Source organism: Glycine max, chromosome 13, assembly GCF_000004515.6.
Source record: "Glycine max cultivar Williams 82 chromosome 13, Glycine_max_v4.0, whole genome shotgun sequence".
Classification (NCBI taxonomy): Eukaryota; Viridiplantae; Streptophyta; class Magnoliopsida; order Fabales; family Fabaceae; genus Glycine; species Glycine max.
This window is the reverse complement of record NC_038249.2, coordinates 43,157,510-43,216,606: the sequence shown is the minus strand read 5'-3', so window position 1 is coordinate 43,216,606 and position 59,097 is coordinate 43,157,510. Positions and strand designations below refer to the sequence as shown.

General features: G+C 31.0%; 6 protein-coding genes and 1 long non-coding RNA gene across 13 annotated transcripts; 2 read left to right on the top strand and 5 right to left on the bottom strand.

The window, feature by feature from the left end:
- Window positions 1-1,272: 1,272 nt before the first annotated feature.
- Window positions 1,273-7,932, bottom strand: LOC100779241 (serine/threonine-protein phosphatase 7). 3 transcript variants are annotated; one of them, XM_006595023.4, is made up of 12 exons: window positions 7,702-7,931; window positions 7,333-7,527; window positions 7,194-7,244; window positions 6,948-7,112; window positions 6,280-6,846; window positions 5,584-6,051; window positions 4,283-4,426; window positions 3,150-3,254; window positions 2,758-2,823; window positions 1,760-1,957; window positions 1,613-1,684; window positions 1,273-1,510 (listed from the first exon to the last, which is right to left on the bottom strand). In XM_006595023.4, exons 2-12 carry the CDS (start codon window positions 7,486-7,488, stop codon window positions 1,436-1,438), a joined length of 2,067 nt encoding a protein of 688 aa, XP_006595086.1. In that variant the 5' UTR covers window positions 7,489-7,527; window positions 7,702-7,931; the 3' UTR covers window positions 1,273-1,435. The 3 variants fall into 3 exon arrangements, 2 of the variants coding, with proteins under 2 accessions (XP_006595086.1, XP_003543583.2); XR_417775.4 differs by lacking the exons at window positions 1,273-1,510; window positions 1,613-1,684 and having other exon boundaries at window positions 1,818-1,957; window positions 2,672-2,823; window positions 7,702-7,932; XM_003543535.4 differs by lacking the exons at window positions 7,194-7,244; window positions 7,333-7,527; window positions 7,702-7,931 and having other exon boundaries at window positions 6,280-6,854; window positions 6,948-7,090.
- Window positions 7,933-10,198: 2,266 nt separating this feature from the next.
- Window positions 10,199-12,029, bottom strand: LOC121173355 (uncharacterized). Its single transcript, XR_005888054.1, has 2 exons — window positions 11,868-12,029; window positions 10,199-10,544 (listed from the first exon to the last, which is right to left on the bottom strand). It is a non-coding gene; the product is annotated as an uncharacterized lncRNA (long non-coding RNA).
- Window positions 12,030-20,156: 8,127 nt separating this feature from the next.
- Window positions 20,157-27,444, top strand: LOC100778710 (probable phospholipid-transporting ATPase 4). Of its 4 annotated transcripts, none has more exons than XM_006595021.4 (11): window positions 20,157-20,581; window positions 21,175-23,120; window positions 23,284-23,394; window positions 23,689-23,965; window positions 24,051-24,139; window positions 24,252-24,336; window positions 24,433-24,642; window positions 24,968-25,093; window positions 25,983-26,081; window positions 26,252-26,443; window positions 26,537-27,444. In XM_006595021.4, the coding sequence occupies exons 2-11, from the start codon at window positions 21,301-21,303 to the stop codon at window positions 27,200-27,202; spliced, it is 3,675 nt and encodes a 1,224-aa protein (XP_006595084.1). In that variant the 5' UTR covers window positions 20,157-20,581; window positions 21,175-21,300; the 3' UTR covers window positions 27,203-27,444. The 4 variants fall into 4 exon arrangements, with proteins under 4 accessions (XP_006595084.1, XP_014621593.1, XP_006595085.1 ...); XM_014766107.3 differs by having other exon boundaries at window positions 20,161-20,307; XM_006595022.4 differs by lacking the exon at window positions 20,157-20,581 and adding an exon at window positions 20,616-20,687.
- A 2,197-nt stretch (window positions 27,445-29,641) lies between these two features.
- Window positions 29,642-34,871, top strand: LOC100778165 (casein kinase 1-like protein 2). Of its 2 annotated transcripts, XM_006595020.4 has the most exons (15): window positions 29,687-29,848; window positions 29,977-30,074; window positions 30,162-30,202; window positions 30,729-30,798; window positions 30,920-31,068; window positions 31,154-31,249; window positions 31,346-31,416; window positions 32,156-32,217; window positions 32,315-32,378; window positions 32,460-32,544; window positions 32,651-32,777; window positions 32,907-32,989; window positions 33,076-33,139; window positions 33,316-33,458; window positions 34,326-34,871. In XM_006595020.4, the coding sequence occupies exons 2-15, from the start codon at window positions 29,999-30,001 to the stop codon at window positions 34,611-34,613; spliced, it is 1,419 nt and encodes a 472-aa protein (XP_006595083.1). In that variant the 5' UTR covers window positions 29,687-29,848; window positions 29,977-29,998; the 3' UTR covers window positions 34,614-34,871. The 2 variants fall into 2 exon arrangements, with proteins under 2 accessions (XP_003543581.1, XP_006595083.1); XM_003543533.4 differs by having other exon boundaries at window positions 29,642-30,074.
- A 1,316-nt stretch (window positions 34,872-36,187) lies between these two features.
- LOC100305940 (uncharacterized) lies at window positions 36,188-36,956 on the bottom strand. Its single transcript, NM_001248330.3, has one exon. The coding sequence runs from the start codon at window positions 36,852-36,854 to the stop codon at window positions 36,501-36,503; it is 354 nt and encodes a 117-aa protein (NP_001235259.2). The 5' UTR covers window positions 36,855-36,956; the 3' UTR covers window positions 36,188-36,500.
- A 3,349-nt stretch (window positions 36,957-40,305) lies between these two features.
- LOC100777628 (eukaryotic initiation factor 4A-10) lies at window positions 40,306-43,553 on the bottom strand. Its single transcript, XM_003543532.5, has 5 exons — window positions 43,240-43,553; window positions 42,771-42,840; window positions 42,564-42,670; window positions 41,307-41,737; window positions 40,306-41,104 (listed from the first exon to the last, which is right to left on the bottom strand). The coding sequence occupies exons 2-5, from the start codon at window positions 42,836-42,838 to the stop codon at window positions 40,469-40,471; spliced, it is 1,242 nt and encodes a 413-aa protein (XP_003543580.1). The 5' UTR covers window positions 42,839-42,840; window positions 43,240-43,553; the 3' UTR covers window positions 40,306-40,468.
- A 3,287-nt stretch (window positions 43,554-46,840) lies between these two features.
- LOX7 (lipoxygenase) lies at window positions 46,841-52,305 on the bottom strand. The gene is made up of 9 exons (NM_001248321.2): window positions 52,018-52,305; window positions 50,177-50,460; window positions 49,813-50,050; window positions 49,313-49,633; window positions 49,121-49,206; window positions 48,915-49,022; window positions 48,479-48,783; window positions 48,119-48,382; window positions 46,841-47,969 (listed from the first exon to the last, which is right to left on the bottom strand). Exons 1-9 carry the CDS (start codon window positions 52,223-52,225, stop codon window positions 47,213-47,215), a joined length of 2,571 nt encoding a protein of 856 aa, NP_001235250.2. The 5' UTR covers window positions 52,226-52,305; the 3' UTR covers window positions 46,841-47,212.
- Between the last annotated feature and the right edge of the window lie 6,792 nt (window positions 52,306-59,097).

The window sequence follows — 59,097 nt, the reverse complement described above, 5'->3', positions numbered from 1 at the left end:
ATGTTTATGCTTACTATGTTGTAAAAAAATTATAACTTTTATTTAAAAATTTACTCGATAAAATTCTACTATAAATTGTTTTATATACAAACAAAAATAATATAACCACACACTTGTTATGATGCATGACATTTATTTAAATGCAAAAATCATGTCCTATCCTTGAAAATGAGATTAAAATTAAAATGTTATGAAAAGAAAAGGGAAAAAGGATAAAAGGTGGCATAGGATAGAGTCATGAAAGAACAAGTCAACAGGTAGAAGAGATGCATGTCGTGTGGCCAACGATCAGCATAATGGTAGGAGGATGCAACCAAAAAAATTAATTAGTGCTTATCCGGCCCCCTTCTTTTGTTGGTTTACAAACTAATGGCTTAAAAAGTATGTACATGATTAGATCCAATTGCTCATAGAATAATAAATATTCTTCATGGAATGGTTCGGATTTCCCTTTTAGTTTCCACGTCTAGAACATGCTAGGCAGATTCAGATTATACATATATATGAACTAATCTATTTTTTAAAATTCGTTTTTTTTTTCTCCATTTTTTACCCACAACATTCATTTATTCTACAATTTTTTCCAAAAAGAAAATTATAAAACTAAATAAATATTCAATTTCTAGAGACAACAAACTGTCACTGGCATCGTTCAACTTTTTTTGCATGCAGAAACTATTTCCGACATCCCACTTCAAATATTTTAACATGTTCTTTATCCTTAGATTTTTATTTCGAACACTTATTTTAATGCATTATTTTTATTTTTAAATCACATTTTAAACTTAATATTTTTTAAAAAAATTAAATAAGTATTAAACGTGGACAGATAATAAGAAATGTGTTTAAAAAATACTTGGAAACATATTGGTAATATTTCTCTATTTATATTTGCATCACTCTACTTATGCTTGCTATACCGAAAGTTCACAATATCACCAATGCCACAATGCGTGAAAGTAATAAAATATTACGCGGTTTATTATAATGGTCATCAGAAAAAATTTCTTCTCATGTTTAATGCAGACAGTTAACGAAATCACGTATCAGTACCCATCATCAATTTATTAAACACTGTTTTAAAGAGCGTGATATTGGTTGGTAACTCTTGTGTCATGTAGGAGTAGTATTTCGAATGAGGATATTACAATCCCAAGTTGCAATAAAGACCAATTGATATACTAAAGGCAAACTCACTTTTAGCCTTGAATATTCCTGATTATTTGCGCCGATATTCTAAGTCCCAGTATTGATATCAATGCAAAAACTTAGTGACACAAACTTGAGCTCATGCTATTGGAGGCAAAGCTAGGACTTATTACATTGAAGCAAGAATTACTGAGTTTAATACTAATACTTGCATAAAGGACAAGTAAACAATATGCTACAGAGGTAATATAATCATTGTCACATGGTGTTGTCTGCGGTGCCCCATCTATGAGTTACCCTTACCTTCTCGTTTCCTAGTTCTACTTCTCAAAGCAGACACAGGGGCCCTGTTCTCAGTCTCCTGAATTGAAAAAAAAAAAAAAAACAGCTCATTTTCCCAAAAGAGACATATGAGAACCAACCACAACAACAACAACGTCATGAATGATGAATCATAACTCACCCTTGTTACAATCATATGTTTCAGGCCAGCAACTAGCTCAAACAAATACTCATAAGCAGCCTTGTGTGGCTCCTGCAAAAAGAACCCTCAGTTTAGGCCTAACCATATTAACAAATAAGTTGGTAAATCATAAATGACATTCACTACCTGTATGTTTGGAGGCAGAGGCAATCCTTCCGCCAATGGTGCCCTTGGAACCTCAACAGCTTGAGTACCTCCTGAACCATCAGGAAGCTCAACCCTCCAACCTGGGGCATTGTATATGCCTAATGCCCCAAAGTCAAACTCAGGTCTCATCCCATCTGAATAAAATCTTTGAGGAGCAGAAAGGGTAGAGGTTGAGGCCTATGCGTGCATATCAACAGAAGTAGGCCGATTCAGTGTTTCAGTCTTTAGTGAGCAATACAACATGATGATGATGATGATGATGATGAGAAAAATGTTCCAGGCATCTCAAGCCTTAACACATGCAATAGAGACACATTATAGTTGCCTCTTTAAGTGATAAAACACAAGCATCAAACATGGTTGGCTGCACATATGTTATATCATAGGCACGGCCAAGGCCTTTCTGAATTTTACTTCCTGTATCATGTGTTTTATTTGATTTCTACACATTTTTCATCATGTTTTGAGTGACAAAAGCTGTCAAACTTATTTGCACTCTATCATCAGATTGCTATCAATCCAATGACACGAATTTTATAATTCAAGCTGATAAGGACGCAAACACAAAAATTAACATTCAAATTCAATCTCACCCTTCAAACATATCAAATGTCTTAAGAAATTATAGGTTCAAATGGTAAGGCAAGCATTCTAACCCATACATGTGTGAGGAATCCATTTTATCCAATACCACAAAAAAATACAAAGCCCTAGCAATAATACCACTTCAAATCTCAACAAATGAGTGAGACTAAAAAATTAACTAAATTTCTCTTGCTAACACAATTAAAATTTTGAATGTAAAGGTTGACAATAACAGCCTAATGGTTATATGATATAAAATGCATGCATCACAACATTGTCTACTATTAGAATTTCCATTGCTCTTACATGCAATTATACTCATTCATCCTATAGTTATCACATGAAAAGGAAAGCTGGGGAGCACTTCTTGGAAGAGCTATTTGCTAACATACACTTTGAGAAGAGTCTAGTTTACTCGATTCCATATAATTGGCATCAAAATCAAAGTAAGGATCCACCTGGAAAGAAAACAATACAAAAGTTAGACGGTTAATAAAAGACAAATAAAAATCACTTCAATAATTTATTGATGTATAATCAACATTTAAATGCATATCTTCTAAGCAAAGAAACTTTCATGAGACAATTCTCAAAATATAAATTCTCTTTATACCCACAATTTTACAAATTGATGACTTGATTTTATTTTTCAACTCTCCAAATTCAATACAAATCTAATTTTCTTCCAACTGAAAGTTACCCCCAGCTTGCATTTGATTCCGTACAATAGAACAGAAAACAAGTCATTCAGATTTTGTATGTTAATTAGATAAGAAAACATTACCATTGGTCTTTCTGCTGCTTTGAATGAGTGAAACGAAGGGCTGGCAAAATCAGGCGACTTCAACACTGCATATGCCCCCTTATTGTTATATCTCCTTTTACCAAACTGCAACATACAAAAAAAAGACCTTTAAGGAGATATAATATTTCAGATACTGCAGATCTCAAAGTTACACTTCTTTCTAATAACTACGTTTTACCGTTCAAACACAATAAGTGTTATAACTGTCTTCTTTGTAGTGATAAAAATCAATATGTCTGTATAACAATTCCCATGTGCAGAGTTACAAGTGAAATCAGAAATGTATGCCACATGTAGATTATGTATGAATTTTTCATCATTTCAAGGATAAGTTATTTGAAAACAATCATTCCAACATACTAGATTTCTGAAGGCTAAATATTAGGTGCTCCTTGCAGGGAAAGTTGAAACCATCTTAATTGGCAACTATGAAGCACAGGCACTGGACACGACACATAGGACATGGGACACATCATATATATATACACACACACAAAAATTTAAATTGATAATTAAGATTTATATATTCATCTTGTCGTTGATGGAGGTGAACAAACATTGACAGAGGAGTGGAGGAGCTCTTCCTTGATCCTTACGTGAAGTAGTGATTAGAGGTTTTGGAAGAGAGAAAGTTAACACTTAACAGGTTTTATGTGAGTGGGACACTTGGACTGAGTGGGAAAATCAGTCCCACATCCTATATAAACTGCGATATCATGACACAACCACGACACATATAGCAACTGCAAGAGCAAACGGAGCCACAATCGCAAATCCAAGGAATTCCACAACGGAATAGCAGTATAACCCAACTATAGCAGCTATTTAACAACAGAGAAAGGCTCAGACTCATTTAGCAGGTAAGTTCCCTCCCCATCATAGGTATTTTTTTGTGGGTATCCATTGGGTCCAAATTCAATTGTCATTGTTACCAATTATACATATATGCTAGCATATATGGCTATGGCTATGCGTATTCCTTTGATGCTTCAAAAAATCATTCAGTGAAGCAAAGAATTATGACATTGCGAGGAAAATGGTACAGGTGTAATAAATGAAAAACCATTGAATAAATATTAATAAAAAAACACTATGTGTATGCAAATTTGAACCTGTGGATAGTCTGGAGCACTAAAAAGAGTATACAGTCTTCCCGATTCTCCATCATGATCTATGCTGTATCCACTTAGCATGTCCCCAAAATCATCATCTCTACCAGCCCTTGCGTCTGGTCCTTCATGTGATCTGATAATCAGCTATGCAGAAAGAATAATATTTACTAAGAGTAAGAATACTATTTAGTGATTAGTCAAATAATATTTATTAACTTACACATGTTCTTTTATACACATCTAAACATGCAATCCATCTTGTACAATGACAGGCATTATTGATGACAATTTGTGATAATAGTTTCAAGCATCTGATAACAAACTCAAGCATGGGATTTTATTGCTTTCTTGATAATTAGAGTGAAAAAAATCAAGAATATAAGCAGGAGCATTATTCCAATGTAAAGGGGTAAAACATGATTATATTTCAGTTAACAATAAATTTCCTGATCCTACGAATATAAAAAGATTTTTTTTTTTTAAAAAAAAAGGCAGACTATGCTTAAACAAAATAAGCAAAAAAGGGCAATGGTCAGAGATAAGTCCAGGTTTGAAGCTTTTCATGTTGGGGGGAGAGATCAATGATTTTCGGTCAGCAAAAGCTCAAGTTCCTCCCTAAAATGTCTGGTGTCGTAAGGCAACTAGTGAGATAACCCGCTAGTGCAAATGAAAGAAGTTCTCGTGGAGCAGCATCAAAGGCATCATCATGTTTTTGTGAAATAGAATGTTAGGTTTGTGAAATGTTGGATGTAAGTTATGGTAAGTGTATTTTCATGGTCTGAGCACATGGAAATTATGACCAATGCCTTCAACCCATGGATGTAGTTCTCTCAGGTATGTTGATGGTAGCACAGCTTGTGTGTCATTGCATACTTTCTTTTAATAAATTCATTTTTGTTTGCCTTACAAAAAGAAAAGGCATCATCATGCCCTAGACACCAAGATGAGCAAGAGAGACAGGTGAATCCTGTGAAGATAGAAGTGCAGACTTCTGAGGAGACTGGAAGCCTGTAAATAATAGGAATGGCAAACTGGAACCACTATAGGCCAAAAATCAAATTACATATTTTCTTCCTGCTAGCAACACTCTACGGGTGTTTTTTGGCTATCTTTTTCTCTCAACCTCCAGTCTGACACTCCACCATGATAAACAATGAGGAACCCAATAAAATACTGGAATAGACCTGATTTATTCTCCAAAACAATAGGAAGGCAACTTATTAAAGTCTTTGACTAGAGGATACTGAAAAGTTAAAATATCATGGCTATAGTATGCTAACCATATATTTGAATGTCAATACCTTTAAATTGTACTGCTTTAAGAATGCCTCAGTGCAATCAGGACCCCACAATAAACCTAACTTTTGACCTGTATTATCCCTCAGACCATCCCTGTTAGATGGTCTTGACCAGAGAACATCACTCAATAATATATTAGGACCTTCATAAGGGCAATCTACAAAAGATCTTTTAACTTCAGATAACTCAGCTAAAGAGCCGAGATCCACCCTGTGTGTTTTATTTCGTTTCGGTTTCTGTGAAGGGGCTGCGTGTATACTACGGAAAAGTCCTCCATGAGTAGTATAAACACAATTGGCAATAACTGAAGCTAATGGAAGCTCCTTAAAACATGCTAGGAATTTATTGTAGACATCTTCACCTTGATCACCATATTTGGCCCACACCTCCTTCTTAAAACCATATCTTGCAGTGCAATATCTTGATTCATGATTCCCACGAAGTAGATATACTCTATGAGGCATCAAGACCTGAATATGCAATAGCAAACTTTACATACTAATAAATATTCAGTGTCATATACACGTAAGTATTCTGTTTGGTCACCATAACAGTTATCATGTCATACAAATGTTTCTAAACAGTAGTCTTCTGTGATTTTTTTCTCCTCCTGGTGAATATACACCAACAAGGTAACAAACACCAACAAAATCATGGAGGATCTCAACATTTATTAAGTTTTGCAGCCATCATCTTACCTTCCAAGCCAGCAAGAACAAAAATACTTCAATTCCCCAAGCTCCCTTATCTACATAATTTCCATTAAAAACATAAATCCGGTTCTCAGAGGGAACCCCTGCATGCTTGAAAAGAAACATTAAATCATGAAACTGCCCATGTACATCGCCTACTACAATTACTTTTGAATCTTCTCCTTGACAATTAATCTCCACACAGTTTGGTTCTTTACATAAAATACTGCAAGCAGCATCTGCCAATTTGTCCACCAAAATGGCCGGCACGATATGACAGAATTCAGATGGCAACATCTTCTGTGAAGCCTGCTCAAGGATGACCATCATGTCCTGAACCCACTCTAAGGTGACACAATCATCAGGTGGCCACAGAAGAAACTGCTGAAAACAAGGTAACAAAGACTCGTGAACTTCATCTATCCCATTTTCAAATCTTAAAACATGTTCCACATCCAACATCTCATCTTCATTAGTCATGCTCTGTGCCCCGCCAATCGGAACATACCCATTGCTGATCTTGGTTGACTCAACCACGGGACTATCTCTCATCCCTTCATCCACAAATCCAACCTGTGAGACTGATCAATGTACCTTAAAGAGAAATCTTAAATCTAAACAAAAATAAAACAAATTAAAACATAATAAGACAGCAAGCAGTATTAGCTCCTTACTTGTTCAGCAAGTAAGTCAGGCCTAGTTATTGCAACTCTAGGTTGCTTATCAATAACCCCATTTGCAATTTCTTTCATCCTCATGACTAAATGCATGCTCTGGTCATCCAAGCCTTCAAAGGACATCCTACTTAATATTTGAATGATATCCCTGGATGCACACACCTGCAGACAACATCAAGTCAGTTGGGAAAGAGATAAACATAATCCACCACGAATTAATCCTTCAAAGGAACCAGACTGAACCATTTTCTCAATGCTGTGGCGCAATGCAGTGATCACATCACTTTTAGTAACCTGCAAATAGCACCCAATTTATGATGATACGAAAATTGTGTAAAAAATAAAAATTATATCAGCGGCTACTTGTCTCTCTTAGTAGTACCTTTCTATCTCGATCATCAACAACCCCACGTGCTATTTCTCTCATCATCACTAAGGAATGGACTTGCTGGTCATCTAAATTTACCAAAGACATTGAATTTATTCCTTCCAAAATCTTCAGGCACCCATTCTTTATTCTCTCTTTGCGGGGGTCCATGACAAGAGCCGACAAAGCTCAGAAAGATAACTACATTAACTGCTGACACATGTAACAAGTAACAACCAAAATACCCAGATTAATATTTTCACTCAAACTAGCGTCAAGATAGTTACACAATAGGGAAGGTAAGAACTTTGAAGTGTACTACGGAGAAGAAGAGTGAAAACCAAAATTTGAGGAATAAGGGAGTGAATAAGGTTAAGCAATAACCTCTCTCCTAGTAGAACCTTTTTTTTCCTTCACTTGAGCAAGCTCTTCTGTTTTTGATCTAAACAAAAAAAATGTTCCTCAAATTGAAAATTTATGTGCCCTGATTCGAGTATGGCTGCAAGCGGAGCTTCAAACTCTTCTCTTTATCCTGAGTGATGCATGTTTCCCCAAACGAAGGAAATTAGGGCTTGCTTCATGGTGATTCATTGATTCTAATGTGCACAATAGGAATGAAATTGATAATTATAATACACAAAAAAATGGCGGAAAATTACAATTTAATACTAATTATTAAATACCAAAAATAATATATTTTTTAATACTAATTAATAATAACAAAAATAATCTATTAATCGAAAGATATCCTTGTGATAAATCATAAAGCATTTATTTATTTTTTATGTACCAAAATAAAATGCTTTTAATAATCTCTCAAATGTCATGCTCAAGCTGTCATAACACAAAATAAATATTTTTTAATAGTTTTTGTTTAAATATATACAAAAAAAATTGAGATTAAATTAGAACTACAGATTTATATGATTCAACTGCATTTCACTTGAACTAATTCATATTAATATATTGAATTTGACGAGTTTTTAAGTCAATGTAAATATCAAGAATTTTCGTATTAATTTATAAAAAAAAATGTTAACTCAGTTTTTTTTAAAATGTTTCTCAAAAATTGTAAAAGTAAAAAAAAAAAAAAAAACCTTTTATATTTAGTGATATTATGATACAGATCTAAACATATCAAGTCATATACTACTTCAATGTTAAATAGCAATGGGAACTAAAAATTAAATAAATAAATAATCACATAAATCATAACATTCATCTAAAATAAATAAATAAAAGATGACTAAAAGTAAAATCTTTATATTGTAATAACTAAAAATATATTTAATCCTTATTTGTAATTTTACCTAAGTTAAAATAAGATCACAATTAAAATAATTAATTTTAGCCAAAATAAAATTATTTAAGTCCCATTAAAAGAAAAAATATTTGTGGACTTAAAATGAGCCAATAGTCAAAATAGAAAATATAGGAGCAAAATAATTATATTTATTTCACATATGAAAGTTTTTGAAAAAAAATAGAAAGTACAGTATTATGAATTTTTAATTAATTAATTAATAAGTAGTTCATTTGAGTGAAATTAGACTGAGATTTTTTAAATAAAATCTTAAGTTTAAACTATCAACATGAACACATTTACATAGAAGAGGAAGGGGGCAATTGTCCCCACTAATTTTTGTCTTTCTTGATATAGCATGTATGTGCAGTTACAATTTATCTTTATAATTTAAAATAGTTGAAAAAAAAAGTTATAATATTAGTTATACCTCCACTAATTTATATATATTAGTATTGCCCCCATAACAAAAAAATTATCAATCTATCACTTACTTTGGACCTATTGAAAGAAAGAAAAAAACACATATTAGTCAAATCATTCAACCAAAACTAATTATTAATAAAATTAATGAATACTTCCAACACAAAAATATTTAAAAACTGTAATTATATAATTGCAGACCATAACTATTAAGTTTTTAAGTATGATTAAGAGGTTGTGGAGTGTCACGGGAAAGTGGTAGCGGTATTAGGACGTGCAATGATCAACTTTTTATGTCTTCATATCTTGATGTCGCAAGGCTTAACTAATATGTTGTTGAATTAATCTCTGTGGAATGGTGTAACATGCAAGAATATTAATTATATTGAATTATGTATATTGTTGTTGTCATGCATAAATGTGCTTGTGTCTTCGATGAGAGAATGATCACACACTTTGCATTTGATGAGTGTGATAATCTTAATAGAGGTTCTTTTTTGTTACATTTCTTAATTAATAGAGGTTATCGGTAGACCTATAGGACATACGGATGCATGATTCCAACGAAAATCCCATATTTCGACCTATTTCTTACATGTTGGCCCAATGATAAATTTTTAATTTCTTAGTCAAATTTCCCCTTAGGCTGAACGTTGGAGTGGATGACAAAAGGTTCAATGCTTAAGGGTGTTTGGGTCCATTGGTGGCCGAAAGTGCAACACTGAGTCACTCACAAACTTTCATAACAATTCAATTAAGCATTCCAACTTAGTTATTTGATTTATTTTTTTTATTATGTTGTTTCTCATGTTCCCTCTTAACAAAAAGTTTCACCAAATTGTGTCGAATTCCTAATATGTATTACTTAGGCGAGATGGTAAAATTAATCAACCCTAAGACTCGATATATACACACATAACTGGCATAAGACTTGAGAGTTAAGAGTAGCATGCCAGCTATTTGCTTGCATAACATACACAAAATTCATACTAACCAATTTCTTCTCTTGGGGTGGAGCCAAAACTCTGATTTAGGGAGACCAAGAAAAGAAAAAAAAAAACATGGTTTACTAAAGAAAAAATAACTATAACATATATAACAAAATTAATACATAACTACTATTTCTTATGAATAAAAAATGCACAACTATAACGATTACAACATATATTTTTTATATTGTATTTTAAGGAGATCACATAATTTAAGAAAATTTGAAAATTGAGGGATGATTTCCCCCCAACCCTGCTTCTCCCCACAGGAAAAAAAAATGTTATAACATGAAATTAACATAAACTGGCAATAGTGATGGGTGAATGGTCGAAGCTCAACTGGCACAATAGCATATCTGATGATTGTTGCAGGTACCACCAAGTAAAGCTTCCCCTATCCTACATAGATAATCACACTGTTGACTCCCAACTGGCTCAATGCATTCTTCTGGGAACAAAGTACCTGGTCTCTCACAATTACCAGCTTCCACCACCATTTCTTCTACAAATTCCTTAGAATCAAAAGGCTAATCAGCTCTATATTAAATTATTAACACACGTTTAACTATTTTGGACAACATAGCCTTAAAGAAAATCCAATCACATTAAAATGAAAAGTTTTGAATGTTTCTATATGTCATCTTTTCATTAATTAGTATACTTACGATGTGCATAAAGTATTATTTTTTCATTCTATTGAATATACTTTGTTTTTTTATTTGTAAATTTTTAAGAGGATTAATAGAAAAACAAATTATATATGATTATTCTATTGAAATATAGATGTACGAGGGCTTTTTTATCATTGGGTAAGTTTTTTCTTTTTTTAAGATTTTTTTTTACGACTTCAAAGTTGTTAAGTTTTTTTTAAAAAAAATTATGATTTCAAAGTCGTAAGTTTTGTTTTTTTTATTTTTTTTTCTTTTTACAACTTTGAAGTTGTTCTTTTTTATTTTTAAAATTTTTAATTTTAGAATTTTTTATGTACTTGTATTTTCTTTTTTGTTTTGTTTTCAATTTTTTAAAAAAATTATAAATATTTATTTATTTAATTATTAAATAAATATTTTAATTACATCTCATTACATTGTGCATTTATTTATATGTTTTCTAAATAAATATATATTGCATATGGACTAATATTTATAATTTAAATGTGCTAGTTAATAAGTTACATTAACCTTTATTATCATTATTGTATACTTTTAGGTAGTACTCGACCTACTTTTATTTATTTTTAGTTTTTATTCTTTTCTAAAGGAAAAATGATGGCTCAAACTTTTTTTATCAAAGGTTTTTAAAAATTTAGACTGGTTATTTTTCTGAAAGAAAAGAAAAATAAGTATCGTTTTTGAAGAAATAAAATAAGTATCTTTTTTTAATGTAGCGTATTAACTATCACATGAAAATAAAATATTTATTTAATAATTAAATAAATAAAATTATTTATAATTTTTTTAAAAAAATTGAAAACAAAACAAAAAAGAAAATACAAGTAAATAAAAAATTCTAAAATTAAAAACTTTAAACGTAAAAAAAAACTTGAAAGTCATAAAAAGAAAAAAATATTAAAAAATAAATAAAATTTACGACTTTAAAGTTGTAAGTTAAAAAAAATCTTACGATTTTCTGAAAATTAAAAAAAATTAACCACTTTGAAATTGTAAATAAAAAGAATTGCATTTAAATTTGTAAATATTTTATGATTTTAATTAAAAAAATAATAAGTCATATTAGATGTTACCATTTATCTCTTTTTTAGAAATAATTTAAAAAATGTCCCATATAAAAAAAATCACAAAAATTTTCCACTTAAGGGTAAAAAAGCCACGTACGAGAAGCTAAGAGAGCAACAAAGAAGAAGGCAAGAAGCACAGTCCAACAAGTGATTTCCTCTCCATCCTGTTTTTTTTTTTTTCTCCTCAAAATGTTTAGCTCTGTCTAAATTTGATTATTTCAACGATAACATAGCTTTCTATTTATAGACCTAATCTTAGATGAGTATTTCCTACGATTTCGATCCCATCTTAGTATCATAATGAGAAGTTTTATTTTTGCTCGAACCTTTCATAATTTTCTCTTAAGATAAGAAAGCAATGTGATTAAGTGAAAAATATTATTAAAATATGTTACAAGAATAAAACAACTCCTTTTAAATAGGATTGTTAAATGGTGATTGTAATAGCTTTTGGATCATCGGTGCTAAAATATAGGATTTTTATTAAAGTTGCTTTAAAATATATATATATATATATATATAAGTTACTTCGAACAATTTTTTTAGCACCAAATTTAATTAATTAATGGTCGATTATATGTTTTAACAATTTCCTAACTTATTTGGAATATCTTCTAAAAAAAACTTATTTGGACTGTTGATCACTTGATCTAGTCGAACTGGCCGGCTAAGCTTTTTAGAAACTAGCTAATCATTAACTATTTTGGCCACATTCGTAATCATTATTTATATTATTTTTATTTTTAATTTAGCCGCTTCAACTAATATTTATTATGGTGGCGTCCTCGCAAATTTTCTCTTTTTTTTTTTTTTTGACAGAGCAAATTTTTATACATGTATTTATTCTTTATTATCTTAACGCGCTTAAGATGAGTTTTTCTTTTTAGAGGAACGCTTAAGATGAGTTATGAGCATATAAAATTAAATACTACAAAATATCTTTAATAATAGAATGAGTCGTAAATAATATATAGAGTAAGACAAATAGAATAAGTGAAAACGTCGATACAAACACCTATAGAACGTTGTTACCTCACGTAAAATAAAACTTGATCGACTACAAAAGGTATTTTTGACCTTTGGAATATTGGAAGACCTGAAAACTGAGTAAAACATCCTCTTAATGATGTAAAACTGTGTTTAGTGATGTAATACGTCTTATTGATGTACTTATATAAAATATAAATGTTATAGATTTATTCAGATTCCCAGATTTATGCGTACTTTTTTCGTTTAATAATTTGAGTTTAAATTTTATGTATCGTGAATAAAAAAAAATTATATTATACTAAGTTCTTAACTTAAAAATTAGAAATACTGTAAAAAAATACTTAAAAATTATATTTTTTTATTACAATGATAGTTGCATTATATACTGTAAAGAGTTAAGATTATATAGTGGAGTCAACATAAGATTACTCTATTACCATATTATAGCACTACTTATTTTTTATTTCTATTTTTTTAGTGTTTTTTAATCTTTTATCATTAACAACTTATTAATGTTTATAATTTTTTGTGTGTGTGTGAATTTGGGATATCTAAGTGTCTTCAGAAACGTCATCACACACAATAGGATTTCTTAGCCATTGTAAGAGAGTAACTCAAGCATCAAGAAATAATTATGTGCATTGATAAGCAAAGGTCTTTAATCCATAGTCTTTGAACTAGTGAGAACTATAATACCCAAGATCTTTGTCGTTACAGTAGTTTTGTGCATTGATGAACCTTTAAAATAATTGTGTGTTATGGTTTTATTTTTACATCATCATCAGCATCGCTCACTTATTTTTTTTTGGTGAATTGCTTTTCAATTTATTTATTTTATTTAAATTGAAAATCATGTGTAAGCGTTTGATTATCAAAATCAATAAGGTATTTTTGAAAGGAAAATCAATTAGGTTAAATTATTGGGGAAAAAATATTTTTGACTACACACATAATTTTAAATATTCATTATTAATTGACTGCGCGAAAAAGAAAAGGAGACATTTAAATTATATCTAGGCTTAAATACGTTGGAGCCTGATTCCTAAATTTTTTTTGCTTCTTGTTGGGTTCTTGAAACTTCAAAAATTTTGGGAAAGATCTCTACTGCTAGTCCCTGTCCAAAGTGTGATAAAGTATTTGTTGGTTTGACACGTTAATGATACACATGTGAAGTTATGTTAAAGGACGGTACATATAATATGATGTCATCATATAATCATCAATTCTAAAATATAAAAAAAAACATTTTAAAAAAAGAAATTTTGATATGTTGTCATTTTGGATTGTTTTGACCAGCTCCCATTATTGAAGTCCATTGTTGTCGTTGGTGTCGAACTCTCTCATAGCGGCAATAAAAAGCTCTTAGACAAATCAGTGGTGACACTTGGAGAGCTTCCACGTGTTCCAACAAAACCAATGATGAACAACAACGTTGTCGATTTTGGAATTCGAACTAAAGCATTTCATTTTGTTGATCCTCGATGACCCTATTGTTAGTCATGTTTTCGTTGAAGCAGTGTTTTAGAGTTGTGATATAAAACTCGCCTTGCTCCAACCGCCTTTACCTCTGGTTTAGCACCAGTCACCTTCGATTTTCCTTTGCAACCTCGACCCAACCCGGCCCAATGAAAATATTCGTAGGATCGTGGAAGTTATTGCAAGAAAAAACAAGAGAAACCCTTTGCTAATGGGCATTTATGCAAATAGTGCTCTAAAGGCTTTCGTTGAGATGGTTCATAATGGAATAAGAGGTTCGATTTTAGGTTCAACATTGAGTTTGAAGTTGAAGGTAATTCATTTGGGAGAGGGAGATTGGGGAGTTTGTGAAAAAAGGTGGGAGTGGGAAGAGAAATTTAGTGTTAGGTTAAAGGAATTGGAACAACAATGTGAAGGTTTTGGTTTAGGATCTTTGATGTCTTCCTTGTTCTTTTTTTCTTTTACTTTTAAAAGGGGTGTTACGTTGAAGTGGAACTTTTCTAAATATGTTTTGCATTCAACTTTGGTTTACCTCGCTAAACTCCAAATGTCTATTATGTTTATTTGTTTTTCTAAATTTTATAAGATACTGTAATGTTTTTGGATGTGGTTTTTTTTAATAGGAAAATAATGAGTCACATGCAATCTGCTACAATGTACTACTTGTTGTAGAAGTCAAGTATGGAACGGTTCTATAATGAAAGATACTTTTGAGTTTTCAATACCGTGGTCTTATATCATGGCATGTATAAAATTTTATCATAAATTAAAGTTTTTATTGCCATTATCTTATATCATGGTATATATAAAACTTGATCAGATGTATTAGGCATCTCGAAGAAATCTACTTAGGAAGACCTAGTTGTTATTGTTTTGTTAACTGCTTGTGTTGGCCAATATGGACGGTCGCTACGAGTAGTATTTTGATGGGTGGTTTGATTCCATTTTTGCATTGCAGAGGCTCTTTTCACTCAAGTTATTAATGTAATTTTCATTATGCAATTGTTTCTGATATCCTTTCTTGTTACGAAGATTAGGTTCGTTCTTTTTTTTTTTCAAGAAGAAGAAAAAATTCCTTTTTAAATATCATTTGGATAACATCATCAAATGATGTGTACCACCCTTTGACGTGACTTCGTACATGTATCGTTGACATATCCAACTAACGGACACGTCCTTGGACGAAGACTACTGACAAGAATCTCCCACTAAATTTGAAGTTTTAAGGACCTAACAAGAAAACAAAAGATATTTAGGGATCAGTTGCAAAATTTGAATATATTTTAGGGATCTCCAACATATTTAAGCCTTATATTTATTAATTGAATTCAACACCTTTTTTTTTTTACAGCGTTCTTATTTATAAGACTTAATTACTTAATAACAAGAATAATTTTAAAAAAATTATAAATTCAAGACAAATTTACTGTTATCAACTAAATTAATCACTTTTTTTAATTTTGATAAATTAGATAATTGGATCTTATATATAACACCATAATGAGTAACAAATACCATTTTCTTTTTTTATGTTAAAATAGAGAGGAAATTTATGTGTAAAGATTAACATGCTGAACACCAAAAATTAGAAAAGTGTACTCCATAAGCAAAGTAAATACATTTCTCTAAAATTAGGATGTTTGAATTACTTTTTGTTAAATTAGTTCTTTTAGTTTTTTTAATTTATTCCTCTAATTTCTTAAATCGATTTAATTTGATCTTTCAAACTAAATTATAAGAATTCACACTTTGTGTCTATTCAAAATTATTATTATGTAATTTTAAACCACCACAAAATATATATTTTAAAAAATAGTTTTAAAATTAGAGAATCAAATTGAATAAAAAAAATTAAATGACCAAATTGAATCAACTTTAAAAACCAGAAAATCAAATTGAACCTAAAAAAATTAAAAGAAAAATTAAATCTAAATAATAAATTAAGTGACTAAAAAACTAATTTAACCATTATTTTTTTATTGATTATGATATTAATATCAAAATGTACAAAAATATAATATTTCTCTTCTAACATCGTATTGAATCTAATGTTTTATAACTTTGTTTACCTATTATTTACCCGTTAATGTTGTTATTAATGCAATTGGTATTTTCAAAAAATTATTTAAGCTTGATTTATAATCCGTGGCTCAGTGTGGTTGCTCACATCTTTTTTTTTTTTTTTGTTTGACTGAGCGTTGCTGACATTAAAGCTTTTGCTTCAATTGGGAGAAATATCCGGTTTAAGCATGCTTGTTGGGAAGTAAATCGAGTGACTGATGCTCTTGCTGAATATTATCACTCTATGCTGTCCGATTTTTTTAAAAAATTACTTCCTGCCAGATTTTATATCATTGTTGACTCCTCCTGAGTGATTTTTAATACAGGTTTCTAGTTGAGGTTTTGGCTCCTCTTGCCCAAAAAAGTACTACCATTATATTCTATGTCAACATATTTATTTAAATAAATTATTATTTGGTTGAAATTTATTTTTAGCTTATGCGTCGTTATATTTTTTTTATAATGACATCTTTTCTATTAAAATTTAAAAAATATAAATTAACACGATTTATATCGCTATCTATTTTCAATTTATTTTCTTATTACAGTGCATAATTTCTATATTAATTTGAATGTAAAATAACATTTATAAATTTTAGATATAAAAAATGTTTAGTTGATATGATTTTATATAATTTTAAAATAAAAACTTAATTATTTTAACAAATTGAAAGGATAAAATCGTCCACAACTTAAAATGACTAAAATACGAGTAAGCTGAAATAAAAATACACTGAATACATCGTTGATTCAGTTTTTTTCTGAATTCACCTTTGTTTGCAGTAAAATAAAGTTTAAAATAAACAGTAAAGTGAGATAAATTCATATTTTATATTCTATTTTAATTTTAAATTTTGATCTCAATTCATTATCAAACACTCTATTAATGAAGGTCAAACTTAGTGTGGGAATTTTTAAAGCCAGATCACATGGCAATGTCATTGAGTAGTGGAATTCTGGGGGTTCCCTTAAGAAATTGGTTGATGAATGATGATTCTTCAGCCATAGTATAATCGGATGAGCATGATTAATGCAGTCCTTGGCACGACGTAGGAATCATCCAAGATTTGAACAGCATTACTGACTGTTACATATTTTGCATGATTTTTTAAAACTCTAGCTATGATTTATTTAAAAAGAAATTAAAGATAAAACATATTCAAGATTGAAAATGATATGTAAAATTATATTTCAAATATACAAAAAGGGGAAATGTCAATTCAAATTGAAGCATAGTTCTATATTCATTGTTTTGTGAATTGTGATGTTTATGATTTTTCTTTTTTATGATTTTTTTTAATAAAAGATCATTCAAGGTAAAAAAGATGAAGACCTTACTGTATATATGTCTTTTAAAAAAACCTACACACGGGAAAATAAATATTCACATAACTTTACATTATTTTATTAATTATTATAACAATATTTTAGTTTAATTTAATACTTTCCCAAATTCATACTTCCTATAGTTTCAAATACAAGCAAAAGCGAACTAAAAAAAATTAACTAATCATTATTAATTACATCAATTTCAATTAAAGATATTTTTTTCAACTTACTATTCATTGAAACTTTATATGAAGAATAAGAATCATTAAATTAATACCTCAATTAAATGAATAATATTTTAGAGCTAATAAAATTAAATAATATAAAATTAGTTAAAAAATTATATCTGAGCCAAAAAAATCTTATATTTACAACCAAAAAGAGTGATACTTACTAGTATATTGAATATTTACATATCATTGTAATGTTATTTTTTATATTATTTTATATTTTTTGAGTATTTATTTTTCTCTATAATAAAAATAATAATCATACAACAATATTATACAAATTAAAGCTATATTATTATACTACAAAATGAACATACCACAAACATGATACTATAAATATTCCACGTAATAGTTAAATATTTTTTAAAAAAACTAAGTCAACTAATATTTTAAGTGAAAAGATTATCCTAAATCAAATTAATATTAGAATAACTAAAAATATAAAAATATTAATATAGTATACAACATTAAATGACAATTTTAAAATTAAAAATTAAAATAAACCTGTAACTCTGTAAAATGAAAAACTAATAATATAATTTTAAAATTTAAGTTATAAAAACAAAGGAAAAATAAGTTATCCCAACACAAACTATCACACATAATAAGCCTCTTAATCTTTAAAATAATTGCTTAAAAATATTTCCCATAATAATTTATGATTAAATAATAATATAAAACTATTTTACATTATCAACACTTAGTATTTAAACTAAAAAAACAAAATATAATTTAAAATTATAAAAAATAGTTAAATAACATTACTATCATAAAAATCAGATATATAAACACTTCAATATTATTTCCATAATATATGCATAAAATCACAACCATAGTTATTGTTGTAATTTTATCTTGAAAAGACTTACCGGTGTTAAGAAATGAAAACATTTATAAACTACTTTTGAAAAGACTTACGGGTGTTTGATTGTATGTGGTATATATACAAGTTAAATGAAAAAAAACTAAACTTTCCAAAACAAAAACACCATAGCAAGTATGTTAAAACTTTCACCTAAACACCAATTGTGTTTCAACTTCTATACAAAGATTGTGTTTGGTTGTGAATGGAAGGAAATATGTTTGTTATACTCTATTTTAATTAAAAAATTGATGTTTTATTTTCATCTTCTAAACTAAAAACATCATAAGCAATAAAAGTGACATATACCCTTTTTTTAAAGTTAATGTTTATACCTTAATAGAATCATTAGAATGTTTGGAAAAATGAAAAGAAATTATAATTTTTTTATATAATCATTTAATCATATTCTATCATATATAATAAATTTATTAATTTTTAAAATAATTATCTTAAAATAATTTAAATAATAATTTGTTATTAGATTACACTATGATTGCATACACAACAAACTATATACACAACAAACTATTAAAGTAAAGTGCATAAAGTGTGTTTGACTAGTTTTTTTTAGCATGTGCAGTAAATGTTGTTGATAATTTCTTATAATTTTTTTTTGAAATTAAGTTAGAATTAAAATTATTAACAATGATAAATTGAATAAAGATAAGATGTTAATTTGAATTATTTAGTTGATATTAAAAATGAAAGAGAATATATCATAGGCATGTTTTAAGTGTATTAAAATTTTGAAGATAAAATATATATTTTAAAATTAGTTTTGATAGTTAGATATAATTTTTTTTACATGAGATACAGTATAAGATACATATTAAAAAAACATGACCTTTTTCCTCTGGTCTGACAAACTATTCAGTTGTTTCACATAACAGAATATGTCATATTTAAAATTGATTTTGATATTCAATTACAATTAAATTATTTGATTGATATTAAAAATAAAATAAAAAAAAACAAATGCATATGAGAAGAGTGAAATCCCGGATAAAAGTGAAGCAAAACAAATAAATAGATAAGAACTTTATATCAATATCATCCTAAAAAAATACTCTTACATACTCTGTGTTACATTCAAGGAAAAAAGAAAAAAAAAAGTGTTTATAATAATTATTTTAGCTTGACTATGAAGGAATTCGAGACTTTCTTAACTACCGATACATACATGCATAAATGTGTACCTACTTTATAGAAAGCGAAACGCTTTGTCCACGTGGCAGATGGTGGTCCCACTAATAGAAGGGCAAAAATCCTAGACTCTGTCTCTGTCCCTGACAACACTACTATTAACCGCATTTGATATTATGGCCCGCCAAATTGGAAAATGGGGTCCACGCTGCATTTTCTTAAATTCATAATGAAGAAAAGGGATATAATTTGATTTGATAAGGCCATTTGGCATTTCAGTGAAAAGATGAAATGTTCCAGGTCAAGAAACCGTGTTTGATACTCCTAAAAAAAGAATAAGAAGAAGCTGGAATTATGAAAAATTGCTTCGGACTTGTGAGGAGTCACACGCACACGACCTTCCTCTCCAAACTTTGTCTTTGTCTTCTCTCACAAAACACCCAGTACAGTACATATTTATTTATTTTATCCTAAACTTTTTCATTAAATCGTGCCATTAATGCAATCAGAATTACAGCACTTGTCTCTTGTTGCGGTGAAAATACAAATGCAATTACTGTTCTGAGAACCTTCAATTCAACGCACATAATCACAACCAGCTTCTTCTCTCCATCTTAATATCTATCTCTTTCTGTCATTGTTTTTGTTTTGTTTTGTTTCAGCGCCTGCCTGCCTGCCGTCCTCCTCTACATGGAGACGCCACTTCCTTTCTGTTTGGTGCGTTTTTTTAAACGTGTTTTTTTTTCTTGTGCTCAATGCAGTTTCGTTTCTTCGAAATCTTCTTCTCTTTGTTTTAATTGTCTTTTCATTACTCAATTTCGAGGTTTTTTTTCCTACCTTATCTTTCTCTATATCTCCTTTTTTAGCTCAGTTTTTTTCTTCTCTCTTTTCCCCTTTTGAATTCACCAAGGATAAATTACAAATAAGTAATTATCCCCTTAAGACGTTCGTTTCGTTCATTCCTTTAAGCTGTTGTGAATTTTTTAGATGGACGCGTCTGCATTATCTTCTCAATCTGATTTCAACGAATTTCCCAGACCTTATTAAACGGTCACAAGATCTCTCTTAATTTTGTTTCCTCTTAATTTCAGCCTTTCTTTCTTTTTGTTTCCTCTTAATTTCGGATTATCTCTTAAATTTTCTGATGTACGGACACGCTAGGAATTTGCATGATTTCTCTTTTTACGTTTTCACGCATGAATTTAGGTTTTGTTCAATTGAAAGTATTATTTAGGTTCCATGGTATGCATCAAATGATCATCTCGTTTATGTGCTGTGGTTGATAATTTTGTTTGTGTATATTTTTCCAGGTTGCAGAAAAGCAAAATTGGGGATAAAGGGGAAGGTTTAATTGCTCCCTAGAGGCAAATTTAGGTTTTGTTGGTGGTGGTTATGTTGTCAGCTATAAACTACCCTTGAGCTGAAATCCGGGTAGAATGGCACGGGGGAGGATCCGGGCAAGGCTCCGAAGGAGCCATCTTTACACATTTGGTGGTTGCCTGAGGCCAACTACCACTGAGGAGGTGCCTCATCCACTTCAAGGTCCTGGTTACTCACGAACAGTATACTGCAACCAGCCTCAACTCCTTGAAAAGAATTCTCTATTTTACTGCAAGAATGATGTATCAACCACCAAATATAATGTCATCACGTTTTTCCCTAAGGCATTGTTTGAACAATTTCGAAGGGTTGCTAATATATACTTCCTTTTGGCTGCTTGCCTTTCGGCGTCTCCAATTTCACCTTTCAGCCCTCTTAGCATGATTGCTCCTTTGGCGTTTGTTGTGGGGCTTAGTATGGCAAAGGAGGCATTGGAGGATTCGCGCAGGTTCCTTCAGGATGTCAAAGTTAATCACCGGAAAGCTAGTCTCCATAAAGGCAATGGTGATTTTGGTCTCAGGTCGTGGCAGAAGATTATGGTTGGGGATGTGGTAAAAGTAGAAAAGGACCAATTTTTTCCAGCTGACTTGCTTCTCTTGGCGTCGAGTTATGAAGATGGGATATGCTATGTGGAGACAATGAATTTAGATGGGGAGACCAACTTGAAGGTGAAGAGATCTTTGGAGGCTACCTTGTCTCTGGATAATGATGGGGCTTTTAAGGATTTCTCTGGAACAATACGTTGTGAAGATCCCAATCCCGATCTTTACACTTTTGTTGGGAACTTTGAGTATGAACATCAGGTTTATCCTCTTGATCCTGGTCAAATTCTTCTCCGAGATTCAAAGCTTAGGAACACTGATCATGTCTATGGAGTGGTCATTTTCACTGGACATGACAGCAAAGTCATGCAGAATTCTACCAAATCCCCTTCAAAAAGAAGCACAATAGAAAAAAAGATGGATTATATCATATACACTCTTTTCACTGTCCTTATATTGATATCTTTTATTAGTTCGATAGGATTTGTTTTCAAGACCAAATACCAAACCCCAAAGTGGTGGTATTTACGACCTGGCAATATTGAATACCAGTTTGACCCTGGAAAACTTGGATTGGCTGGGATGAGCCATCTGATTACTGCACTCATTCTATATGGATATTTGATACCCATCTCGCTTTATGTTTCAATTGAGTTTGTGAAGGTATTACAGGCAACCTTCATTAACCAAGACATTCAAATGTATGATGATGAATCTGGTACTCCAGCTGAAGCACGGACTTCAAATTTGAATGAAGAGTTGGGTCAGGTAGACACTATCCTATCTGATAAAACTGGCACTTTAACCTGCAACCAGATGGACTTTTTGAAGTGCTCCATTGCTGGTACTGCGTATGGTGTTCGTTCCAGTGAAGTTGAACTTGCTGCAGCAAAGCAGATGGCTTCTGATCTTGAGGAGCAGGAATTGAATCTCTCTAATTTCCCCATGCGTAAAGAGAGTAACGTGCCATGGGAAAATATCACAGAAGATGAAGAAACTGAATTGGGGACTGCTGTTACTTCCAAGGATGATGGAGCTCGAAGGCCTGCCATAAAGGGATTTGGGTTTGAAGATGATCGCCTTATGAATGGTAATTGGTTGAAAGAACCCAATGCCGATGTCCTTTTGCTGTTTTTCCGGATATTAGCAGTTTGCCATACAGCCATTCCTGAACTGAACGAGGAGACTGAGAGTTGTACATATGAAGCCGAATCACCTGATGAAGGAGCTTTTCTAGTAGCAGCCAGAGAATTTGGTTTTGAATTTTATAGGAGAACTCAATCAAGTGTTGCCATTTGTGAAAGATTTTCTGCTTCAGGTCAAGTGGTTCAAAGGTGAGGTGCACATTCACAAATTCCATGATGCTTATCCTTTTCCTATTTTTTGGGGAGGGGTTCTGACATTTGCTTTTGAATTATTTTGTTTGTGATGCCAAATTTCTTAGCTTTTATTTGTATATTTATTTATTTATTTTTGTGTTTTGGTTGAGTTATACAGAGAATATAAAATTTTGAATCTGCTGGACTTTACTAGCAAAAGAAAGCGCATGTCAGTCATTGTGCGTGATGAAGAGGGAAGCATCATTCTTTTCTGCAAAGGAGCTGACAGGTTAGCATACTAATGTGATTTCTGTCTATATTATTGTCAGCTCAGCTGAACAGATGGTGTTAATGATCGAGTAGGACACTAGGACCGTCTATCAGTTTCGACAATGGAATCATTAAAATCCTCTTCATGCTTGTGGAGTTTATATTCTACTTACTACTAGCATACTATATAATCACAACAACTCCCTGCTTCCAGAGGAAGCTTGTGAAAACACACATTTATGCTGTCATAGAGAGGCTTTTGATGTCCCTCTCTAAACTTTGACGTCCATTATCTTCTTGCCTGGTTGTGCAGTATCATATTTGATCGACTGTCTAAGAATGGAAAAATGTATTTGGAGGCTACTACTAGACATTTGAATGAATATGGAGAAGCTGGTTTGAGAACGCTAGCTCTGGCTTACAGAAAGCTTGATGACCAAGAGTACTCTGATTGGAATAATGAGTTTCAGAAGGCCAAGACAGCTGTTGGGTCTGAGAGAGACACAATGCTTGAGCAGGTTTCAGATGTTATGGAAAGAGAGTTGATTCTTGTTGGGGCTACTGCAGTGGAAGATAAACTACAGAAAGGGGTATGTTGTATCATTATTTATATAGTCAAAATATGTTGTTTCTTCTCTCCGCCTCTACCATTTCTCATCTTTTTATTCTCTTTAGGTGCCTCAATGCATTGATAAACTTGCTCAAGCTGGTCTAAAGATCTGGGTATTGACTGGGGATAAGATGGAAACTGCAATCAACATTGGGTCTGTCTACTGCAAATTATTTAACCACATAACACTATTTCATTTCTGTTTCAAGTTACTCAAAAGTGCCTCTGCAATTGAGTTTGCTGAAACTTTTGTTTCTGTCGTGCAGATTTGCTTGTAGTTTACTTAGACAGGGCATGAAGCAAATCTGTATCACAATGAATTCAGATTCTGTAACTAATGATGGGAAAGAGGTAATTTTTTTCATTGAGATAGAGTAAAAAAATTTACTGATAGACATGACTTTCAAGTTTCATCTGATAATAGACTTAGCTCTTGTAACCCCTCAGGTTATCAAAGGCAACATCTTGAATCAAATCACCAATGCCTCACAAATGATAAAGCTGGAAAAGGATCCACATGCTGCGTTTGCATTAATTATTGACGGAAAAACTCTAACATATGCTTTAGAAGATGATGTCAAGCACCAATTTTTGGGATTGGCTGTTGGTTGCGCATCTGTCATTTGCTGTCGTGTGTCTCCAAAGCAAAAAGCATTGGTAGGACCTTTTTCTTTTTTCATTTGTACCTTTGTGAGCTCTACTCTAATATTTTATACTGCATTTCAATAAATGATAACTATAAATGATGCTACTCACAATTATTGGACTGAAAAACATGCACAACTGCATGCATAGCTCTATGTTGATGTTATGTGGGAAAGATAAGGTATAGATCCAAGAGTTCTGTTGTGAACAGTTGTTGTTTAAATACTTCTGTAGGTAGAATTTATCTAATCTCTATCTCTATATGATCAAGTGTATGAGTGTAAATAAAATGTGTACTGCTTAGTTGTTTCTTAATCCCTTATTCCTTTGGAGTCAGGTAACAAGGTTAGTGAAAGAAGGAACTGGGAAGACCACTTTAGCCATAGGTGATGGTGCAAATGATGTTGGAATGATTCAAGAAGCTGACATTGGTGTTGGAATCAGTGGGGTTGAAGGTATGCAGGTCAGTGTCCAGCTCTTTTATGCATTGTTATGCCATGCAAAATTATATCTGCATATGATGTATTCTAATATATATTTTTGCTAGTTGCAACACTGTAATATGCTTCATTTTCAAAATATAAATCAAATTTTGGTTTGTGTACCTTTGATATTTTAGAAAAATGACTGGGGCTAGGTATAAGGGGAACCTGTCATGTTTGTTTGTGTTTTAACTTTGTTGTTCTAGTTGGATTCTGGAGCAGATTTCTTGTCAGGCCTTTTTGGTGAGTTTATTGTTGTCAGTGCTGACCAAGGGCAAAGCTTCTTGCTTTTATTGGAACTTATCTAACTTCCTTGTATTTTCTTGAATTCTTTAACTGATAATAGACAGGACCAGATGAGGAACATCCAGTCTGAATTTACTTTTTTCTGATGATCTTGAAAAGCTAAAATTTTCTTTGTCCACAACACTGTTTCCAATCTATCTGCTGTTCATCATTCCCTGAACAAAAAAGTGCATGGTAGTTAATGTTATTAATTTTGGACAGTGATTATTTTTTGCTTAATAAAATGTCTACTGAGTACTAACTTCTTTAGTCTGACTTTTAGTATTTGCTATGAATATGGGTTATATAAAAATTGTCAGCTGATCAATATTTAAATTTAACACATTTGTATGCTTCCATTCCATTCGTGTGAAATAGTGTAAAATGACCAACTTGCTGATTCCAGTTCATATTTACATCATCAATTGCGAAGAATAATTTAGTTAAAACCTACAATTGGCCTAAAACACTTGTTACTACAATCTTTAAGATCAAGAAAACACAGACGTGTGTGTGCGTGTTTCTGTTTGGAAGCATGTAACATTTGTGGAAGTTGTGGAACTCAAGCTTGCAATTTCTTTTCAGGCAGTAATGGCTAGTGACTTTGCTATTGCCCAGTTCCGGTTTTTGGAGCGGCTTCTGGTAGTCCATGGACACTGGTGCTACAAGAGAATTGCACAAATGGTAATTGATATATTCATCTTGAATCTTGATCATTATTCTCATTTCTTGAATGTCTTCTTCGTTATTATCCCGTGCATAGATAGAAATGAATGTAATTTTTTTTGCTCTTGTTTCTGTTACGAAATTGATTCAGATATTTTCCTTCTAATGTAATCCATTATGCTTGCCAGATATGTTATTTCTTCTACAAAAATATAGCATTTGGCCTCACCATATTCTATTTTGAGGCCTTTGCGGGCTTCTCTGGACAATCTGTTTATGATGACTGGTACATGATATTGTTTAATGTTGTTCTTACATCATTGCCTGTCATTTCTCTTGGAGTTTTTGAGCAAGATGTTCCATCAGAAGTTTGCTTACAGGTTTGTTTGGTCTCTTGAAATGCCTTCAATGAATTCTGTATGTTCATCCGTGTTTGGATAATCTAACCTTTGATGTGCCATTGCTCGTTGCAGTTTCCTGCACTGTATCAGCAAGGACCCAAGAATTTGTTCTTTGACTGGTATAGAATCTTGGGATGGATGGGAAATGGTCTTTATTCCTCCCTCATCATCTTCTTCCTTGTAATAATCATTTTCTATGACCAAGCTTTTCGTGCAAATGGCCAGACCACAGACATGGCTGCTGTTGGGACCACGATGTTCACTTGCATCATCTGGGCTGTCAATTGCCAGATTGCTCTGACAATGAGCCATTTCACATGGATTCAACACCTCTTTGTGTGGGGCAGCATAACCACTTGGTACGTTTTTCTCTTGTTATATGGAATGCTTCCACCACAATATTCCAAGTCTGCCTACCAACTATTGGTTGAGGTTCTTGCTCCTGCTCCTATTTATTGGGCAGCAACCCTATTAGTAACAATCGCATGCGTTCTTCCTTATCTTGCCCACATATCCTTCCAAAGATGTTTTAATCCCATGGATCATCACATTATCCAAGAAATCAAGTACTACAAGAAAGACATTGAAGATCAACACATGTGGACCAGGGAGCGGTCTAAAGCACGGCACGAAACGAAGATTGGATTCACGGCAAGAGTGGAAGCAAAGATTAGGCAGTTTAAAGGCAAGCTGCAGAAGAAGCAGCAGTCTTCACTGGGGGCTTTCTCCCCATCATGACCATTACAAAATAATTTATTAGTTTTCAGTCCTTTTAGGGTTTGCATTTTTTTATTTATTTTTTGGGGCTCTAGCCTCATTTAAATTCTTTTCATGCTTATGTTGCTTGCGTATGGGGGTGAATGAAAGTCCCATTTAGTTAAGAGAAAAAGCATGGGAGCCGTTGTAGTATGTAACATATTTAAGTAGAAGAGCTCACCAAACTAGTAAATTCTGAATGATCAAAGTGTAATTCTCACTTAGCAGATGGTTAAATTCAAGTGATGGTGAAGAAATGAAAGCAGCCAAGTAGTGTTAAAAAAATAATTATTGCATTTCATGTGGTTCAGATTAATTTTAATTACTTATCTCAAGATTCAAAATTAATATTATCAAAGATAAGAGGTAAAAGGGGATGAAATAAAAGTTACTCAACTCAAAATTAATATTATTAAAAGAAAGAACCACGAGGAAGTGTATTTTTCATAGATCTCTTGGGATATTAAGGGTTGCTTATTTTATATTCGGAATTAATTTTTCTTATGACAACATATGTTTTAATACAAAATCTATAATTAAAATAAAAAAATTCTTAAAGAAAATAGAAGAGAAACCAAAGTTAAATAGAGTGCAAGTAACTGAACTAATCCCCGGCGTTGACGCCAAGCCAAGAGGATGGAAATGGAAACATGGGATGGGATGAAACAAGAGATGCTAAGTAAATACGACAAAATGCTTATAATTCCAATTTGTTTGTCATGTCAAAACAAATCCTCGTATTATTCTCCTTTTAATATCTGTGACCTGTCAGAACTATTTCATTTTCGGATATATGGCAGCAGTTATCCGTAGTTGGCAAGCATAGATATAGATTAAAAATCTTCCACTTACATACAAAAAACTGGAAAAGTTGATCAAAAAATATCTCCCACTAAAAACATCCGTACCTCCCTCTCCTTTTGGTTGATAGAAAAATTTCAACTTATCTATTTTCCTATTGTGCTGCTGACATTAGAATAAGAGTTTAATTTTTATTTATTGTGATTATAAAAAAATACTATTTTTTTTTACGATAATGACATTAAGGTTAAACATTATAATTTCATATATATTATTTAAACACCCTATTATAAAGTGATTTAAGTAGATCTTAGTGCGTATAATTTTTTTATATTGTTAGAAAAAATAATGTTTTAAAATTTTCTTTTCTTAATTTTGTGTGTGCAGAATAATATGAATTATCACAAATTATTATTATTTTTAAATTAAGTTGAATTCCTTAAGAATTACTATGATTAAGTAAAATATGATATAAACATATTTAGTTGTGTCATTTTACATCTATTAATCATTTTAACAATAATTTTATTAAATATTTTTTTTATTCGATAGGCTCACTTAACACTTCCAACTAACAATTTTCAATTATCAATCAATTTTTAATTTAGAGTCTAAATTGATATTTCCTTACTTGATTTAAATAAACAAATATTTATTATATATTTTTCGGCTACCAACCAATATTTACTATTAATAGAAAGGAATCAAATGATGAATGATAACAAAGAAATATAAGTTAATTCAATAGTCAATTTTAGTTAATAAATTGGTGTAATTTCTTTATTTTATTATTGATTTTAATGAAACATGAAGAAATTAACATTTTTGTCATTTTTGATCAGCAGAAGTCGAGAAAAAGAATTAAGTGCTTTGAAGGAAAATTGTGTCAAAAAGTGGAAGAAGAGCCCAAAGGCATGCTTATCACGAAAGCTCATGTTAAGCGTGAAAATTAAACTAAGTATTGTTTATATAAAGAAGAGGGAGCAGAAGGGGAAGACACACTAAGTAGTAAAGCTATCCAAAGCTTGAGTTATCCCTTGTTGGAAACCCTCATTCCTAATCATTCCCCTTTTCTTCCAAAGCTTGAGTTATCCCTTGTTGGAAACCCTCATTCCTAATCATTCCCCTTTTCTTTCCTGCTTTTGTGTGGTTTGGCCATTTATACATTGCTAGGGATAGAGTGACTTTTTTGTACATATGCATACATCTTCTTTCTACTTAATGATGTTTATGATTCCATATTACATTAAAGTAATTAAGCATGATAGACCCCAACATTATATCTTTTTCTTTTGCCTTTTATCTTCAAATTTCACACTTACAATTCCTTTTTATCTTCTCATTCTTCTATTGCTTGCAAAAACAAAGTCTATCTGGATTCGACATTCTATTTGTGATCAAATTGGTATATTTGTCAATATGGTAACAATGAAAAACATGACAAATGCTATAACATTTATTTTTAAGGTATTGATTAAAATATTAAAAAAATATTTTTTATTAAGATGTTTAAAATTATGTTTTTCATATTTTTTTGTACATTTTCTTATGATTGAAAAATATATATTTATAAAAAAAAAAGAGAATAGTAACGTGGGTTTAACTCAAGAGTGGGCGAGTTCTTGACTTCTTGTAAACCCAAGACACGATATTGGATTTCCACTATTAAAAAAGAAAAGAATAGCAACGTGGTTGAATGTAGCACCAGTCTAGTCAGTTGCAGGCTTCCTGCACGCTACTGAAAAAGAAAGAAAATCCGTTTGGATGAATGCGCGAGGGGAAGAGAGACTCTCTCTCCTCTTCCTTCTACACGTTTAGAGAGAGAAAGTGTGTCTCATTTTTCAATCTTGCCCGCATCTTTTTGCGATTTCTCATTTTTCTCCTGTTCCTTTCCTTTCCGTTTCTCTGCTACTACTTCCAACTCCTTCCATTCTCAACTTTCTTTCAATCTCTAGGGTTTAATTCGCCACTCATCGAATGGAACCTCGGGTTGCGAACAAGTTCCGTCTTGGCCGCAAGATTGGTAGCGGATCCTTCGGCGAGATCTATCTCGGTTTGCTCTGCTTCTTCTACACTTTTTAATTTATGCTTTTTTTACTCTGAATTTCTTATTTTTTTTTCAATTCAATTTTGTTTTCAGGTACGAATACTCAGACAAATGAAGAGGTTGCAGTTAAGCTCGTGAGTACTATGACTTTACTCTAATTCGCAATTTGTTCTCCTCTACTTTTCCGAAACACAGTTTGCATGAATTGGTCAGAGTTATTTTAGTTCTTTTTAGGTGTGATTTGTTGTTTATCATCTATTGTTGGTAATTTGTAAATTAGTGTATGTATACCGTACAATATACAATGTAGACTTGTGTTGTTCAGTTCTAAAAGCAGTGAAGGTGTGAATCATGGAATGTGTCATAGACAGTGCAGTGTGTAGAACACTTTTTTTTTTTTTTTAAAAAAAAACTTGTAGAGGAATTAATGTGGCCAGAGGTGCCAAAAGGTGTGTCTAAGGCTGATTCATGACTAATTCGTCCCTTGTGCCTCAGTTTCACAACTCCAAAGGGTGTTTGGCAGTATCAACCGCAGTTTATCCTCTGTAATTAATGGCATTGATGATAGTTGACTTTTTGAAGAACTGTGTTGACTAACGAGGGTTAGGGATATGTTTAATGAAATGCTTGTTTACTATTTCTCTTTGCCTTTTGATTCAGGAAAATGTCAAAACTAAGCATCCTCAATTGTTGTACGAATCAAAGTTGTATAAAATACTGCAAGGAGGAAGTAATGTCCTGTCTTACACTCTTACTGAATTTCTATCTTTCTGATCTCTTTGCTTACTATGCAGTATCTGTATTACTTTACTCAGCTTAAATGTTTTTGGTTGGCTACTTTTATTTGGCAGCTGGGATCCCAAATGTGAGATGGTTTGGAGTTGAAGGAGATTACAATGTCCTTGTGATGGATTTACTGGGACCTAGTCTTGAGGATTTATTCAATTTCTGTACCCGTAAATTGTCCCTCAAAACTGTTCTCATGCTTGCTGATCAGATGGTGGGATGTCCTGTATTATGTAAATACTCCTCTAATTTAGATTTTCTGATTTTGTTTTAAATGGGGAATCTCAAACTGTTTGCAGATAAATCGAGTTGAATTTATTCATTCCAAATCATTTTTACATAGGGACATCAAGCCAGACAACTTCCTAATGGGTTTGGGGAGGCGTGCAAATCAAGTATCAGTTTAATGCTTGCTTTTTTAATTCTTTTTTTTTTTGTTCCTTTTCTGTTGTCTCTTAGATGCATCATTTTAAATTTTACCTCTTTTGTAGGTTTATGCCATTGACTTTGGTCTTGCTAAGAAGCACAGAGACACCTCTACCCATCAACATATTCCTTACAGGTATTTTGTTTCATTTTTTATTTTCCTGATTTTAGTGTGATGGTTGCAATGTTAAAACATGTTTTAAATTTTAATAATTAGGATAGTAATCAACTGAATATATCTGAAAAGTTATATTATTGTTAGTTATTTGTGTGACACTGACTTTTTAGTGGGAGAGTTCCCTAATAAAAAAGCTGTAGCTTTCTATTAGGCAACACAAGAATTATGTGGTGCCTCTGGTTTGGCACCTTATGCAGCTGTGAAGTTTATTCTAATTGTGGCAAGATATGAAATTAATTTATCTTCACTGGAACTTTGAGTTTCAGAATATTATTGATAAATCTATTAACTACCAAATGTGTATGTGTGATATGGAATTGCTGGAAAATTTTAATGTACCTGCTGTTCAAAGTTATATGAAAATTAATAGGTACAAGTGAAGTGAAGTACTAATAGTATAGAGTTTACATGGACAGTCAATCCGATTTAAATTCTTTCATTTCCAATTGTTGGATATATTTTGTATTTTTTATTTATTTGTGAGAATATGTTTTTCTAATCAGTGCATAAAATTGCTGTTGTTACTTACAAAATATCTTTAAGTAGTTTCTCTGCGATGATTTTGTATTATTCTTTGTTTTATTTTTATTTATTATATATATGAATGACTGTACAATACTTTGAAGTTATTAATTTACAATAATACTTGAATATTGGGGAGTTTCTCTAAATTTCACCTGCTTGTAATCCATTTCAGAGAGAATAAGAATTTGACTGGAACTGCTAGATATGCTAGTATGAATACTCATCTTGGAATTGGTATGCTCTCAATGTATCTCTTCATCAAACTTCCTTTCCATTGTATTTATTGTTAATTGATTCTGAAGTTTGGTATTGCCTTTTCATTCTTTAATAGAGCAAAGCCGTAGGGACGACTTAGAATCACTTGGATTTGTTCTTATGTATTTTTTGAGAGGAAGGTAGTTATCCTTGCTCCTATGTTGTTTTGTCTTTCTTTATCACCTACTTCTAATTTAATTTTTTACTTGGTATTTCTACAGTCTCCCATGGCAGGGATTGAAAGCAGGTACTAAGAAGCAGAAGTATGAGAGAATCAGTGAGAAGAAAGTTTCTACTTCTATTGAGGTGAGAAAAACTGTGTATAAAATAATGTTTTGGAATTCTGGTACATATTATCGATTCCCCCTCCCCCCCTCTCTTGATCATGAAAAATTGGCTTGCTTCTTTGTAGTCTCTGTGCCGTAGCTACCCCTCAGAGTTCGCTTCATACTTTCATTACTGTCGGTCACTGCAATTTGATGATAAACCAGATTATGCTTATCTGAAAAGGCTTTTCCGTGACCTTTTCATTCGTGAAGGTTTGAGCCATTCTGTTTTTCTAGAGATATTTCACTTTTGAATGTGATGTAGTCTTTGATAACTAGATGGTAAAGTTTTACATTTTAATATGTCATTTATGTGTTTTGGCTGGTGTTCTCTTGTTCCAGGATTCCAGTTTGATTATGTCTTTGATTGGACCATTTTGAAATATCAGCAATCTCAAATTGCCACACCTCCTGCTCGTGCTATTGTAAGTGATGGTGTTCTATACAGTGGCATTATATTTGATGTTTGCTTGTTGATATTAGATTATTGTACTTAAAGTAACATTTTCAGGGTCCTGCTGCTGGACCAAGTTCTGGGCTGCCACCAGCTGTTGTAAATGCTGATAGACAGACAGGTATAATTTTCTATTTATTAGTAATATGCGGTTTTTTACTTAGCTAAAAAATTTTAGTTATTCTATGTATAGATATTTCTATTTTCCCTTTTATTTTGTCTACCTTGGTTTTTCCATGTTTTTATGGTTTTTTATTTTGCGTTTTTTGGCTTTTAATGTGGGAAATTTCTGTGTAGGTGGGGAAAACAGTAGGCATACTGGTTGGTCTTCATCTGATCCTGCTCGAAGAAGAAACTCTGGACCTATTGCAAATGATGGAATGTTGTCAAGACAAAAAGCCCCATTTCCAAGTGATTCAACTCGATCTAAAGATGTTATGGTGAGTATACATATTTATTTATGGGATGGCTTATGACTGTGACTCTGTGAGCTCGGCATATTTCTTGCATAAAGAATGATGCTGTATTTATGCATTAATATTCAATTTTCTTCCTCATTATTTTGTCTTAAAAAAATAATAAATGTTTATTCAGAGTGTTTATCATTTTAGAAGGAAATTAACGAACATGGTTTCCCATATATCTAAAATGTAAATGAAAGTATGAAGCTCTGCTTGGTTGCATTGTTTCTTTTGGTTATAACCAGAATTATAAAATATTGGTTGCATTGTTTGTGTTTATGTGCTCGATCAAAATACAAGAAAGCAATTGATGTAAACATTCTGCAGAAGTCAGCTTTGTGTTAGACAAGTTATATATAATTCTTTGGACCTGCTGCATTTAAGAGTTTTGTGCTGTGAATATACTCTTGTGGTTTTTGTTTTCTGGCAAAAGAAAATGAAGATAGGTCCTGTTTAGATAAAATTCTCCATAAACACTTGTAAAAAGAAGAAAATAAAAAGGTAAAATAAATTAAACTTCTTGATATGCATTTCAACTTAGAGAAGTTTTTTTATATCTAACTTCTCACAAAAGTTGAAATGTATAATTTGATTTTTACTTATAGGAGAAGTTTAATTCATTTTACTTTCCTTTTTGATTTAATAAGTGTTTATGGAAAAAACTATTCAAACAAGGGCATAGTCTATACATTGTGGGTTCCTGATATACTACGAGCGATTGTGTTATCAGGTGTTAGTTTGTGGGTTTTATCATATTTGAAATTGCTTGTTGGTTACAGTTACACTGATCTCATTGTACCATGGCTATTTTTCATGTTATTTTTAAATTGTGTGTGATACATGCAGTTGTCTAGTTCTAATTTCCGTTCAAGTGGATCTACAAGGCGAGGTGTTGTATCAAGCAGTCGTGATGCAACTGTTGGCAATGAGACTGAGCCTTCTCATCCTCTCACCGTGGATGCTAGTCAAGGAGCACTTCGTAAAATCTCCGGTGCTCAAAGAAGTTCACCTATTATGCCATTTGAGCACAACCGAACATCCTCTGGAAGAAATACATCAAACATGAAGAATTACGAGTCAACTATCCGGGGTATTGAGACCCTAAATTTCAATGACGAGAGGTTACAGTATTAGCAGCTTCCATTCTCGACTACCTATCATAGTAAATTCTTAAAAGAATTTTATAAACTACCGAGTGGAGTGTGTTGTGTTGTCTGTGCATTTTGTTGGAGGAAAGCTGCAACAAGATGGTAATGGTCACTATAAAGTGTTAAAGAAAGATATGCTCAACCCTGACAAATCTGGCCTTGAAAAGGCTTTTGTTAACACAGTTGACCGTGTTGGTTCTACTTCTACCATCTTTCCCACTTTTATATCATTATTATTTAGTAATGTCTCATTCTTTATTGGCTCTTTCTTTTTTGGATATATATCATATATCATGTTTGCTGAGATTCACGTGGGAAATTTCATCAGCCACCAACTGGTAAAACGACCTATGCTACAATACTACAAATTTAGGGGCCTCTTTCACTTGCAAAGAAGGAACTATCACAAATTCGTAAGCAAGATGTGAAATTGTGAACTTCGTTGGTCTTTATAAATTATAAACATAATTTTAAGGTTCAGGTGTCTTGTATGACAGTGGAATTCCGAGTTTTATTTGAAAAAAACTGGTTGTGATCCCCCGTCTTGTTGAAATTGATTTTAACATGTCATATCCGTTACTAACATGAGAGGATACAAATGTCTTACAATAACACAAGTGCTCAAAAGGTAAAAATTGAAGTCCGTATGACCGTATCAATATATATGGCGTGTTTGAAGGATGGAATTGAAAAGTCAGCATGACTGAATTAAGTCATTAACACACCAAATGTATTATATATTTTTAAGCAACTTTCATAAGCAACTACGTTGTAGATGCTATTAAATTCTAATAAATCAGTACAATTATATTATAAATTAAATCAAAATTAAATGTACCCTAAAAGAAGTTCACTTTTAAAAGATCTTTTTGCCAAATTTCACGGAACAATCAACAATGTCTTGTATTCTCTCTAATAATACAACTGATGCACCATACATCAGGGGACGAAAAGCAGGGTTGAGTGTAGAAGTGTGACCAAACACAACATCTGGGACATTATACTCTTTATTATCTTTCGTTTTATCTTCATTATTTTTTTTGCCACATTATCTTTTGTCTAAGTGTGCAGCACCGTATGATCAACCATAAGCTATTTTATTTGTATCTTGCGCTTCCAGTGAGCGAATTTCACTTATTTAGAATAACAAAACTGATTTAATTTGGTTAAAAAACAGAATGAGTTTTAACCTCTATGGTTCTATCAAGAATAAGATGTAAAATCGTTATGTTTATTACCGAATGACTCAATTCATTTTGGAACATTTATGACATTTACCAAACAAGACAAGGTCATTGAGGTTTGCACTTTGCAGGATTAGCAAATACACTTTGGAACGTTTAGTGACATATCTGAATATTTTTCATCACTATTAGCGGTGCAAAGGAGAAAACTTCCTTTTCGGCCTTCATTTTCTTAATTACCCTCTTTTGGTTGGTTTCAATCCAGCCATGATACATATATAGCTAAAAGAATGCTGAATTATCCCTTATCATAAGTAACCCGTCATTATCAATATAACTGGCTGAAAGCATGAAACAGAACAGAAACAGAGCGATTCTCCCATAACGCATTCATTTATTTTCTTTTTGACATTTATAGTTAAAATTTATAATAAAAATACAAATAAACTGATCAAGAAACTCTGCAGTAGTAACCAAACTACACACCCATAAGCCATGGAATCTCATACAAAAAGGAAACGAACTTCAGAAAGGATTAGGGATTTTTTATAAGAGATTCCATGGAGACAATCTTGTTCTAGTCAAACAAGACTAGACTACTATGGCTGATGGAGGATTTAATTTAAACATTTACTGAGAAACAAACAAATAAGTAACTCTCATTATAGAAAAAGAGAATAAGATATGATTCACCACCATCCATAGAGAGCTTGAGTGTATGTATTCTTGATCCACCTGAAACTCTTTCTTAGAGAGCCTTTCATCTTGCCCTCAGCAGCATATATTTTATAGCCAGCAACTCTCTTCTTCCTCTGCAACTCAGGGTCAGTGAAGCTCCAACTTTTTGATGGTTTAGTAGCTGAGGTTTTCCCTTTCTTCACCTTCACCTCCTTACTACCTATCTGGTGTGCATAAGCAGAAGAAGCAGCATTATTAGCACTGTAACACCTCAGATCTTGCATGCTTGTTGGGGACACCTTGCCTCCACAGTAGCTTTCAATCTGCAGCCTTGCATCTCTGCATGACTTGGATCTGAATTCCATGATCAAAGACTAGTATGTGTGTGTCTAAAGGCTACCAAGAAGGAATCAGTTCAAAGAAAAAGGGTTGATCGGTTTGCTTTTTTGTAGTTGTATGTTAACAATATTGTTTATTGCTTCTTTTACTAACTTATAATGTTGGTCTTTTTTATTTTTTGAAAATTACACTTCACATTAACTTTTGTTTCTTTTTTTTAAAAATAAAAATGTACTTTTGTTTTTTTTTTTTAAATGTGATACTGCCTTTAGCTCTTTTTATAAGAAAAAAAGTTATATAACTTATTTTTTAATAAAAAGGACCGAGATAGTATTAAATAATTTTTTTAAGAAAATTATAGTGACATTGAAATGAATCTTCCGTTAATTTATATAATAAAATCTTTTGAGTTGGAGGCAGTAGAAGATGATGATAATATGTTGTTTTCTTTGATGAAAGTTATCGGGGTAGCCGCAGATGCAACTTTCTTCACAAGAGCAGAATTGCATGAGGCTTTTGGGTTGACTAACTTTCACACGTGGTGGAAGTGTTAACCAAAATTAACAAGTGAAATGGAGCAATGAAAAGAGTAATTGTAAATAATGGGAATCTCTGTCTATATATACATATATTTTTGGTACATCGGAAAGGAAAGAGTAAAAATGCCAAGAAACAAAAGCAAAATTAGGTTAAACAATACTAAAATATGAATTAGATTTCAATAAAATAAATGATAATGAAAAAAAAAATAAAGACGAATGATAGTGGTGCATCCCCCATCTTTTGTGTTAAAATTTTCACAAAAATCTAAGACCAATCTCTCTGTTCATAAAAAGGCAAAACGTTCTGATTTTCAATTGACTATTGTGGTCCACCTCTTGAATGGTTCCCCACCCATGTTAGTGCTTAATTAGTTTCTGCAAGCCAGAACGTAAAAACATTGACTTCTTTTTCCTGAAAAATACTCACAAAAAATGGCTAAAACAACAGTGAAATTTTCAGTTTAATGCAAGTTAAGAAAAATAATTCAAAATGAAATTATTATAACAACCAAACGAAATTATTATATTTTCATTTGGAAAGTTGCTCTCACAATTTTCTACATACTTTGCTTTCAAGTTTTGGCCGAAAGTGCATAGCCTAAATTCATTATTATTATTATCATTAGCATGATAAGTGTTAGTACCATTAAAGTAATCCTGTTCAATTTAATTGCAACCGTCCCACCAAAAGAACTACTTGATAAGAAAGTTAGCATGTGTCTTTCACTCTCAACCACACTTTAATGATGCAGCATTGAAAACGATTTTTACACTGTTGTCTTTGAATTATGCATCCTAATGTTAGCAAGAGCTTAATTTTTTTAGGGTGGGTACTCCAACGAAATTACGCTGATAACACTATATAAATATGCTTGTGTCTCTAATTTCCCCCTATTTTTTGTTGTGGGGGAGGGGGAACGTATGATATTCGGGTGAAGATAACAATATTATACATACAGCACTTTGCGTGTAAAAATATTCATCATTATTTCAGTACCACTATTTTCTTATTCTATCAATCACAATTCAGTGGTAATTTAAAGTATGAACAGGCAAGTGCGATGCTTTTTTTTTTTTTCCTTAATGAAAAAGTGCGGTGTCATTTTATTTGGTTGTACTTAGTAATTTTAGACAACACGTTTAACTTGAACTAATATATCACTCATGCCTTGGATAATAAAATTAAGGGTTAAATGTAACTTTGCTGTTTTTATTTTTCAAAATCTATAATTTTATTCTGTTTATTTTAAAATAGAAATAATTAGTCCTCATATTTTGATTCTTCCGTTAAATTTAAAAAAATATTAATAAATAAGAAATTAACAATGATGTGATTCAACTTAGTGATGTGACATAAGGTTATTTGTTTAATTTATTATAGTCAACGTTAATATCATATTTTAAAAAAAACTGCATATTTTAAAAGATATGGTGGTTAAATGCCTATTTTAAAATAGAATTACCAAAATTGAACATTTTAAAAAATAGGAGAAGGAGCTAAATTGCATTTAAGTCTAAATAAAAACTCATTAAAGTTATAAAATGTAAAATTTTATTTTTTAATTTTAATAAAATATATTATTATTAAAAATCAAATAAAAATTTGTAGTGAGAAGGTAATTATTTACAAATAGATAATTAAGTGGAAAAAATGAAAGCGCCATTGATAGAGTGCAAGAAGCTATGCTGTTTCTACTCCTAAGAAAACAGCATTAAAGACTATAGAAAAACTGAAGAATTTAAAATAACAACTCAGTTTTCATTGATACCAAAAGGATAAAGACAGTTAAATGCTAATAATAATGATATCGTATTATCATCTTAGTTTAGGGAATTAAAAATAAAAGCTAAATACCTAATAATTTAATTCCAACTGATATAATCTATCAAGCATTTTATTTTGAGCCTAAAGCCCATCCGTAACATTGATAACTTTGAAATGAATATTTTATATCATCTTTAACATTTATAACTTGATCTCCAAACTCTGTTGTAAATAAAATTCAAGTGATTTTTTTTCTATTGTAGATAAATATTTATTTAACAGTTTTATATTATAAAGTGTGTAGGTTAGGAAAATACAAACACTTTTTATTTAAAATTAAATTTATCATAAGTTAGTATAATTTTTGCATGAAATTCTTTCCAGATAATCTTTATATATCCTTAATAGTGTCTATAAATTTATTATCAATCATCTTTGTTATAATATATTGGTCAAGATGAAATGTCATATATATCATTAGTAGAATTTCTTAATTCAACATGAGAGAGATTATGTCAGGTAATCGTCATGAGGAAACCGTTCATGTATTGGTTAGGTCATGAATTTAAATTTATAAATCCGATCAAAATTTATAAAATTGTTTGATTTGACTTTAAATATGACTAATATTAAGACTCAAGTGTTGGAACTCTTTTTTTAATATTTATTTATTTTGTCATGTTTATAATAGTAATTATTTTGTTCATTTGTTTTAACAAATCTAGTTACAACAAATCTAGATTCAAACTATTGTAAGAATATTTTATTTTAATTTATATTAGTCTATTTTAAAATATTATATTAATAATACTAAATGAATCAATTTTACTACTTTATATATTTGATATTGTATTAACTATATTGAATATTTAAATGAATCATGATATTAAATAATAGTTTTAACTAGAAAAAAAAAGATTAAATTTAAATGGGTAATTTGTTAACCCAATCCGTTAATGAATGAATTATGTTAGGTTTAAAAAAATTATGAAAACCGAATCAAACTAAACCGATCAAATTTGATTGAATTGAGTTTTAAATTTAACCAAAATCAGTCTCAACCACCCCACAAACACCCCTAGTAACCGTAGATACAAGAGTTGATGAAGGCATTGTTCAAATACAAAATACATAAACACAAAATTATAAACAAAAAGGCTTGAACAACAATTAAGCAAATAAACAAATTTTATAGAATCCATTATAAAAATAAAGTCAGGTGTATTGGAACTCTAATGCTAAAATTTGAAAAAGAAAAACAAAGAGCACAAAATAATAATTGGCAAAAAGTAATAGCCCTCTGATGACTTAACAAAGAATGAAAATTAACCCATCAGAGCAGATCAGCAACATTTGATGGCAACTCCTCTACAGTCACATTGTAGAACTTTTGAATATCAGACAGCATTCTTGCATCATCCAAAGTCACAAAGTTTATGGCAACACCTTTTCTTCCAAAACGCCCACTTCGTCCTATGCGATGAAGATAATTTTCAGGTTGGGTTGGCAGATCATAGTTTATAACCAAAGACACCTGCTGTACATCTATACCACGAGCCAAGAGGTCAGTGGTAATTAGAACTCGAGAAGAGCCAGAGCGAAATTCCCGCATGATGATGTCACGAGTGTTTTGGTCCATGTCTCCATGGGTGGCTGAGACTGTATGGTCATTGCTTCGCATCTTGTCAGTGAGCCAGTCCACCTTACGCCTTGTGTTCACAAAGATGACACTCTGGGTGATAGCCAAAGTCTCATAAAGGTCACATAATGTCTCTAGTTTCCAGTCTTCCTTATCAACATTCACATAAAACTGTTTGATACCCTCAAGGGTCAATTCATCACGCTTTACCAGGATTCTCACTGGCTTATTCATGAACTTCCTCGTAATCTCCAAGGCCTCAGGTGGCATTGTAGCAGAGAACACTCCAACCTGAATTTGACCCGGCAGAAGCTGGAAGATGTCATAGATCTGCATTTCATGCACGAAAAATATAAAATGTCAACACAAGATGACTTCATCTAGCACATATGTGAGTTTTAAATAAAGAAAAATATTTCAACAAAATAAAAAATATTGGTAACATGCATGAAAGAACGTTTAGATGACAGTCAGGAATCAGAAGAAAAAAAAACAATTCAATGTTTTAAACAAACATGGAAAACCATCAAACCTGGTCCTTGAAACCACGAGAAAGCATTTCATCAGCCTCATCCAAAACAAACATCTTTATGTGATCTGGACGAAGAGACTGTCTCCGTAGCATGTCAAATACACGCCCAGGAGTGCCAACAACAGTATGGACACCAGCTTGGAGAATGCGCTGATCCTCACGAACACTGGTCCCACCAACACAAGCATGAACCTTGACACCAAGGTAATCACCTAGAGCTCGCATAACCTTCTCAATCTGCTGTGCAAGCTCCCTTGTTGGTGCCAAAACCAAAGCCTGACACTGAACCAATCCATAGTCAAGCTGCTGCAAAATTCCTGAACAGAACGTTGCTGTCTTTCCAGTTCCAGACTGAGCCTGCTGAATCACATCCAGACCCTTGCAGAAAGGAACAATTCCCCTCTGCTGGATTGCAGAAGGCCTCTCAAAACCTAAAGAACAAGAATTAAAAATCACACATCGTCTTGTGGTAGAGTTAACTGCATATGACATTTGCTTTGTTCTAAAAATGCAATACTGATGCTCAGCATCAACGATAGATTCAAAACAATAAAAAGTCAGAAATTAATTTGAAATGAAAATCAATGTAAATTCAGAAAAGAATAATTCCAGACATGTGATTAAAAAAAAGCCAATACCCTTTAAATGGTATATCACTCGATGATATAAATTTTCACCGTCAAAGGGTCCATGCAGTCTAGAAGGAAGTCTTACTTTGCAAAAGTCATTTCCATACCATGGTCCTATGAGTCCAGGTTAATGGTGACAACCCCAATTGTTGCACCAAGGCTTTCCCTTTTTATAAATAAATCTTAATGACTTTTAAACTTCAAAGCAAAACTTCAGTACATTCAGTTATCCCAGCATTTTTAAATTGTTTTGCTCATTTGCTGGAACTATCATTAAAATTGCAAAAAGGTCTTTGATATGGTGATTGCACAGATAAAGAATGGAATAAATATAACTTCAACAGGGTAAACAATAAGAGGAAAATGTCTAAATGCATTAATCAAATTATCAAATCAGCAAGTCCACATCACTACCACACTGACATAAGTAGGAAGAGGAATGCTAGGAACACTCTCTTAAACATACACTTCATTGTTGCTTTATTCATTAAAAGGTCAATTCAGTTGCCTTGAAAGCAAAGAGTGTGTCAACCCATTGTCAAGAGTGTGTTTAAAATAGTATATTCCTAGTATTCCACAAGAATTAAATAAGCAATTGAAGAAAGAAAGGAAAAATAATTTGCCATACCATAAGCATATATGCCTCTCAGAAGATTTTCTTGAAGGCCCATTGCATCAAAACTATCATAGACTTCGTCATATGAAGTGAAAAATTCTTGTCCATCGGCGGAAAGCCTGTTTTTCAATATCAAGACATTAATTAAAATAACAAAAAAAACATAATATAGAATTCAAGCATCACACAAAGTGGATAATATGTAGTATAGGAATTTACAATTCATTCATCTTAGAATCATATTGCCGAGCATCAAACTGCGATCCTTCTGGAGCCAAACCTGCCATCACTGCAGAACAAAAACTTCGTTAAACTTAAACAGACAAGTGTAAGTCGAAAAGCCTACAAAATCTAAAATCTAAAATCGATATCAAAAGAAAGTCCCAAAAATATCGTGAGACAACGAAAGAAACAGAAGGAAAAGGGATTCCTTGCTTTCATAAGTCCTTTTTTCTTTTCGCAGATGTCAGATAAGAAAAACAAGCTTAAGAACAATCCAGGAGCACCAATAACTCAAAAAAAAAAAAAAATCAAACTGAACAAAATCCGTAACATCACTCTAATCTGTGTCAAATGAAAAAACAAAAAAAAAAATCCTCCACGGGACATCACATATGTAACAGGAGAACAAAATTTCAGTACCCTGAGTGAATAAATGGCTTCGAAAAGCGTAAAACTGGAGGGTTACCTGGTGTTAGAGGAATAGAGATAGAAGAAGCAAAGAGGAATGAATTAGGGTTTCCCAAACTCCTCGGATCTGCGCCGTGGAGTTGAAGGGAAGGGAGGCGGAAGAGAATCGTATCGTAGGACTGAGTGAGTTTAGGTTTTTGTTATGTTTATGTTGTTGTCGTATCTATAACCTATAATCTATAATAAATAATAAATTTACAAATCCAAAATCAGATTGGTAGTATGTTCATTCGGGGCTTCAAATTTTTTGGTTTTATATAATTTTTTCCAATATTTTTATATTTTCAAAAATGATAACTGGTTGTGCATCCGTCTGCGTTCCTGTGATTGGTCTAGCCCCCAAGTAATATTAATTTGCATGAACATTAAAATTCTGGAATTGCTTTTTCTTATTATTATAATATTATACAGACATTTTTTAAAGAACAAAATACAAACATTACCAAAATAAATAATTTTAAAAACTATAATCAAATTAATTAATTCATCCTTAATTTCTGACCATTCAATTAATATTAATTAATTTTTAACCGAATAATTTTACAAATCCTTTAAATTTTTAAAATGACATAATCTTTAATTTTTAATGATACCTACATTTGTGACAATTTTTTTTAAGATATGACTTAATTTTTAAAATCTTACTTAAATTAAACAACAAAATATACTATATTTTATATTAAAAATATATATTTTTACTCATAAACAACTATTGTTTATATAAGTAATAAAGCTTAATTTTAAATAATGATACGTAAATCATCACTAATAAACAAATAAGTAATTGTGTTTAAAGATAAGTAACTCATTAAATAATTAGTGTCGGAGAATCAAAATTACATCCATATATCTGTCAATAAAAATAAAAAATGTATTATTGTATAAATCAGTAAACAATGCATCTTTTACATACTTTCATTCTCAGCTAATGTTGTTGTACATACTTCCTACTTTCTGCTAATACTTCAGATTAAAAAACATTTTTTCTTATATTGACGAGGTTTCTGGAATGTTTGCAATGACAGTAAAGATGAATATAATTTCTCTAAAATATATGTAAAAAAATTAATAAATATGTGTGAACTTATTATTTATGTATTAATTAATTGTTTATTAGAAATTATATATTTAAATAAAAATAATTATAAAAGAAGAAAAAAATTCCAGGCCCTATTATAGAATTTTGGATCCATCCTGGATAGGATATAATAGTTGAGTAAAAATAAGATGAGATAAAATTATAATAAAGATCTTATTTTAATATGTACTAAGTTGTATTTTAAATAATATATAAGTTGTCCTATTTTCTGGCTTGCAAGTTATGGCCGTGATTTACCATAGGTGCGCGTTTGAATTAAGTTTATAAGCTAAAATTTATAAAATTGAGTTTGAAAAAACACTCCAAGTCTTACATATTTAAATTTGAGATTTTAGTCAAATTTTACTCTCAAACAAACTTTTGGGATAATCAAACATGAACCTAAATTGATTTTACTATTAAACATGTTTTTGTTCCATTGGAGCACTCCCATCCGAAATTCAAATATACTCATATTTAGTGTGATTTCATGAGAAGTAGCTTTCTCCCATTCTTTTGGTCTCTTGAGTATTTTTTTTATTGCATGTTTACTCTTGAAATAATATTTTTTTTAGATAAATATGTTATGAAAAAATACTTAAAGAAATATTTTATAATTTATAATAAGTAAAGGGACTATTTTATAACTTTTAAAAAATTAAAAATTAAATTATAATCTAAAATAAAGATAAGGGAGTGCAATTTAGGAATGAAATCTTAATTTTATTGTATGAAGAATAAGTGTTTTTTAATTTTTTGTTATGCCCGGATTTGGATCTCCTGCCGTTAGAAAAAAGTCAATGGGAGTGCAATTTAACATGACACCACAAACTTTTTCTATTGATATTTTATTTAATTAATAATGAGAAGTATGTGATGAAATTATAAACTGCACTACCTGTAAATTTTTTCAACGGCAGGAGACCCAAATCCAGTTATGCCCCAATAATTTATTCGTATTCGAGTGCTGAAATTTATAGGGGTTTATTATTGGTCCTTGCAGTAATTGCTAATTTATCTTCCTACGACCTCACTTTCCTACACCCACAAACAATTCCCTTCCTTTCACATTTTATTCTCATGACACTCCCAACCCCCACAGTATTTTAAGGCTATTATGATTTCATTTTATCAATGACTCAATAAAAGTATGATTATGTTAACACAACATAATCATATTCCATTTTTTGGGGTTTTGTAAACAACAATGATTTTAATTTTGTTGTTATTTTGTATGTGACACATAATAAAATTTGATTCTTTAATTGTTTGAATTTTGACACATAATAAAATCAAGTTTTCATTATTATATTTGACAAATATTCTTCTTTCAGCATAGGACTTGGAAAATTCCTTTATAGAAGGAAGGTATTTTGTTTTTTTTGGCAAAAGTGTTACACCAAGTTGTCACACATTTCTCTCAAAAAGTTATGTAAAATAGATATATTATAAACTCAAATCTGATATGAGTAAAAAGTTATATCTCTTTAAAATTGTAGAGTTCAAAACTTCAAAATTCAATATAAATATATAATAGAATCACATTTTTTTGTATTATTTTTTTTTGGCACCCTATTTATTGCAATAGAAGTATGATTTCCTTGTACAACGGAATCATACTTCAATGGGAAAGAGTATTTTTGTAAAATCCAACAAAGTCATCCAGGGACCAATGGCAATGCCAAAATTTATATGAATATTCTTCTCTCGGCCCGATTAGGCTAACTCTATAAAGCAATTGGCCCAAACCAGAGACTAGTAAAAAGTAGGGTGTTCCTTTGCGTTTTTTTACTTATTGCACCAACCTTTGATCTTTTTCTTTTTTTTGTAAAACATTATTCTAAAACCTTCTTCATTCCATCCATCCCCCACGAAAAGTTCTCAGTCATCGCACTCCCTTTCTGTCTCTATTTGCATCCCTGTTTAACACCCTCTCCTTCACTCTCCCCATTGTCTTCGGTGGTGAGTGGCGCCATTTATCATTTTTTTTCCTTTCTAGTTTTGCAGGTTTATTGAGAACTAGTTTTTGAAATACACTTTTACAGAAATTATATATTTAAAAAACCAATTTTCAGAATACATAAAAACATTTCAATGTATTCCTAAAAGTTTTAACACATAATACATCAATCTACCTTTTTCTGCACACACTAGTAACTAGTAATTGTTGTAATAATGAAAAAGAGAAAAGAAAAGAAGAAATAAACGTTGATAATTTCCAGGATATTTTTAATATAATTCAGAAACTAAATTTAAAAATATTTATAAATATCAAAATATGTTTCAAAAAAGAGTTAATGAAAAGAGATAGTATTTTTAAGAAGAAAAAAAATTAAAAATGCAAAAGAGGTACGAAAATATAGTATTAATTCTTAAATCCATGTTGTTAATTTTATCACCTTTTCCTCCTACCTTGTGATGATAAATTCAGTGCAGCAAGTCAACGAAGGTGAGACGCTTGGTTTGCTGCAATCCATGCACTGGATCACGGAAATAGGACTGCAGAATGTGATTTTTGAAATGGATTGCAAATGGATTTTTGAAATAAATACTAAGTTGAGGAAGTGGTAGCTTTGAGGCAATGCAAAATATGAATACACGGGCAATAAAATTTTAATGACAACCCTTGCTGTAATGGAAATCGTTTAGATAGGATGATAATTTATTCTAGTTTGCACTTTGTCATGCCAGCTATCATTGTTGAAACATGCGTGATTGCCTTTATTGCTTTCTCTTCGATCTGTTATAAAAACAGAATACAGCAAACACGAGAACATTCAACCACCCCAAATGTAACTTGACCATACGTAGGTAGATGAAGGAATCATATTCCTCCTATTTCACATTATTGAAAAACAGGCAGAGTAGTACAGCAACCTCAATGAGAGAGCCCTTAGATAGAGATACTGTTGGGAATTCCTCTGAAAGTCAATCCCTCCTCACTAGAAGGATAGAGCAGAGTGTAAGGCATTTTAGCTGGCCCAGTGCGGTTTCTCAACGTCTCATCCTTGTTCTTCTGTATAAGCTTATGTTCAATCTCTTGAAGCTTCTTTCCAAACCTCTTGAAGGCCTCTAGTGGACCAGCATCAGAAGTCCAGAAGTCACCACCATCTCTCTCCCCAAGGTAGAACTCATCAGATGCGTGCCTTGACAGGATTTCTATAATTGTAAGGTCAATGAGGGTCTCCTTCTTGCCAGTAATAGTTTTCAAAAACTCCTTCTCAGGGTTCTTAGCCAAAGCAGCATACTCAGCAGACCCTTTCTCAGGCATGAATCTCCTGCTAATGGTTGGCCTGTTCAAGATTAAACCTCCATATGGATACTGTCCAAAGTTAACAGCTGCATGAAGGGCTGAAGCGATCCATATGAGGGTGGCCGAGGCTTCAATCAACTCTTCACAAGTTTGCATCTTTTGCCACCATGGCTTATCTTTCAAATCACCATGACCCACTTGGACAAGTTCTTTCCACCAAGCTTGGAGTTCGGGGTCTTGTTGAATTGCTGCATCTGACTTGTAGTAGAATGACACATATTCTTGCACCCAGGACTTGATGGCATCCCATATCTCTAGCCCATCAGAAGCATAAGGATAGTCCTCAATCAAAAGCCGAACTCCATGGGGAGCAGATGGATCCTTAACGGCAACTCCTCTGAATTAAAAGCACCCAAATAACATTGATTATATCAAACTTGAAGCCTTTATTTCCTTTGTCGTTGATGACTTAAATAGATTTAGATTCTTTATTTTTTAAGCAACATATATTACTAATTTGTTAATAAACTTAACAAGATTACTTACCTCTTGACAAGATCATTGGGCAGTGCTTGATCAGTGAAAACCCAGTCCTTGTAAACAACAGCAGACATTTCCAAAGCGTACCTACCCCACAAAAATGTTTTCTCTATAATACCGTCTGCATTGACCAAGGATTTGCGGGCAAGTGAATTAATATTCATGGTGTCACGATAGTGAGGAAACAAAAGTTTGTAAATAGGGTGAACCACACTCAGATGCCTATTTGTTGCTATGACGAATGGCTCAACAACCGCATGAGTGTTTAGCCTGCAATCCACGTGAATTAATATGTTAATCATTTATTCATAAAAACATTAACAAATTTAATTTCATGGATCTCATTGTCAATTGACAATATCATACCAATGGCTAACGAGTTGATGGTAGCACGAGTCATTTACAACAACATAAGCCTTTGCCAATAACCAAATATAAGCTTCAACTCCTTCGCTCGAAGGCACGTAGACTTCGCTAACAGGACCATATTCTTCACCTTGAGGATGCGGCTTACTTAACTCAATGGCCAATGGCGTCAAAGTTCCATCACTTTTCAAGAAAAATATGGTTCTGGTAGCATAAGTCTTTGTGGTAGTTGCATTTATTTTCCTCAAATATGGAATGAGATAGTCATGGTGATCTAAGATGAACAGCTTCTTGCTCTGGATAGCCTGTTTAACCAAGTATGATTAATTAATTAATCTCTGTTCGTTGGAATAACTATAAAAAATTGTTACAAAGCAATAATAGAAACATTATAGTGAAATAACTTTAATGTGAAACTAAATACTCATATTATTACCTGCTCAACAGTGAGCCCACCCAAGTTAGGTTCCAAATGTTGTTTTGTTATTATACAGGTATGATCACCGTAGGCTTGTGTATCTAGCTTGCTACGTGGTGGGAACTCCTGGAATAAATTTAGCACACAATGACATTAGGTTGGCGATCTCAAATTTAACAATCAAAGTGATGCATCCAAGCTTTTGGTTGCATGTAGTATGTTACCTCAAGAATCTTAATGACGTTTGGATTTACACCAGCAATCGTTTCTCTAGCAAATTCTTCATCAGTCATCCATGCAGACTTATCCACTGCACCAAATAAAAACAGTTCAAAATTCATCCACGTGATTAAATATGTTGAATAAAAACAGGAGTATATTGATAATATTCCACATATTCAAAATATGTAGCATACCCTGCATCACTTTAGGTGGTGGATACTTGAGGAACTGTTCGCCATCAGTTCGAAAAATTTCCTTGATCACTGGTATAGGGGCGATCTTGCTAAGAAAGTTTGTAGGTAGTGTAACTCCACCTTCATAGAGTTTGCGCACTTCAGCAAAATTATCAAACTCAAGGCTCAAAATATTTCCATCGAATGCATCAGTCAAGACAGGCAAGACATCTTGGGATACAGATTTGATTCCAAAAGCGAGAAAATCTGATGACTTCAAGTGACCAAATGCTTCATCTCTTGGAAGGTAAACAAAATCGCTCGGCTTCTCACTGTTGGGATCTGTTAGTTAAGATGAAGGCACATAATATACGTTAGCGACTACAAACAACAACATTACAACAACTACTCAAAGATTTTACAGCAGAGTAACTAAGTATTCTAAGGAACGCACTTGACCAATTCAGTTATGCTAAAAGAAAAACAGCAGAAGTATAATAAAGTAGTGAGTAGTGAGTAACCTTTTCTAGTTTTTCCTCTTCCGGTTCTTCCTCTGCGAGGGTAAGGTAAGGCTGAACCACCAAGAACGGGGCGTGCATATTTATCACCGCTATCCGGGTTGCCCAAGTCATTGTAGACATCATAATCATAGATCCTATCCCATTCCTTGCGCTCTCCAGTTCCATCCCCTCTTACATTCTTCAATTCTTCTTCTCTGTACTTCAAAAGTGGAGCTGGTGTCTCGCTTGGAAGATATGTCTGCATTATAATTTATATGTATAACAACTTTTTCATCATCCATGTTGTTATGTTGTAAAATTCAACAACAATAAATATTAAACACCGTACGCATCATGTAGTAATGTGACAATATATGTGGCTTACATTGTTGGCAAAGAAAATGCGATCAGTCTTGTAGTTTTTTGAATTGTAAACCCAGGAGTTGCATACGAAGTGAATGGTTCCGTGGTTTGGAATGTCTTCGAGAGTTAGAGACTTGAGATAGAACTCAACTTGCATGAAGTTCTTTATGTAAAATGCACCGGGAATTCCGAAGTCACTGTCCCATTCAAAATTAACATCGTATGCATCTTCGCCAGCTCCCAAGGTTGGCAACGACACTTGTCCTCTTAAATTTGTAGCCTTTCCAACTTTACCTTTCCCATGTCCTATCAAACCAAATTTCACATCAAATTTTATCTCATACGAAACTTGCCGTAAAATGCATTTGATATAATTTTAAAGTCTGAAATATGTTTTTGGTATATAGAAAATTGATTATTTCTTCAAATTTACTGTTGGTCAATTATGCATATAAATTTTGTTATATTTTAAAGTAATACCTACTGTTAGTTTCGTAACATAGAGATAAAGTGTCACATTATCTAACATAATTACTAACATATCAATGTTACATCATTTTTTGTTTTTTAAATTATTTAAAAAAATTAATTCTCCTTCTTTTGCTTCTCTGAGAACAACCCCATGCCACCACTCTCGTCCAACTCAGCGCCACCACCATTAATTGTGTCGTTGACTCTGCCCTCGATGCTGACCTCAACCTCTGCCTCCTCTTCTCCTTCTTCCTTTTCGGATCGGAAGTTTCTATTGACGGAAACAACAATGAAGTCGATAATCCTGATAGGGAATTTGGATTGGTTTATGGAATCGAAATCAAGGATAGCGACAACGACAATGTCGAGTATCCAAAACTTCATGGACGGAATTGTTAGCACATGTTGGAGCAAGGAGAGGGTGATTGTGTTCACCATGAACAACAATAAGAAGTGAGTGGACTTGAACCTATTAGGGTCGGGTTGGGTCGAGTCAACACGCACATCCACTTTCTGATGTGTGATTTCTCGGCATTCAAGATATTGGCGAGCAACTACCTCGACATGAGGATTGGATAGCATAGGTGATGTGGGGTTGGATGGCGGTGATGGTTTTCGTCGGAGAAGTAAAGAAAAAGAAAGAGAATCAAAATTTTTAAATAATTTAAATAATAAAAAATAATGTGATATTGATGATGTGTTAGTAATTAAGTTTAAGGAAGTGACAATCTATGTGACACATCATTAACATTTATATGTACATGATTGATCAAAAGTTAATTTGAGATAATAATATAAAAACAATATAAAAAACATATTTAATCATATTTTTAATTCAAATTTAGTGATAAATTAAACAGGGGCGGTATTTTATTGGGTTACGTACCCTCGCAGTACACTCTTCATAGATCAAAATTTAATCTTTCAAGAATAAATTATAATTTAATTATAAAATCACCTATAATACTCCATTTTATATCCTTCGGCAGACAAAAGTAAATTAATCATTTTCAAAAGACATAAATATTTTTATAATAAGCTTCAAGTCTCTAAAACAATGCATTTGATACATCATATTATTACTATAAAAAATATGTATACTGATCATTTTACGTTTATTCTTCACAAGATTTTTTTTGTACAGTTCAATCCACGTTTTATTTCTTCGGCTGAATTGAAAGACAAAAGGTTAATTTTTTAATGAAAAAAAGTCAATATTAGTTAAAGTATAATGTATATTTTAAAACTATTCTTTGTAGCATTTTACTAGAAGAAATTTTTTGAGTTGGGTTATCATAACTTCAACATGTCTGTTATCTTAAAAGGTCTTTTTTTTTTCCCCTACTATGGAGCAAATGTATCTACGAGAAGTGAAGTAGTAAGTAATTATACCATCAGCCTTGGTGGCACTGATGAGCTGGATGGAGATGTGGGACGCCAAAGCAGTAACGGTGTCGACGACACCTCCAATGATGTTAATGCCGGTTCCAATGACACCCTTAACACTGGTGATGCTGTTGATATCCAACACATTCTTTCGCATAATCACCAAGTTCCCCTTTATCTTGTGACCCTTGTTTCCTCCGATGATTCCAAACATCTTTACTACTTAATTTCAAACAAACAAACGCACTCTTCTCTCAACACTTACTTAGATTGTGGTTTTGTTGTGCCTAGCTTGTGGAGAACACTAGCCTAGGAAGCTTCCTTTTATAGAGACTATAAAAGCTGACAAGAACTAGTACGTAGTATGTATGTATTAGATATTTCAAAATCTAACGGATAAGCTTCTTCTTTTTTTCTGTTGAGGTACTTACTCGCGTGGCACTGCAAGATGCGATCACGATGAAGGTAAATGAAAGACAAAGACATTTCTCTCTCGAACATGACATTGAATGGACCAAAGATAAGATAATACTAGTAGTACTATTGACTTTAGCCGATCGAGTTACCACTTCCATTATTTATTTTTTTGTTTCATTCTTCATTTAATTATCAATCACCACTGCAAAATTCCTCTTACCACTTCTAATTAAGAGTGTCCTAAAATAGGAATTAACGAGCGAGTGCGTGTTATATATTGTATTGAGTATTTAAATTATTAGTTTAAGAAATAATATTTATATTCTTATTAATATAATATTTTTTATTTTATTTTTCATAGTTAATACTTCTTCCTCAATTAAGTATAAATAATCATATAAACAAAATTTAACTATTTTAATTTGTTTAATGGCATTATCATAAAAATATTCATAAATTAATTGAGATTTTATTTCTGATATTTTTTCCTTAATATTAAGTATCAATAAATAGTACTTCAATAATTTTATTTTATTGTAAAAAAAATAATTTTTAAATATAATTAATAAATCAAATGACATTAATTAATTTTCTTAATTTGTATATAAATTAATTAATTTTATTTATATTTAGTTGCATAGCGAACATCAGAACATGTGCTTTGTCCTGTTTTCATATTTACCTTTTGCGCTGTTATGGTATTTGCCTTTAGCCCTTTACACACTACACAACGATAACGCGTCAGAAAGTCGTGCTCACAATTTCCTCACAAACTAGTGGCTAGATGACAAACCTGAAGTAATGTATTTTTTTATAGTAATAATATATAAGTTATTCTTTATTTTAAACATTTCATTAGTATCTTTTATTTATTTTTATTTTTCTTTTCTTATCATATTATAAACTTTATTATACTTATCATTTTTTTACTCTCTTTCTAGATTAGATAATACATTAAATGTCTAAAGTTGATTGGGTGGTAAAGGAAAAAAATTACTATGAGTTCGATTTCATTTGCTAAAAAAAATTAACAATTAATAATTATTATTTATCGATAAAAAAAAAACACATTTGAATGTCTATAAAACATTTTCTCATTTTTTCTTCATAAAAGATAAATAGTAGGAAAATGTTAAACACGAATAAGGACAAATATTCGAGTGATATTTTATTGGAAACCATTTTTTTCCTCATTTCCTGGTTATCCAATCATAATTTCATGCTCAGATAAGGTGAAATAACTATCACTGGAGTATGTTGTTTTTCGTACAGCGTTTTTCCTACTAAACAACTTCTCTCTCTCTTATAATATATAATTATATATTTGGTTACTTAATTATAATTACAAATTTAATTAGATCTTTTAATTATTAAAAATTTTAAGCATATTTTTTAGTTGTTTAAAAAGATTTGATTGGATCCCTTACTTATTAAAAAATTAAATCAGATTCTTTAACTGTATTAAAAAAATTTAATCGAGTCTCTCAACTATCAAAAAGTTTAATAAAAGAATCTAAGAAATTACTATATTCTTTTAATTATTTAAAAAAGTTTAAAATTCAATCAGATTTCTTTAACTGTATTACAAATGTTCTTTTAATTATTTAAAACACTACAATTGAATCTAAGAAATTACTTTGAAAAATTCTATATTTTATCATACAAGAGGACTTGGTGGTAATGTTTTAAATAATTAAAGGATCCTATATGACATTAAAATAAAACTAAAGGATCTAATTCAACTTTTAAACAATTAAAAGATTGAAATCTAATGTTTTAAATAATTAAAAGACTTGATTGAATGGTTTAATAATTAATAGATCCAATTGAAATTTTAATTATAATTAAGATAAGAATTATATAATTAAGTCTAATTTGTTGAAAGCTATAAAATCACGAGAGATATTTACTAAAGAATAAGTAGGATTCGTAATTTTTTAGTTTAACTTTTTAACTAATAATAAAAAGTATTCATTTTCACATTAATTTTGGATACAAAACGGAATAAATCCATTTAAGCTCGATATACTTGTGTCCGACACTAAAATCATTAAAGTTTAAAGTGATTTAGCGTAAAATTAAAAGAATTTAGTCTAAATTAATATAATTTTTGTCTTTCTTTTTTTAAAATTTTTTATTTTAGTTCTTTTATTTTTTTTTAATTGAAACATTTTGTTTTTCACTTTTAAAATTTTATAATTTTAGTCTCTTTATTTTTTAATGGAGCTATTTTGTTCCTATTTAAAAAAAATGTGATTTTAGTTCCTTTTGTCAATTTTAAATTACTTAATTATGTACTTTTTAATTATTTATTTAATAAATTAAACTTGTTAGTAATCAAATAATTTTTAAAAAGAATATTTGTCATGTAGATAATAAATATATACACATTAATCAATATTTATAGAATACATATATTAATATTTGAAATTGATAGTAATAACTAAAATTAAGTATTTTAAATATGGGAGACAAAATGTCACATTTAAAAAATGGGAGACTAAAATTATAAATCTTTTAAAAGTGAGGGATGAAATATCTTAATTAAAAAATAAATGAACTAAAATTATGAATTTAAAAAAATAAGAGTGAAAAAAAAACATTTTAACCAACAATTTATTTATAACATGTTTAGATCTATCTTATAATATTTAAGCATTATTAGTGAATAGAGTGGAGAAGTAATTGCAAGTTTTCACACTCTTGCAAGGGTGGCTAGCTACAAACAACACTGGTATTTTTCTTTATCACGTTGCTCCACATTGTACCTATTCTCTTGTTATCAATGATATCATATAATTTGGTTTATGTTAAAAAAAAAGTATTAGCAAGTTTCGATAAGTTATATATATATATATATATATATATATATATATATATATATATATATATATATATATATATATATATATATATATATATATATATATATATGTGTGTGTGTGTGTGTGTATATATAAGGTAATATTTTATAAGAATAATTTAAAATAATAATGAAATAATTGTCTTTAAAATTAAAAGAGAAAACAGGATGTGTTATCATTATAAAATCAATCTTTCTACATTAACATTCAATAAATAACCAAATCAAATTAATCGTTAAGAAATTATTTTAAATTAATAATTTAAAAAAAAAATTCACCAATCCCTCATTTTTTTGGGTCACTCTCCCATATCAAAATTTCAAACAGTCATGCACCCTTCTTCACCCCGGCCCTCTCGTATTTTAAAATCTCAACCTCCATTTTTTTTTTCAGTCACTTAATTACCTCGGTCTTATTTCTAAATCTCAAACCCTTGAATTTTCTCTATGTTGTTTGGTAGAATAAAAAATAGGAGGAAAGAAAAAAAACACAAATAGTAATAAAATATTTTCTTTTGTTTGATTATTAAAAAAAAAGAAAAAGAAAAAGTAAAATCGATTAATAAAGATAAAAATTCAAATTTTTCATTCATTTTATTTTCTTTTCAATTCAAATTATTTTTTTTAATCTTATTCAATCAAATCAGACGATAATGTTACCCTCATGTAGGGGTGAAAATGAGTCAAACCAAGTCAAGTTTTATTGGATTTAAGCTCGACTTGAATTGAATACATAAGGCTTTAGCTTGACTTATTACCTGTCATAGACTTCTTAGCTTACAAGCCTATTTAAAAGTCTGCTTAAAGACGTCTTTGACCAAATAATTATTTTAAAACCTAGTGAAATACTAACTAAAAAAAGAAACTTATAAAATTTCGTATAAGTAATATACAAATTCAAAAATAATTGATAAACAAAATCATATTGAATTCAAGGTGTTAAAACACAAAGTATATCAAAAGAAAATGAAAAGAAAGAGCATAATATTAAAAAATATATGGATTAGAGATGATTTATACTAATATAGCCAAATAAAAAATTTAAATTGTCTAAAAATGTCTTTACAAAACATTATTTTCTTTTGAAGTATTAATTTGGTTGCATTATCCTTTTAACTTGAGTTTTTTTTTTTTTGAAATTTTTTCACATGCAAGTGAACTCTCTAAACACTTTATGTTACTTCATTCTGTCATGAAAATGGTATAGATAATAGTTATTATTATTATTTAAACAAATCGATTTGTCAAGCTTAACAATATTTTTTTTATAATTTGACCTTAATATTTTTATCTAAATTTTTTTTAAAAAAACATAGACTTGACCTTTATAATAAATAAATTAAGCCGAATTGAGCGTTAAATAGACCGAGTTAAAAGTCCTCATCAACCAACTCTATTTATTTTCATCCTATCCTCCTTGGACGCCCCCCCTTTTTTTTTCCGGTTACCGTCTTTTGTTCCACGCATTTCCCCATCTTTTTTTGTTCCATGCACTTCCCTATTTCATATCTCAAATTTAGGTCAAATTTATGAATATAGTGTAAAAAATATAACTATTATCAAATAATAATGCAATCCCGTTTTTTTTTTATAAAAAAAACAGTATGGTATATATTGTTTGTCAAGACAAAACATTTTGTTTTATTATATAAGAATAAAATAAAAAATACCAAACTTTTTATTATATTATTTCTACTTTATTAAAAAAATTATTTATTTTCTAATTTTATAATTTTTAAAGAGAGAGAATACTATATTTATAAAAATGTGATAGAAAATATATTTCTACAACTCTCTATAAATAAATAATATAATAACGTAGAAGATAATATCATAATCATATCATAGTTTGTCTAGTTGTTTGTTTCTATAAAATAAAATAATATAATAACGTGGAAGATAATATCATAGCTGTTACTATAAAATAAAATAATAAATAAAGGAGGGAACGTGCAGCACGAGGTTGAATTTAATAACATGAATATGCTTAATAGGACAAGAGACACGAATCTCACGAGTGGGGGCAGCAATATGATAATAATAATATAATGTCACGTGATGGGTCCTTTCTTATGCCTTGTCCTTTTCAGTCTCATCGAGAACAGAAAATGGCTCCATTCACAATCCAACACGTTTGGAGTTTATTATTGGTTGCTTCGCCAATCACTCTGATTTTATTTATTCTTTCTTTATCTCCATACTTTGATGGGTTGGAAGTCGCTCTTATTGGACTCAAGCATTAACGCGTAAAGATTCTGATAAATAGTTAATGTATGGATAGGGTCGCTGTGTGGTCATTAGTTAATTAATTTGATGTCCAAAGAAATACTACCGCGAGTTACACATTGTTTTTCCATTTATTTGCTTTTATGTTTAATAATAGGGTGACTCTCATAATTAGCATTTTCTTTTCTTTTTTGTACACGAGGGATCTATTTGGAGCTGATATGATAGTATGATAAAAGATACTTTCATATCATTAAGCACATGAATCAATTGATTCTATTGTTTCAGTTTAATTAGAAATTTCATAGATAATACATGTGATCTTGAAAAGAAAAAAAGAAAAAAACCCTCCAACTTTTGCACAGGCTGGTAACTACTTAAAATCGGATATAATATGTTGTAGCCAATTAAGCCATGATTTGCATGCAGGCGAAACCAGATGGTCCTTGGACGTAGACTTGTGAGCGAGAAGATAGGTTAGGAATGAGACATATGGCGACACCAACGAGGTGAACCGAAGCATCTCCGGTTCCAAATTGAATATAGTGAACTAGTTTGTTTTTGGTTTAATGATGTGTTTCAGATTTCTGTTTATGAATACAAATGCATTTCCGATTTACAACCTTTGTTTATTGTAGGCATTTGAATATGTGGAGGTAGAGGAGTATTATTCTGGTGAAGGGATAACTTTGGAAATAGAGCAATTTTTAAAATGTTAAAATAAATTAATATTTTACAGTAAAGGTGTTAAGTTATAATTGATTCGGTGGATTATTCGGCCTCTTACCGTACCACTGTCGAGCATTTCCCAACGAAAAAATAAAAAAGTCCAGCTTAGCACAATCTTATTAGTTATTACTAACAACAACTATCCCAATAACAATAATTAGCTGATCTACGACAAGATTATTCAAGTCCAGTTCATTGCTGGCCATTATAATAGAAGATAAAAGAAATATTTTAGTACACTATTTAATATATGTTTCGAAATTTAAAAAGAAAGAGAGAAATTGTGGATAGTGTCTCTTAATTAATTAATTAGTATGGGTTACATTATCTTTCATATTTTTTCTTAATTTATATTACTTTGTAATTTAATTTCTAATATATATTATTTGGGATGTTCTCTCTCTTTTTTTTTTTAATTTAAAATATTATAAAATATAAATATTATATTATATAATTTTTTTAATTGGTTTTAAAATTACTTATTTATTAAATTAAATTTTATAATTTTTTTAATTTTTTTAAAGAAAATGATATTATTAAATATAATTATTTTTGTTTTATTATTTAATTTACTTAACATATTTTTTAGGTGAATATAATTATATTACTAAATATAATTAGTTTGTTTATGTCATTGGATTTAATTAAAAATGAGAAGACTTTTTGTTTAACAACTTATTTATAGAAGAACATTATATTACATTATCAATAAAATACTTAAACAATTACAATTGGCTAAGGAAAAAACTTAAGATGAAAATATGTTAGGACAATTGTTTCTGTTATGGTGATGTTACCAACAAATTCCACATTTTTTATATTTTTCCGTTTATTTTCTTTTTCGTCGTCAA

Excerpts from the sequence above, each read along its gene's own strand:
- LOC100778165 (XM_003543533.4), top strand. The coding sequence starts at position 29,999 with ATGGAACCTCGGGTTGCGAACAAGTTCCGTCTTGGCCGCAAGATTGGT. Across the intron at positions 30,203-30,728 it reads AAGAGGTTGCAGTTAAGCTC|GAAAATGTCAAAACTAAGCA; the intron begins GTGAGTACTATG and ends CTTTTGATTCAG. Across the intron at positions 30,799-30,919 it reads TAAAATACTGCAAGGAGGAA|CTGGGATCCCAAATGTGAGA; the intron begins GTAATGTCCTGT and ends TTTATTTGGCAG.
- LOC100778710 (XM_006595021.4), top strand. The coding sequence starts at position 21,301 with ATGGCACGGGGGAGGATCCGGGCAAGGCTCCGAAGGAGCCATCTTTAC. Across the intron at positions 23,395-23,688 it reads TTCTGCAAAGGAGCTGACAG|TATCATATTTGATCGACTGT; the intron begins GTTAGCATACTA and ends CTGGTTGTGCAG. Across the intron at positions 26,444-26,536 it reads CATCAGAAGTTTGCTTACAG|TTTCCTGCACTGTATCAGCA; the intron begins GTTTGTTTGGTC and ends TGCTCGTTGCAG.
- LOC100779241 (XM_006595023.4), bottom strand. The coding sequence starts at position 7,488 with ATGGACCCCCGCAAAGAGAGAATAAAGAATGGGTGCCTGAAGATTTTG. Across the intron at positions 4,427-5,583 it reads TAAAGCAGTACAATTTAAAG|CTGATTATCAGATCACATGA; the intron begins GTATTGACATTC and ends CTTTCTGCATAG. Across the intron at positions 2,824-3,149 it reads AAGCAGCAGAAAGACCAATG|GTGGATCCTTACTTTGATTT; the intron begins GTAATGTTTTCT and ends TTTTCTTTCCAG.
- LOC100777628 (XM_003543532.5), bottom strand. The coding sequence starts at position 42,838 with ATGGCAGGTTTGGCTCCAGAAGGATCGCAGTTTGATGCTCGGCAATAT. Across the intron at positions 42,671-42,770 it reads GATTCTAAGATGAATGAATT|GCTTTCCGCCGATGGACAAG; the intron begins GTAAATTCCTAT and ends ATTGAAAAACAG. Across the intron at positions 41,738-42,563 it reads GAGAGGCATATATGCTTATG|GTTTTGAGAGGCCTTCTGCA; the intron begins GTATGGCAAATT and ends CTTGTTCTTTAG.
- LOC100305940 (NM_001248330.3), bottom strand. The coding sequence starts at position 36,854 with ATGGAATTCAGATCCAAGTCATGCAGAGATGCAAGGCTGCAGATTGAA.
- LOX7 (NM_001248321.2), bottom strand. The coding sequence starts at position 52,225 with ATGTTTGGAATCATCGGAGGAAACAAGGGTCACAAGATAAAGGGGAAC. Across the intron at positions 50,051-50,176 it reads GCATTTTCTTTGCCAACAAT|ACATATCTTCCAAGCGAGAC; the intron begins GTAAGCCACATA and ends ATTATAATGCAG. Across the intron at positions 48,784-48,914 it reads GTGGGCTCACTGTTGAGCAG|GCTATCCAGAGCAAGAAGCT; the intron begins GTAATAATATGA and ends TTGGTTAAACAG.